Source organism: Mobula birostris, chromosome 7 (assembly GCF_030028105.1).
Source record: "Mobula birostris isolate sMobBir1 chromosome 7, sMobBir1.hap1, whole genome shotgun sequence".
Classification (NCBI taxonomy): domain Eukaryota; kingdom Metazoa; phylum Chordata; class Chondrichthyes; order Myliobatiformes; family Myliobatidae; genus Mobula; species Mobula birostris.
In genome coordinates, this window is record NC_092376.1 from 84,104,532 (window position 1) to 84,176,620 (window position 72,089).

The 72,089-nt window shown below is 41.0% G+C and overlaps 1 protein-coding gene and 1 long non-coding RNA gene across 2 annotated transcripts; one reads left to right on the forward strand and one right to left on the reverse strand.

Moving 5' to 3' along the window:
• Positions 1 to 16,456: 16,456 nt before the first annotated feature.
• On the reverse strand, positions 16,457 to 34,987 carry LOC140200326 (uncharacterized). Its single transcript, XR_011886600.1, has 3 exons — positions 34,906 to 34,987; positions 27,786 to 27,867; positions 16,457 to 17,976 (listed from the first exon to the last, which is right to left on the reverse strand). It is a non-coding gene; the product is annotated as an uncharacterized lncRNA (long non-coding RNA).
• LOC140200325 (protocadherin-8-like) lies at positions 33,284 to 40,324 on the forward strand. Its single transcript, XM_072263498.1, has 4 exons — positions 33,284 to 35,727; positions 35,866 to 35,948; positions 36,049 to 36,185; positions 37,846 to 40,324. Exons 1-4 carry the CDS (start codon positions 33,373 to 33,375, stop codon positions 38,163 to 38,165), a joined length of 2,895 nt encoding a protein of 964 aa, XP_072119599.1. The 5' UTR covers positions 33,284 to 33,372; the 3' UTR covers positions 38,166 to 40,324.
• The last annotated feature ends 31,765 nt before the right edge of the window (positions 40,325 to 72,089 follow it).

Here is a 72,089-nt window from a genome sequence, read left to right on the forward strand (position 1 = left end):
GCAGGACTTTCATATGAAGAAAGACTGGATGAACTAGGCTTGTACTTGTTGGAATTTAGAAGATTGAAGGGGGATCTGATTGAAACGTATAAAATCCTAAAGGGATTGGACAGGCTAGATGCAGGAAGATTGTTCCCGATGTTGGGGAAGTCCAGAACGAGGGGTCACAGTTTGAGGATAAAAGGGAAGCCTTTTAGGACTGAGATTAGGAAAAACTTCTTCACACAGAGAGTGGTGAATCTGTGGAATTCTCTGCCACAGGAAACAGTTGAGGCCAGTTCATTGGCTATATTTAAGAGGGAGTTAGATATGGCCCTTGTGGCTACAGGGATCAGGGGGTATGGAGGGAAGGCTGGTGCAGGTTTCTGAGTTGGATGATCAGCCATGATCATAATAAATGGTGGTGCAGGCTTGAAGGGCCGAATAGCCTACTCCTGCACCTATTTTCTATGTTTTCTATGTTTCTATGAGTCCCGGCCCTATGTCCTGTACCCAAGGAGGGGTCCCAACTCTGTGTTCTGTGTATGTGTCCATGGGTCCATGTACCTGCTCTCCCGAGACCGAGGCTCTGTTTTCCCATGTTCCTCCTCTCCTTAGCCCATGTCATGTCCATGCCTGGTTCTGGGGTCCGAGCCCGAGACGAGACCCAGGTACTGGGTCCTTGCCCAGTCTCGGGCTCGGAGTCAATACCTTAGCCTCTTCATGTCTCCTCTAGTTCTGGGAGCCGATTCCGAGTCCTAGCCCAGACCTTTGGTCCCAGCCTGGTCGTAGTCCTGAGTCCTTGTCCAGTTCGCTACTCCTGCTCCTGCCTAGCTCTCCTGGTATCAAACAATAAACTAAATCTAAGTAACCTCACAAGATGTGTCTTGCATTTGGTTTCACCCTTGCTCCCTATGCCCCGCCATTCTGACAGGAAGATTGTCCCAATGTTGGGGAAGTCCAGAAAGAGGGGTCACAGTTTGAGGATAAAGGGGAAGCCTTTTAGGACCGAAATGAGGAAAAACTTCTTCACTCAGAGAGTGGTGAATCTGTGGAAATCTCTGGCATAGGTAACAGTTGAGGCCAGTTCATTGGCTATATTTAAGAGGGAGCTAGATATGGCCCTTGTGGCTAAAGGGATCAGGGGTATGGAGAGAAGGCAGGTACAGGGTTCTGAGTTGAAAGATTTGCCATGATCAAACTGAATGGCGGTGCAGGCTCAAAGGGCCGAATGGCCTACTCCTGCACCTATTTTCCATGTTTCTATGTTTCTAATAATCTCTCCTTTGGCTCTTCCCACTTCCTTCAAACAAAACGTGTACACATGGGCACTTACGTGGGTTCTAGCTATGCCTGCTTTTTTGCTGGCTACGTGGAACAATCAATGTTCCATGGCTACACCAGTATCACTCCCCAACTTTTCCTGTGCTACATCAACAACTGCATTGGTGCTGCTTCCATGCCAAGCTCGTCGATTTCATTAACTTGACCTTCACTTGAAGCCTTTTCCAGGGTGCAGGGTGGGTGTTGGTTGGTGGAAAGGAAGTTTGGCCTCAGAATGTGAGACTTCCAGTACTCACAAATAAGAGAAAATCTGCAGATGCTGGAAATCCAAGCAACACACACAAAATGCTGGAGGAACTCAGCAGGCCAGGCAGCATCTATGGGAAAGAGAACAGTTGACGTTTCAGGCCAAGACTCTACATCAGGACTGATTAAGGGCTTTGGCCCAAAACATAGACTGTACTCTTTTCAATGGATGCTGCCTGGCCTGCTGAGTCCCTCCAGCATTTTGAGTGTGTTGCTGCCAGTACTCATCCTGAAGGCAGAGGCTGTCATTAAACAAGCTGTCCTACCTACTGGAAGGACACCAGAAGTACTGCTGAATTCTGCAAACCCAGCCTTGACTAACACTGCTCCCCTGTGTTGTTATTTTCACATATCCCACCATCCTCTGACTTGATAAGCATCAGAGATGAATGACTATTTGACACAGGTTTCTACAGGTATTATTTAAATAGGGAATTTTCCCATGACCTGGGATTTTCCAGCTATAGTGGGTACCTGACAGGGATAAAGATCCAATCCGTGTTTGTTCCATTGCACAGTCCATTTATGCAATGAATATTTCTGTATGGCTATATGCAGTCATTCAAATTCATATTCCTCACTGTTTTTGGATATGCTTTGCAATAAATACAATTACAGTTACTTCTGTTTTTATAATGGCATTTTATACTTATGAAAGAAAATCAGAGAACATTTGCCTCAATATTTGCTCAATTCTTCTGCAAGAAGGATGCAAATAAAGGAAAGGTACCATTTCTACCATTACTGCTTCCTCTGGGAAACATGCTAAATTTTCCATATTATTGATTGAATCCAACCCAGTTAATCTGCTGAGGGAGGCAGTGAAGCACAAGTAAAATGGCAAACACACAAAGCTCTGTGAAAATTCTTTCTCACCCCATAAAATAATCACTGAAAACCTGACAAAATTAAGCCAGCCTTACAAGCCAGATTTAAAAGTCTGATCAATCACATTTCACAAGAAGCTCATCTGCAATCTCAGGTGTATATGACTCTTCATATTCAGTAGACTTTTTATCCATGTGTCTTACTGAGTAATCCAATTCTCAAAGCAGATATTTTCCAGTTTCGTTTTAAAGTACTCTTTTTAAATCATTACCAGAGAATAAAATGTCTTTTTTACTGATGATCCATTTCACATTATTTTATGGGAAAAATCTATCAATCCCTAGTCTTTGTGAGAATGATTAATTTTGTATGAATGATTGTAGATTACAACCAGTCCATAGTCTTCTAGCGATGATTGTATTCCTCCAATTACATTTCTTCCTTCTTAATTTTTGTTAGCCATGGTTCAAGGGTAGTATGTGCTCCTTAATAACACAAAGTTGTATGTGGGTCCATGTCACTGTAATAAAGCTTCAGTAGTGAACATTCAAAATTAATTCAAGAAGATGTTGCAATGACCAAGTGAAGTGTCTCAGGTGACTTCAGATCCAGGCTCCATTCCACTTAATAGGTGAATAAACAGTAAATAAATCTATCGTACTTCAAAGAGGAATATACCACTTTTCTTGACTGTTATTATTATAGTTTGTCCCTCTATCAACATCTAAAAATTGTTTATTATCTATTGCAAAATATAGAAATTTATGGAAACACTCAGCAGTTTAGGTAGAATATGATGGAGGTTGTGCACGTGAAACATTAACTGACCTGCTAAGTATTTCCAGGATTTTCTGTCTACTATCTATTGCCGGTTATGGGATCCGGAAATCACATGCTAGGATATTCTGAGGTCATAAAATCAGTTATGTAAGTGCAAATATTTATATTGCTGTTAACCAGAGGAACATAGAACACAGTTGCAGGAAAAGGCCATCTAGTTCTCTGGCATCCATCAAGAACATGGTTGATCTTCTACCTCAAAACAACCACTTTTTTTTCTCTCTGTGACCACTGTCAGTCCCCTTAATATCTGGAAAATGCAGAGCTCTATGTTGAATGAATTCTCAGAGCTTTCACAATCCTCCAGGGTAGAGCATAGCAAAACTTTCCCACCCTTAGCATGAAAAAATTTCTTAATAACTCAGTCCTAAAGTACCTACTTCCATATCTGATTCTGTGAACTCCACAGACATGGTAACATCCTCCCAGCCTGCAGAACTGTGTAAGAATTCCTAAAATTCCATGTGCTCTCCTCTCATTTTCCTAAAATCCTGGGAACATAGGCCTAATTTACTAAACTTTATTCACATGGCAAACATGCCAAACCCAGAAATAGTTTAGTGTAGTTTTGTGACATTCCCTGTTTAGCAAGTATATACATTTTCAGATAAGGAGACTAAATTTCCACACAATAGTCCAGGTGCATTCTCACCAAGGCTCTATGTAATTGCAGGAAGACATTTTAACTACTTATCTGAAATCCTTTCATAATAAGAGCTAAGATGCAAGTTGGCTTGCTCATCACTTTCTACTCTTGCATGTCGGCATTTAGAGACAAGGATTTGGGTTGTTATCATAATCCAATCTCTCATCATTTTAAAAAATACTGTTTTTACTGTTTTGTGAAGTAAAGCGGTTAACCTCACAATTGTCCAATTATATTGCATGTCTTCTGTCTAGTTAACCTCCAAACTGATGGCATGAACGTCAGTTTCTCTAGTAATCTCTTTTGACATTCTCCATTCTGGCTCCTCCTTTACCCCTTCTCTTCTCCCTCTGTTGCTTCTCCTCCTTCCCAGTGGGAGGGTGGAGCTTAGGATGATGGTGCCTAATGGCAACTCCTTTGCTTGCAACTTTGGAAACAGCTCTATTTATATCTTTAATATCTTTTTTTCCTTTTCAGGGTTCTTTTGAAGACCCTGACCTGGAGCTACATGCTGACCTTGGTTCTTTGCGGAAATGGGACCCGCTATCAGGGCCTCACGACCAGCTGCTTTTCAATATGCCAAGGACGAGGCCAGGAAGACTAGCGTGCCTTCAGAGTGCTGGATTTTTGTGGCTCTGGAGGCGGGCGGATTCAAGGTCAGTGCCGCTACCTGGTGTATTGTGGGAGTACATGGAAGATCGAAAGCAGCTAGCTGCTGGCTGTGTGCCCGGAGACCCGAGATCTTTGGGCACAGAGTTCGGAAAAAGTGACACAACAGACTTTTTAACACCATAAATCGGCGAGTTGTTTTGTTATGTCTCCACTCTCGCTATGAAATGGAGACATCTCTTTTTCCTTCATTAGGAAGAGAGAGAGAGCTTATGGTATGTCAAATACTGGGTGAACGAGTAGGCTTTGGGGTACTGCAAGTCTCTGTCTTTACTGATGCTTTGCTGCATGCTCGAGTGCTCGGTGGAGGGTGCAGATGCTTTTTTGTTGGTGGCGGGATTGTTGCGTTATTGCTGCTTATGCATGGGAGGGGGAACTTGGGGTGCTTTAGGGTTCTAACATTTAACTGCCATTCATTCTTTGGGGCACTCCTCTGTTTTCGTGGATGTTTGCAAAGAAAAAGAATTTCAGGATGTACAATATATTGTATACATTTCACTGACATTAAATGTACCAATTGAAACATTTCTTCCATGGTCCACTCTCTTCTCCTTTCAGATTCCTTCTTCTTCAGCCCTTTACTTTTTCCACCTATCACTTCCCTGCTTCTTGCTTCATTCCCCCTGTCCCACACACCTACCTAACCCTCACCTGGTTTCACCTATAACCTGTCAGCTTGTACTTCACTCCTTCCCTTCCCTCACCTAATTATTCTAGCTCTTCCTTCTTCCTTTCCAGTCCTAAGTAACTGCAAGGGTAAAAAGACCCTGAAGAGAGTTGTATACAGACCAGCGAACAATAGTAAGGATGTGGTCCACAAATTACAACAGGAGGTATAAAATGCATGGCAAAAGGACAATGTTACTATAGTTATGGGAGGATTTCAATATGCAGATAGACTGGGAAAATCAGGTTGGCACTGGATTCCAAGAGGGATAAATTCTAGAATGCCTATGAGATGGCTTTTTAGAGCAGCCCGTGGTTGAGCCCACTAGGGAATCAGCTATTCTGGCTTGTTTTTTCATTTACAGGATGTGGACATCCAGCTAAGCCAGCATTTATTGCCCATCCCTAGTTGCCCTTGAGAAGGTGGTGATGAGCTGCCTTCTTGAACCACTGCAGTCCCTGAGGTGTAGGTTCACCCACAGTGTGGTTAGGGAGGGAATTCCATGATATTGACCCAGCGACAATGAAAGAACGGTGACATGTTTCCAAGTCAGGATGATGAATGACTTGGAGGGTGATTTCCAAGTGGTGGTGTTCCCAGGTATCTGCTGTTCTCATCTAAATGGTAGCGGTTGTGGGTCTGGAAGCTGTTGCCTTAGGAACTTTGGTGTGTTGTTGTGGTGCATCTTGTATATAGTACACACCGCTGCAACTGTTCATTGATGGTGGAGGGGTTACATGCTTGTGGAAAGGGTACCAATCAAGTGGGCCTCCTTGTACGGGATGGTGTCAAGCTTCTTGTTTAATGATGTTGTTTAAGGTGTTGTTTAATGAACTACAATTGATTAGAGAGCTTAAGATAAAAGAATGCTTAGGGGTGTGACGAGGTCCTGAACTACCCCTATGAACTGTGCTCGATTATCCCTTATGAAGTGTGCTTTTGAAAAGAGAAAGAGAGAGTTATTTGACACCGACATCTTGTTTTTTAAGAGAGAAAGAGAGAGAGAGACGAAGACTAACTTTTGGACTGTCACTTTAAGGCACAAGAAACCTTTGGATTTCTGCTGAGTTGGGAGAGAGAGGGCACCAAGCAGTTCGTAAGTTGCTGTGGTGACCGAGGGTGGCGTTATTTGATGGACAATCAATGTTATAATCTCTCTGGAGTACGTTTATACTTTCTCCAAGGACATTTGCCTGCTTGTACATTTCTTACACAGACAAAGAAAGGAGTTATTTGAATGACAGTTGGTATCCAGTATGGTGAGATAAATAGGAGGTCAGATGATGGACCTCAGGCACATGTTTTTTGGACACTGAATGAGCTTTGTTGTGGCCACAGGAAAAGTGGGTTTTTGGAGAATCGATCAGGTGGATCGATCAGTGGCTCTTGCCGTGAGGAAAAAGGAGTGACCAGTGGGGAGTTGTCCATGTGTCCACCTTTGCCTGGGTTGATGATTCCACCACAGAAAAATGATCCCCTTTGTTGAAGTCATAGTCAGTAACTTTTAAAGGATTTCAGAGGACAACAAGAAGATCGACAGCATCAGCTCACCTGAAGACTCAAATCTCTCTCTCTCTCTCTCTCTCTCCAACACTACTCAACTCAACACCATGAACTGAACTGAACTTTACTCATCATCGTAAGACTACAGCTTTTTACCCCTAGACTTGAAGAAGCTTAGTTTTCATATATATTTCCATACTTACTGACATACTTACTTACATAATCGTTGTTAACCTGTTTTATATATCTGATTTTATATTACTGTATTGTGTAGTTACTAATAAATATTATTAATTAATAGCAATACTGGACTCCAAAGTTTTTTCCATCTCTGTTTGTTCTTTAACCCATCATGGGGTATGTGACAGGGGAAAGTGATCATAATAAATTAATTTCACCCTGAAGTTTGAGAAGGAGAAGCTACAGTCAGATGTATCAATATTACAGTGGAGAAAGGAGAATTAAAGAGGCATGAGAGATGAGATGATCAGAAATGATGGGAAAAGAACGTTGGCAGGGATGATGGTAGAGCAGCAATGGCTGGAATTTCTGAAAGCACTTTGGAAGGTACAGGATATCTACATACCAAAGAAGAAGTTTTCTACAGGCAACAAGAGAAGTCAAAGTCAACATAAAAGACAAAGAGAGGGCATACGGTGGGAGAGTCTAGCACCAGAGGACACAGCCTCAGAATAAAGGGGTGTCCTTTCAGAATGGAGATGAGGAGGAATTTCTTTAGCCAGAGAATGATGCATCTGTGGAATTCTTTGCTACAGGCAGCTGTGGAGGTCAAGTCCTCATGTATATTTAAAGCAGAGGTTGATAGATCCTTGATTGGTCAAGGCATGAAGGGATGGGGAGAAGGCAAGAGATTGGGGCTGAGAGGAAAACTGGATCAGCCATGATGAAATGGCGGCACAGATTCGATGGACCAAATGGTCTTATGGTCTTATGGTCTGATTAATGGTCTCAGCCCATTTATTCATCTCCATAGATGTTGGCTGACTTGCTGAATACCTCCAGCATTTTCTATGTGTTGGTCAATATACCCTGTTTGATTGGATTTTCCTCAGTTGATTAACTTAAAATATAATTTGTTATGTAGTGATACATGATGGCTGGGTAAAATTCAGTGTGGACATATGGGAAGCTTACATTGACATGTTTTATTCTTTGTAAATTAACATGTTCCTTGTGCTTCGTTTTCCTTCCATAGTCATAATTTCTGGTATATTCACTTGATAGTTCACTTGGATTACCAAACAGTCAGGCACTTTTCCACACAGCCACAATCTCTCTGCAAATATTGTAAAGTGGCAGATTCAAAATCTTCTGTTTCTCTCAATTTTTGACTGGTTATGCTTTTCTTTGCTTTTCTCATCACTTTTTTTCATTTTCCCCCCTTCAGTGCATTGCTTTACTTTTAGAGAACTATCTGAAATCTGTTTCTATGTTTGGTTAATCTCCATCCTATATGCTGATTTGTCACCACCTTTGGTTGGACCTGCAACAGTGGTGTCATCAGCAAACTTGAATATGGCATTGGCCACACAGACATAAGTGTAAAGCCAGTAGAGCAGGGGGTGAAGCACACAGTCTTCCTGTGCGCTTGTGCTGATGGAGATTGTGGAGATGTTGTTGCCAACGTGTACTAACTGTGGTCTGCAAGTGAGGAAATTGAAGGTCCAGTTGCACAAAGAGGTATTGAGGCCAAGGTCTTGAAGGTTATTGATTAATTTTGAGGTGGTAATGGTATTGAATGCTGAGCTGTAGTCAATAAAGAGCATCCTGATGTATGCACCTTTGCTGTCCAGATATTCCAGGGATGAGTGAAATGCCAATGAGACAGCATCTGCTGTGGACTTGTTGTTCCAGTAGGCAAATTGGAGAAGATCTAAGATGCTTCTCAGGCAGGGGTTGATGTGCTTCATTACCAACCTCTCAAATAAGTTCATTACTGTGGATATAACACATGTTACCACTTTCTTCTTGGGCGCTGGTATAATTGAAGCCTGCATGAAGCAGGTCGGTGCCTCAGATTGCTGAATCGAGAGGTTAAAGATCTTAGTGAACACTCCAGCCAGCTGATCAGCACAGGTCTTCAGTACTTTGTTTGGTACCCCGTCTGGGGCGGATGCATCTCATGGGTTCACACTCCTGAAGGCTGTTTGCATGTCAGCCTCAGAGACTGAAATCATACGATCATTGAAGCTCTGGGAGTTACTGATGGTTCTCCATGATTTAATGGTTAAAGCAAGCATAGAAAGCAATGAGCTCATCTGGAAGCAAAGCCCTGCTGTCAGCTATGTTGCTTGATTTAACTTTATGAAGTGATAGTATTCAAACCCTGCCACAACTGTTGTGCATCCTTCGTTGTTTCGAGATTAGTACAGAATTCCAACTTTGCCCATGAGATGCCTTTCCAGAGGTCATACCTGGACCTCTTGTAACTTTCTTGATCACCAGACTTGAATGCTTTTAACAGATTGGGGATCACATGATCCACCCAAGGCTTCTGGTTTGGGAAGATGCTGAGTGGTTGTGTGGGGACACACTCATCTACAATTGTTTTTATAGAGTCCATGATTTGATATGCATGTTTCTTCACAAACAAAAGGAAATCTGCAGATGCTGGAAATCAAAGCAACACACACAAAATGCTGAAGGAACTCAGCATTTTTTTTTGTTTTATTTTCTCCAATCCTGCCGAAGGGTCTCGGCCCTAAATGTCAACCGTACTTTTTCCATAGATACTGCCTGCCCTGCTGAGTTCCTCCAGCATTTTGTTATGTATTGCTATGCATGTTTCTTGTTTGGAGACAGCATCATGCAGTATCTCATGCCACTTGATTACTGTCAGCCACTGGTGGTATGTACACTGCCATCTAAACTATGGAGGAGAACTTCCTAGGAAAATAGAACAGACAGCATTTGACTGTTAGGTGTTCAAGGTCGGGGGAACACAAAATTGCCACATCAAATTGAGAAGCCTTCCAGTTTGGTCACTGTATCTGGCATGCTGGGAGGAAGCCAAGTCTCACTCAGACATGGAATACAACAGCCTCTTATTTCCCTCCAATACAGCAATCTTGCCCTCAGGTCCTCAAATTTGTTCTCCAGTAACTGCATATTTGCTAACAAGATGGTGGGTAGAGGAGGCATCATCCCTTGGCATTTCAGCCTGGCTTGGAGTCCCCACATCCTGCCTTACTTCTTGTCATGGCGACCAACTTTAATCCACTTAAAGGTAATGTACCTGCCTGATCTGCCAAGACCTTCAGATGATCATGAAATCTGTAAATCATTAAGTTGATTTGAAAGTACATTTCTTAGAGGGAAATTACAAGCTGCAGATTTCAGGGAGAGAAATTTGAAAGAGGTATATTTAAAAGTATATGTAGAAGTATTGTCTGCAGTCCACAGACCATAGCCGTAGTTCACCAGCACCATTGTGATGTTGCCAGAGATGTTAAACTGAAATGATGGCTTAGTATGCGATTGCAAAGTTTGTTATGTGCCATACAATAGAACTTACACTTTTCTAAGTGAGAATTGTTTTTAACACTTTGTCTGCAGAATTGCCTGGAAAATGCTGCAACAGTGCTCCCTGTGGAGGAGCAAGGAATTTGTGGCAAAGGATTGCGTGTTCAAATTGCACTCCAGGGTCATAATCTGAGGACAAAATCTGAGCCATCACTTTAATGTATCACTGGATGCTGCGTTGACAGAGATGCCCATATTCAGAATGAATCATTAAACTATCACTCTACCTGTCATTTAGATGGATATAAAATGTGGAACAATTAGAATAAAATAAGATTTTCAACTTACATGTTAGTTAAGTGAAACAATAGAGTTTTATGATGCCATTATCCAAGAGTTGTCTGTGTGACTTGGTTATGTGTAATTTTTTGTCCCATTGTCAGTTAGTAAATCATCTAAATCATTGTCTTTTTGTAAAATGTTTCAGACTGTTTCAGACAAAATCTATAATTTCTTTTTACAATTTACAAATTGTGGTTTTCAGAAAGTCGACCTTTTATTATGCACAGCTGGAATAAAGCCTTACTTCTATTTTAAAAATATAGCCATCATGAAAGCAGGCTTTCAGATAGAAAACAGTCCATAGCTGGATGGGTGCATCCACCTGATGCTAAATTGTTCTTACTTTCTCTTACTTAATATGTATTATGAATAAAATATATTCACCACTGAGGGCATTTAAGAATTTTATTAAATCAGTGTCCTTTATAACAAGGAAATCTTTGCTGCATATACATAAGCCAATTATAAAAGTCTTTTCAAGTAAATGGTCAAATTTTCAATCTGTAAGTTCCCAAATGGATTATATAACATGTTGTGGAACAGCGCTATAGATTGTGCTGTCATCAGTTCTGAATACATATTTACTGGTAGATTGTTCTACAGATAGTCTAAAAGAATAAACCAAAATTACCAGAATGTAATCCACAACAGGCATCCATCAGATGAAGATACAGTATGTAAGACTTCAATATATTATCCTTTCAAACCATCTCAAAACTGTAAGTTTAACACAGCGGCCTGATTAATAATCTGTCTGATGATTGTAATATATCTTTAAACAAAAATAAAAGCATATTGTATATCTTTTTTTAGTAAGTATTAAGTAAAGTTTAAACATTTTGGCACATGTATGCCAATATTTAAGTCAATATTTGGAATTACAAGTTGGCACCAGTGAACCACAGTGACGTTCTGCCAGCTATGTATAATACTTCTAAATATACCTCTTCTGAATTACTCTCACTGCAATCTGCAGCATGTAATTGCCATTTAAGCTATGTAATTTTAAATCACCTTGGCAGACCAAGCAGGTACAGCACATTTAAACAGACAGAGGATCATCACCATGCCCAGAAATGAGGCAGGAGGGGACGACTCCAAGCCAGGCTGGAATGCAGGAGGATGAGGCCCCCCTTCCTAACATATTGTTAGCAAATGTTCAGTTGCTGAAGAACAAAATTGAGGACCTGAGGGCAAGATTGCTGTATCAGAGGGAAATGAGAGATTGTTGTGTTCTATGTTTGAATGAGACTCAAACCTCAAGGGCCCTGATTGATTTCAGCTTCCAATACTTTACATACTTCCTTTTCCTTCTTGACTAAATTCACAACCTCACTCATCATCTAAGGTTCCTTTGCCCTGCCATTCTTGTCTTTCCTTCTTAGTAAAACATAATGGTCTTGTACTCTGTACAGTTGGTCTTTAAACAAACTCTACATATCAGATGTGGACTTATCCAAAAACAGATGCTCCCAATTAATACTCCCTAATTCATGCCTAATACTATCATAATTTGCCCTTCTCTCTGAAAGGTCCATACTTATCCTTGTTCATAGATATCTTACAAGTTCAAGGGATGTGATGATTGTTTCTAAATGTTCCTCTTCTGAAAGGTCAGTTGCCTGGCCATGTTCAGTTCTAACTAACTGTTCGGACTAACCACATATTGCTTTAAGAAATTCTCTTGGATGCACCTAACAAATTCTAAGCCATCTAACTCTTGCACTATATTGGGGAAGCTGTAGTCAACCATTATGACAGCTCTTGTTGCTTTTGCACCTTTCCCTAATCTGCTGCATTTTTTCCCCTCAATGTCCCAGTGACTACTGATGTAGAAACTTTGTAGAAACTTGTAGAAATCATGTAGAAACTTCTCCAAAATCTACCAATGAAGCTCATATCCAAATATTAGAGGTACAAATCAGCAGGTTAACTTCACAGTAAGTCCCATTACTATTAGAAACAACTCTTTGGCATGAACAGAAGAGGTATATCTTTAACTTGGGGAGAGACCTTGGTATTTTAGAGATTTGAGCAATTTCTCACTTTATAGGGCTTTCCTCACTACTGTGGAAATGATTATGGTAAAACAGGTTATGCAAAGTGTTTAATCTTGCAAGTGTTTAATCTTTCTTGGACTACATGTTCTCTTTAATAATGAGGTTGTCAGCCTGAGCTTCAATTAAAATTGACACCAGGTGTAAGGAAGGGTGGGGGTCAAACATTTGGTCAATGATGTAGCACTTACAGAACCTCTTAAAGGGCCAGAAGCAGTAAAGAAATTTAGGAAGAGAATTCCAGACCTGGTGTACTATACAACTAAAGATGCAATTATTAATTGTAGGACCATAGTAATTTGGGATCCATAATAAAACAGATTTTTGATGTCACAGATTTCTCTTTTAGCAGATGAAGTTACAGGCAAAGGAACAAGAGTGAGATTACCCAGGTATCCGGCGTTCCACCATACTGTGTTCCCTACCTCTCTGTTTACTTCTTCATGGCAGCTAGTCCAGCCATTTGTCCAGTTTGAGACACAATAATTTTTCTGCAAGATTGAAGCCATTAAATTGGGAAAGATTCTTTTCTCCCAGAATGGCCACCTGACCTATACACTCCATTAGTAAGTGACTCAAACATCAATATTAATTCTGTATTATCCTGCTTGTGATTATTTCTTCAAATCACTGCTGTATCATACTGCACTTTGTGCTCTGACACCCTGTGAACAACAAAGTTAACATGTAGCAAGGCAATCCACCTCATTTTAATTGTTATCATTGGTAATTTTAATAGTATATTTGTAACCACTTTATAAATTGCTTTATGCTGCAAAATATTCCTAATTAAATGAAAAAAATATTTAGTTTAAGTAGATAACCCCATCAATATAGATAACCCCCGTGTTCTCTCTCCTCTCCTATTTTCTCTATACAGTACATCAATGACTGTGACTCCAGAGATCCATCAGTTAAACTGATAAAATTTGCAAATGACACCGCTGTCATTGGACTAATCACCAGAGGCAACAAATCCAAATACCAACAAGAAGTAAACAAGCTAGAATCCTGGTGCAATCACAACAACTTGGAGGTGAATGCCTGCCAAACTGTGGAGATGTTTCTCCTCTCCACCCACTCATTATCAACAACTCTACATGTGATAAAACCATATCGCCTTGATTAACAAAAAGGTTTGGTAAAGGATGTATTCATAGGACAGTTGGGAAAAATCCATCTTTCCCAGTACATACTGGTGCAATTCTGCACTGCCATCATAGAAAGCATCCTCACATCAGCCATTACTGCCTGGTTTGCTGCAGCATCCTTTCTATATATGACAGCTGCAGTGAACTCTCAGGTCAGCTATCATTAGTCTATCACTATTGATACTTTGTATGTGACCAAGACAAAGTAGCAGGAAAATCATTGTGGGCTCTACCCACCCAACAAACTGCCTTTTCCAAACACTTTCTTCTGGAAGGCACTATGTGACTATTAAAACAAAAACATTACACCATCTTAAAAGTTTCTTCCTCCAGGCGATTAATCTGATCAACCATTCTAGTTAGACACCCCACCCCCTCTATTACCTCAGTCACTGCACCACAGAGTAAGCACTTGAAACCACTTTTTATAATGGTGTTTACATTGTAAATACATGATGGTATTTATACACACTGTATTCAATATCCATACTTTAACCCCTAACTTTATTTTATAATTCTTGTTGAATGTTGTTTATTGTTGCAAGTTATGCCAAAACTCCACAGAAAATTCTTAATACATATAAATGTATATGGTGAACAAAGTTGATCCTTGATCTACCAAATGATCATTTGTTTCTTCTTATTTATTTTGTTAAATATTTTCTCAAAATTGGTGTATGCTTTAATATTTCAAGCTCCAAATAAGTCTAACATTAATAGAAAAAGAATGATAAGTAGGAAAGAATTGTTCTTTTGTGGCAATAACACATATGATTTTAACAAGTCAAGAAAAATGCAAAGAAAAGTTTATGTAGCAAGTGATTATTTGAATTTGTGCTTACATGTGAACATGAGGAATTCCGAATTTTGAAAAATGATTAAGTGACAATTTGTATTGCACTTTACAAAGTAAAATCTGTAACCTCATTTCTCAAATAGTTGTAATTCTTATGAACTGGGATAAATCCCTGAAATTAAAACTCTCTGTTGGTAACAAATTTTATAACGTTTCAATTGCACTGTGAATTTCACAAGAGCATAATTAACCAAAAGTTAGACAAACTACTTCTGAACATCCAGCAGCTGTGCAACTTCATTGGGGAAAAACAGGCCAATAAGAAAAAAAAAACAAAATTTAGAAAATATATCTTCCTGCTGATTGAAGCACATCCAGATGACACAGTAAAGTTTTGGATCCCTGATCTCTCATCAGTTTTGACTTCAGATGTCAGGTCGTTGACAAGGAACATTATATTTGTTCCTCTCTACTCATTCCTTGTCTCGTTTTGGCCAGTCTGTTTTTTTTTCACATTTAGTAAATATCATACTAAAATGAGTACCAGTTGTCAGTGATTTTTTAACCAAGTTGTGTGAATCCTAATTGCGGCCATTATTGATGCAGCTTATTTTTTTTCTCTAGGTAACAGTTGAAGATTCCAGACCGAGTCATAGACGCGAAAAAAAAACTTAGCTTTGGAACATTCTCCGATGTACAAGGGCAATAAATTGTAAAGAATTGAACGGTCCAGCCTGAATGCTTTGCAACCGAATTAAGTAATTATTAAATACACTATAATTATTTTGGTGTACTCAATTCCTTTATATTACATGTTAAACTATCCTAATGAATTGATTTTAAACGTATGTTTTATCCCTTAATAAGATTGTTTTTGCGGAGTGGATTTTTGTTGATTCCTCCTTTTCTTTTACTTTGTTATACGTATGCCATATGGAACAATAACCCCGCACTCTGCCCCACACATTATCCCATGAGTTAAATATTGAAATAATTGTTTTGCAACGTTTGTCAATACCAAATGCATCAGATGCTAAAATAATGCCAGTTTCTATTTGCGTTGTCTGCTATAGTCTTTTTTAACATGGGACGTGGGTTTAAAAAGACATCTGAAATTGTTTCACTTCTTTACTTTCCCATCATGTGAAGAAGCTGGTGCTTTGTTCCACTTCTTGCCAATCTGTGCAGACTCCTGCCAGATTTCTAATGACTTTTCAATGACGATTTAAGGAGGATTTAAGACGCTTTTCTTGGATCCTGAATGTGCCCATCAGCCGCTGTTCAGCACCTCTGTCATCACCAGTTCCTTTCACACGTACACACCTTTTGTTCGCTTTGCGCTTGAGGGGTTACGATTTGGATCAGTATGTTAGAGTCCTGGTTAGGCAGGCCATCAGATCAAGTTGATTTAGAAAATACTTATAAACCTATTCTTAAATTTCATACAATAAATGTCAGTGATGTATGCAACTACAGTCCTTATGACTGTATAGCAGAAATGTACATTACGCTTTAGTTTGAAGTGCTGGGATTTAAACTGTGGCTCTTTTATTTCATTAGCAGCCACACTGACCGCTGATAAAAACAACTGTCAGGAGGTGGTATTATATTTCAGACATAAGTCTACAGACTCCAGTCTGGTCAATTAAATAAAGAGATGAGTGATTAGCTGATAATGTGGAATAGTTTTGTACTAAAAATAAAATTTCATGGAATTTGAGTTAAATTTATGATATAGTAAATAATTTAAAACGTGTTTCCCATGTGACCTTTGGTAGGTGAAAATAATGTCCTGTAATGCGTACATTTAAACCCAAGGAAAATTTGCTTTCTACTAGTACATGCATGAATTGCTAGAACGGAAACTACGCGAAAAATAATACATACACTGGTATTTTCGGTCCCTTGGCAATGTTTTAATGCAACCAATAAAATACAACCAAGAAAATGAATCCCACAGCACTATCGCAGAAATTCACACGATATGTCCGACCACGAACTGTAGTATAATTTTCAATTATCTATGATCTGAAACCATAAAATAACTAATAGAAAGTGATTTATTCTGGAGTTAAAATAGTGACAGATGATCGGCAGATAACCTGCTTACTGTACGGGAAGGTTTACGCAAGTTAACAAACACAAAAAGCCTCGCAGAACCCCAATTATAGTTATACTAGATAGTTTATAAATAATCTCCGTTGCCTAGAATTTCGGCTGTGCATGTTGGTTTGCCTCGGTCAAAAACATGCTAATTTAAATAAACTGCTCAGGGTGAGAAATAAACCGAGTTTAACTAATTCGAGTATTTTTTTTAAGTTTGCTTTCTATCAGTAATTATATTTTGTCAGGTTGACCTGCAATTTCAGACTGCTAAATTATCTTTAAATCAGCGGCCGTCTGTCACGTGATTGTATTTCAAGTCTACACGCGTTTTACACAATACTGCATTAGACACACTCCGACTAAATCCAACTTTTTGGCACCGAGCAGTTGCTTTCCTTAAAGAAATAGTCCATTATGTCCGTGTTTGCTCTAGTGATCACTAGGCTGTTGTCTGCCAAGTTACTTGGAAAATGAGCCTTTGAAATGGCTCCGCTCTCTTTTGGTATGTTAACGAAACGATTAAATCTCCCTTTGTTCTTTCGACAAGTGATTGGCAAAAGTTTTCTCTGCAGGGATTCGGGTAGTGAGGGTGCTTTTCACATTCCCGACTATATAATCCTTGAACCATCCCTGGGAAACTCAAACCATTTTCAACAATCCAGTCTCGTTCCATTCGCGTGGCCTCACTCCAGTTCATTATTTTAAGCGCAATTTAGAAAGTACTTAAAACACTTTAAACTTTACAATAAAAACGTTATAGGAATTCATGCAGCTGCAAACTTTTTAACCACTGCGAGGATATACGTTCCATTTATTTTATATTTCGTGTAAAGATCAGTTAAGTCACCGTTTTTATTCTCCCATCCTTGATCTGAATAACATTATGCAGTACACTACATTGCTTATATTGCCAAATGGTATTGTTTGCACCAGTGGCTAGACTTTATTTATCCTATTAACCCAAATTGTACCTGAATATACAAATTAACATACTTGATGAACAAACTTATTAAAGTATTTAATACGCTAATAATATATCCAAAGGATAGATGTGCTTTTCGAGAGCAATATAGTTTAAGTACGTTTGTATATACACGATTTATGTTTTGGACAAACTGAAATAACATTTGTAAAAGACACATTCAGTACCTCGGAGATACCGAAACGTGAAGCATTCCGAGCCGCTGAATGGAACTCAAAATACAGGGGTAACACAAATACTATCACGCGACCTGTTTCCTAATTCTTTAGCTCTTACGGCAGATGGTTTCATTCCCCCGAGTTGAACGATCCGAACCGCCTACTGATGTTTTGTCTTTCTATAAAAAAAGAGCCAAGTGTTAGCGTGCACGAAAGATGGGAAATAAAAATCCCGAGATAGGCGTATCATGCATATCGCTGGGGTGGATCACTAAATGTATTTTAATACCCAAGGCAATTGTACTCAATGCAGCCCACATCATCGTTTAGTCAAAGAGTTATGGCAGTTGATTGTGTCCGCATAGAAAAGCAGAATGGATACATGTGGCGATTGCTCATTGTATTAAATTTAGCGCGGGTCCTCTGTGGAAATTGTCGAGTATCCTTTTAGTTTGTTGCATTGAAATAAAACAAGCATTGATGCCACAAATAGGGTGCCCTGTCGAGCTTTTCTACGCGTAGTGCTAACGAGACTTTCATAAGCGATTGAACTAATCTGACCATTGAAACCATGCTAAATCTGCTAGTGCTTAAACTAAATCCTATTGGAAGCGGTTGTTCTTCACCTGCCACTATTTTCTATACATGCAAAGAGTTTGCCCAGAAAAGTGATATAGATACAGAAACAAAAAAAGCACAAAGAAGTATTGAAGGATAAGTCCACTTTTCTCACACAAACTAAATCAGCATACATAAAAATAAACCCAAAGTTTGATAAGGATGTGTTTGTTTAAAATAAACATTTTTCAATTAGGTTAATTCATCATGGTTTTAATCACGAAAATGAACATGTGGAGCGCACGCATTATTAAATAAAATGTATGCACTGCTGTAAATCATGAAACTATTTCGTACATTATGTTATGAGATAGCAACTTTAAAACGTGTATCTGGAGTTATGAACAAAAATGTATACGATCTGCTGTTTCAATTTGAAACCAGGATTATGTCAATTAGTGTTTGTGGTTCAGCGTTTTTTTCAGGAAGTTAAGAGTTTGGCGCCCTAAACTGAGATATATACACTAATGGTTATAAAGGGAAGCATGTTTTGTATATCAGTAACTGTGATATGCAAGTTAAGTAATGCCTTCAAAATAGAAAATGTCCTAAGATGCCTCACAGGACTGCTATCAAATAAAATTTAACACCAACCCATCTAACTTAAGATAAGAAAATAATAGAGGTGGATTTTCAGGAGTATCTTAAAGCAGGAGAAAGAAGTATGAATATGCCAAAATTTTAGCAAGTAATTCCAGAGTTGAGGGCTAAGGCGGCTGAAGATGCATCTCTTAATGGTAGAAAAATGGTTATCAGGACTCACCCTCTTCTTACTACCATCAGGGACAAGGTACAAGAAGCCTGAAGATCCACAACAAAGTTTTAGGAACAGCTTCTTCCTTTCTGCTACCTTGTTAGTCAGCTTTTACATACATTGTTTTTGTACTTACAGTAATTTTTAAGTCTTGCACTGTACTGCTGCAGCAAAACAATTTTCGTGACATATGTCAGTGACAATAGACCTGATTCTGAACCATGGATAAAGAGGCTAGAATTGGAGCAGCAAAAAGTCTCAGACAGCTGTAGAGCTGTTGGCAGCAGTACAATTTGCAAAAGAAAAAGTGGGAACTGTTTGAAAAGCAAAATTGAGACAAAATTCAAACAGATTAGAAGTCTGGTTACTAGAAGTTTGGTTGTAAACATTGTATATGAGCCTAGTGATTACAGGGTTGATGAGTGAACAAAACCCATCAAAAGTAAGGTTATTATCAGCAGTTTTGGATGAATTTAGTTTATGGAGTGTACCAGGTAGTAGAAGGGGAAGAAAAGTACTGAAATAGTTATCTTTAAATCTGATTAAGCATTTGATAAATATTTCATTAGTAAATATCATGAAGCAGAGGTTCTGGATGTTGATGGTGTTTTCTGTCAGATTTCCAGCATCACACTTTTGTTTTGCATTTCAATTACTGCTTAACTCCCTTGCACTTCCAGGGATACACAACCTGGAGAAACTCTGCTTCTTTCTCTATAGTTTAAGCCCTTTGTAAAATTGTAATATAGCTTTGGTGAACCTGCATTCTACAACTGAGAATTGCTCCTAAAACTGGTATCAAGAATGGAAAGTAATGCTCCCTACATTTATCCTTATGTCTTCCAGCCTCTTACAATAAAGGCCAATATTCCATTATTCTCTTCGATTATTTGTCATTCTTGTTTGCTAGTTTTTAATCATCACTATCCATGATTCTCTAAATTCATTCCATCCTCTGAAGTTCCTTGCAGTGATCTAATTTCTTACACCATTTATTCCTTCTTATGCAGTCCCTTGTGGTAAAGTGTGACTTGCTCTTTACTGGGGATATTTACCTGTGATAGGATTCTGGCATCAATTACATTTTCCCCTGAGACATTTTGGAATGTTTTAGGATCTATATAATTAAATTCAAGTTACTTCTGATATTAAAAGAATAAGTTATAAGTTATAAGCTGCCCATTACAAATTATTTGGCACTCGTGTTAAATTAGTTACATATAAGAGTATATATGGTTTAATAATTTTAATAAAATTAATGCTATAGGTAAATATTTGTAACTTGATTGAAAGCTGTGAATTGGCATCATACAGCACAGGAAGATGCCATGTACCACATGGTGATTATGTAAACTCTAATGGATTATCCGATTGATCCCACCTTCAGCAATTTTCTTCAACTTTTGCCTTTTTCAAATGCATATCCAATTCCCTTTCAATACGAACTCCTGTATCTGCTCATGCAACACATTGCCTATCATTATAACTCAATGCATAAAAATTGTCTTTTGCCCTCTGGAACTTTTTGTCATTTATCTAAAATATGTATCTATGGTTTCTGGTCCCCTTACAATAGACTTTTTTTTTCTGAATTAAACCATTGAATTTTTTTAACATTTAAAACACAATTGGAACTCTCAATTTTTGACTGTATTATAAATGACATTTTTCATTTCCTCCTTTTAGTATTTCATTTCATTATCTCACAGCAAATTATGTAGTCTACCATTTCCCTCTTTAACTACCACTATGGCTCATTTACTATTTTACCTGCCAATCTTTATTTCCAATTCATCTGGGTCAGATCCCTTTCCAATCCTCTAAGATCAGCCATTTACAAGATGAATATCTTCATTGCTTTGAGCTCTTTTTCATAATCACTCTAAGTTTAATATTAGTATTAACTGTTTCCCACAGGATCTTCTGGTGAAACACCCCCACATTTCAGTATTCAAAACTTGATTCAGTACTGGTCCTTCCTTATTGATACAGCAAAGCCTCTGGTAGACCTTTTCGGAATTCTATGCTGATCTTGATCAATACTTCCATAAACTGAAATTCCATCAATATTACTCTATTGTTTCTATATCTTTTCAAAATTAGTCTGCAGCTTTGTTCATCATTTTCCCACATTCATCAACTCTTACTTCTGCTGCCTAAAACTGAACCATCCTTTTATTCTAAAATTGCTGTTCTCTACCTTCATTATGGGACTTTTCTTCTCCTCTTGATGGCTTATTTAGGTTTGCTTTACTGAGTTACTCCAGTTTATAAGTACCTCCTGTCCATGTAATCTGAAGTCCTGTCTTCCATTTGCATTTCCAACCATGTACTACTAAGTTTCCTTTTCCTGTTGCCATTATTACTCTGTGGCCTATGACACTGAAAGTAATCCTCAAACACCCTGCTCTAGTTTTAACTTTTGGCTCTTAGGATTCCATTCTTACCTCCTTCATTGGGCACCAGGGAAGCAATTTAACAAATGAGTCACATCAGTGTTTTCAGAAATGCCTGTTTAAATCCACAAAATAGTAACCAATGTGTTAATGGAATATAAACTTCATCCTTATTTCCTTGTATAGTTATTGACCACATTGCACTGTGAATCTACTCTAAATGACAGGAGCAAGAGATCATTACTGCAGCTTTCCTGAATGGAATTCTGTGACTTGTGGTACCATTAGGATTGGTGCTAGGATACTTGATGTTTGTCTGATACATGAATAATTTGAACTTGAATGTATCAGTTATGGTAAGTTTCAGAATTAAATGCACATGCAGTGAAATTTGTTGCAGATACACATTAAAATAAAAACTATAAATTGCTATAAGCATATATGAGGGCCTCCATTAGTCAGAGTTGACCTTGGATAATGCATCGAAGCTCTCTACATGATACACAAGCCAGCGCAGTACAATATGGTGAGCAAGCTGTTGCCAATGCAGCAGGCTCCCTGTCTCCATGCAGCTGAACAATTCAAAGCTTGGCACCAGCAGTGTCTAAAGGTGTTGCCAGACAGTGTTGAACTCAAAGTAGGTCTGCCTGAAGGACTCTAGCTCCAGACTTTTCCTTAGGGTTTACTCCAGGAGCTTTCCCCATGAGAGGCAGTGCAGGTTTGAGATCAGTTTCGCTTCTCCTAGATGAACTGTCAACCATGGCTGACAAGGCCCATATGCCTGAAGCAACTGGTTTTAAGGCGTCAAGTTTGCCCCTCCTCTCAGTAGAAACAGTTCTGCTGGGTTTAGTAGCTAATCCACACATGACAACCAAGAGCTGGACATGGTTGCCAGAAGCTATTTAAGATGCACAATATTTGGAGCATATTTTGTGTGTTATTTGGAGTGTTTAATAGGTAGCAGAAGCTTATTCTCACCTGAAAGAACTATGTTAAATAAGTTGTGCAAAAAGAGAGGGAAAAGTACTGAAGTACTGTTCATGAGTTGGTTGTAAATTTAGAGATCTAATGGCAGAGGGGAAGAAGCTGTTCCTGAAGCATTGAGTGTTTGTCTTCAGGCTCCTGCTCTCCTGCTTGATTGTAGCAATGAGAAGAGGGCATGTCCTGAGTGATGGTCGTCCTTAATGATAGATGCCACCTTTTTCAGGCATTGGCTTTTGAAGGTGTTCTTGATGCTGGGGAGGCTAGTGCCCATGATGGAGCTGGCTGAGTTTACAACCTTTCGCAGATTTCTCTCATCTTTTGCAGTGGCCCTTCCATAACAGACAGTGATGCAACTAGTTAGAATGCTCTCCACGGTACAGCTATAGAAATCACCAATTATCTTTGGTGACATACAAATTCTCCTCAAACTCTAACAAAATACAGCTCCTGTCATGCTTTCTTTGTAATTGCATCAATATGTTGGAACCAGGATAGACCTTCAGAGAAGTTGGCACCCAGAAACATGAAACTGCTCACCATTTCAACTCGATGAGGACGAGCTTATAATCCCTCTACTTTCCCTTCCTGAAGTCCACAATCAATTTTGTCATCTCCCTTGACCATACCTTCTTGGTCCTCACCACTGGTAATGCAGCCGTTGGTCTCTGCCTATATTCTGGGAATAGAAGTACAGCCAGGTGATTGTACTTTCCAAAGTCTGGGCACGGGACAACAGTATAACAGTGGTCTAATGTGTCGGCTCCTCTGGTTCCACAGATGATATGTTGGTGGTAGTTGTTCAGAGACTTCTTCAAGCTAGTGTGGTTGAAATCTCCCACAATGATAGGTAAAGGCATCAGGGTATGCTATTTTGTGCATGCTGATTATGTTGCTCAGCTTCTCCAGTGCCTCCCTGACCTTGGCCTGAGATGGAATGTACAACGCTAGAAGGATAATGGTGGAAAACTCCCTTGGCAGATAAAATGGACAACATTTGACTGCTAAATGTTCCAGGTCAGATGAGCAGGACAAAGACAGAACCGCCATGTTTATGCAACACAGTGAGTCAGTCATAAAGCATACTCCATCTCTTCTGCCTTTAAGGCTGAGCAGTCCTGTCTTTGCAGAGAATGGTGAAGCCATCAGACTGCAGCGCTGCATCTCAAATTGTAGGTGTGAGACATGTTTCCATGAAGTGGAGTACACAGCAGTCCCTGATGTTACTCTGGCACAGGAATCTTGCACTGAGGTCTTCAGTTTTATTTCTCAGAAACTGCACATTTGCCAGCAGGATAGCTGGGAGTGGAAATCTAAGGCATCTGTTTTTCAACTGTACCTGCAGTGATCTCTTAAAAAAACTCACCCGGCTGAAGGCAATGGCAAACCACTGCTGTAACTTGCCTCGTACGTGATTTCCCAGTACATCAGAGCAGTGTGGAAGGAAATCGTCCGCTAACTGGAAATAATTCCAGATGCGACATACCTTACTTACCTGCAGACCATCATGTCGCCCCTGCTTCCATACACTCATGACCAGAGTCTGCCATCCCAGGTATGTCGATTTTGAGTATAGATGATTTTAAGTATCTTAGAACAATGCTGCTTACTGAAGTACCTATGACTGTGACTGTGAATTTCAGCTGTAGTAGTCCTGAACAGGAGTATTTGATGGTGGTGTTATTGATAGTGAGGGATTGCTTAAGCATAAAGTATGAAATAGATCAGTTATAACATTAGGCAGTACAATGGAAAATGGAATTTAATCCTGACAAATGGTGCATTTTGGGAAGGTAAACAAGGACAAGAAGCCACAGTAAATGGGAAAGCCCTAGGGAGATTTGATGAACAGAAGGACTTTTAAATACAGATCCCTGAAAGCAGCAGCACAGGTGTATAAAATAGTAAAAAACACATAGGGGATGCCTGCTTTCATTAGCCAAGGAATACAAGTGCTAGGGTGCCAAGTTACTGCATTAAAAAAAACATAGGTAGGTCTACATTGCAATATTATGTGCAGGTCTTGTCACTACATTAAAAGGAGGGATGTGGAGGTGCTGGACAAAGTGCAGGATTCAATGGAATGGAGTAGTGCGATTACAAGGATATACTGCATAGGGAATGCTTTGTTTCCCCTGAAGCAGAGAGGCCCACGGTATAAAAACAAACGGGATAAATAGGGTAGATAGTAAAAATAATTTTCTCATGATGGAGGTGCCTAAGGGAAGAGGGCATAGGTTAAAAGTGAGAGGTAAGAAGTGAGAGGGAATCTGAGAGGTAATTTTTTCACAGTGGTTGACTGGAGTCTGGAGTGATTTGTCTAAAGAGGAGATGGAGGCAGAAACTCTTATTTCAGAAGCATGTACACAAATACTTGAACTGTCAAGGAATAAGAACATAAGAAATAGGAGCAGGAGTAGCCTACCTGGCTCATCGAGCCTGCTCTGCCATTCAATAAGGTCATGGCTAAACTGACCATGTCATCATCTCCACTTAGTTGCCTTTTCCCCATAAGCTTTAATTCCCCTACTATGCAAAAATTCAACCTTGCCTTAAATATATTTACTGAGGTAGCCTCCACTGCTTCATTGGGCAGAGAATTCCAGATTCACCACTAAGGGAAAAGCATTTTCTCTCATCTCTGACTTAAATTTACTTCCCTGAATCTTGAGGCTATGTCCCCTAGTTCTAGTCTCACCTACTAGTGGAAACAACTTTCCTGCTTCTATCTTATGTTTCTATACAGTGGTATGCAAAGGTTTGGGCACCCCGGTCAAAATTTCTGTTACTGTGAATAGCTAAGCGAGTAAAAGACGAACTGATTTCCAAAAGGCATAAAGTTAAAGATGACATATTTCTTTAATATTTTAAGCAAGAAAACTTTTTTTATTTCCATCTTTTACAGTTTCAAAATAACAAAAAAGGAAAAGGGCCTGAAGCAAAATTTTGGGCACCTTGCATGGCAGTACTTAGTAACACCCCCTTTGTCAAGTATCACAGCTTGTAAACGCTTTTTGTAGCCAGCTAAGAGTCTTTCAATTCTTGTTTGGGGAATTTTTGCCCATTCTTCCTTGCAAAAGGCTTCTAGTTCTGTGAGACTCTTGGGCCACCTTGCATGCAGTGCTCTTTTGAGGTCTATCCAGATTCTCGATAATGTTTAGGTCAGGTGACAGTGAGGGCCATGGCAAAACTTCCAGCTTGCGCCTCTTGAGGTACAGGTGTGCCCCGCTTTTCGAACGTTCGCTTTACGAAACCTCACTGTTACGAAAGACCTACACTAGTGCCCTATTTTTGCTTTCAGAAGGTGTTTTCACTGTTACGAAAAATAAATTCAGCGCGCGATAAAAGCCCCGAGCAGCCGCTCTCCCCCGGATTCGGAACTGCTTTGCTTTAACACGTGCCTGTGAGCAGCCGTTTGCAAGATGAGTTCTATGGCATCGGAAAAGCCTGAAAGAGCTCATAAGGGTGTTACACTTACAGTAAAACTAGACATAATTAAGCATTTCAATCGTGGTGAACGAAGTAAGGACAAAGTGAGTTTGGCTTGTGGAAGCTGACGAACATGATGTTGAAGAGGTTTTGACATCCCATCACCAAGAACTGACAGATAAAGAGCTAATGCAATTGGAAGAAAAAAGGATAACAATCGAAACCGAATGAGCAATGATAAAGTACGACTTTAATTTTGAAAGGGTACGTCGGTTTAGAAGATATTTGCAGGATGGTTTGAGTCCTTATTAAAGAACTGTGTAACAGAAAAATGCGCAAGGCTCAGCAGTCAAGCAAGCCTTCCACATCAGCCACAGCAGACAACGAACCTCAACCTTTGACATCGAGGCGGGCAGAGATAGGAGAAGATGAGCTTCCTGCTCTAATGGAAACAGACGACGAAATGACACCCCAGTGTCCCACCACCCCAGGCCACGGACAGATACTGTACCGATTCGCGGAGAATGCAGTAGTAGCCGGGAGGCACACAGCACATCTTTAAGAAAAAAGCCGAAATAAACATGCTAATTAATTAGGTGCCGCCGACACATAATTGTCGGCCCAGATCAGAGATGACGCAATCGGAAATCGGCACTGATCTGGGCCAATTACGCATCCGGCGGCACCTAATTAATTAGCTTGTTTATTTTGGCTTTTTTCTTAAAGATGTGCTGTGTACCTCCCGGCTACTACTGCATTCCTGCATGCTTCACGGCAATGTATTGCTCAGCAGCCTGGAAGGTGGGGGCCACTGCACCACCCAACCTGCAACGACTCAGTCTAACACACCATCATCTATGTGCTCGGCGCTGTCCTGATTCCGGTAAATGATACTACACTGTACATACATTATTTCTACTTTATATAGGCTGTATATTTTTAAGTGTTATTTGGTATGATTTGGCAGCTTCATAGCTTAAAGGTTACTGGGGAGAGTGTTCTTGCCAACAGCGCTTGTGTGAGATTTTCGCTACGGAGAACAGTTCAGTAATGATTGTGGAAAAGTATTTCTATTTTATACAGGCTGTGTATTTATCCTATCATTCTTGCTTTTACTGTATGTTACTGTTATTTTAGGTTTTATGTGTTATTTGGCATGATTTGGTAGATTATTTTTGGGTCTGCGAACGCTCACAAAATTTTCCTATATAAATAAATGGTAATTGCTTCTTCGCTTTACGACATTTCAGCTTACGAACCATTTCATAGGAACACTCTACCTTCGGATGGCGGGGGAAACCTGTAGTCCATTGTGGATTTTGAGGTGTGTTTAGGATCATTATCCTGTTGTCGAAGCCATTCTCTTTTCATCTTTGGCTTTTTTACAGACGGTGTGATGTTTGCTTCCAGAATTTACTAGTATTTAATTGAATTCATTCTTCCCTCTACCAGTAAATGTTTCCCGTGCCACTGGCTGCAACACAAGCCCAAAGCAAGATCGATCCACCCCCGTGCTTAACAGTTGGAGAGGGGTTCTTTTCATGAAATTCTGCACCCTTTTTTTTTTCCAAACATACCTTTGCTTATTGCGGCCAAAAAGTTCTATTCAAAAGGTTCAAAGGAATATCTAAACAAGCTTGATGCATTTTGGAAATAAGGCCTGAAGTTAAAATAGAGCTTTTTGGCTGCAATGAGAAAAGGTATGTTTGGAGAGAAAAGGGTGCAAGGAAGAATGGGCGAAAATCCCCCAAACAAGAATTGAAAGACTCTTAGCTGGCTACAAAAAGCATTTGAAAGCTGTGATACTTGCCAAAGGGGGTGTTACTAAGTACTGCCATGCAGGGTGCCCAAACTTTTGCTTCAGGTCCTTTTCCATTTTTGTTATTTTGAAACTGTAAAAATAAAAAAGTTTTCTCGTTTAAAATATTAAAGAAATGTGTCATCTTTAACTTTATGCCTTTTGGAAATCAGTTCATCTTTTACTTGCTTAGCTATTCACAGTAACAGAAATTTTGACCGGGGTGCCCAAACTTTTGCATGCTACTGTATATAGAATGACCTCCTATCATTCTTCTGAATTCCAGCGAGTACAGTCCCAAGCAACTCAATTTCTCCTCATAAACTAACCCATCATCTCTGGAATCAACCTGGTGAATGTCCTCTGCAACTCAGCAAAGCCAGTACATCCTTCCTCAAGTAAGGAGACCAGAACTGCATACAGTACTCCAGGTGCGACCTCACCAGTATCCTGTGCAGTTGCAGCGTAACCTCCTTGTTCTTAAATTCAATCCCTTTAGCAATGCAGGCCAACATTCCATTTGTCTTTTTGATAGCCTGCTGCACCCGCAAACCAACCATTTGCAATTCATGCATAAGCATTCCCAAGTCCTTCTGCATAACAGCATTGTGCAATCTTTTACCATTTAAATAGTAATCTGATCTTCCATTTTTCCTTCAAAATTGGATGACCTAGCATTTACCAACATTGTACTCCATCTGCCAGACCCTTGCCCCCTCACTTAACCTATCTATATCTCTCTGCAGACTCTCCATGGCCTCTGCACAATTTGCTTTTCCACTCAATTAAGTGTCATCAGCAAACTTAGATACACTACACTCGGTCTCCTCTTCCAGATCATTAATGTATATCATGAACAGCTGCGGGCCCAGCACCAACCCCTGTGGCACACCGCTCACCACTGATTGTCAATCAGAGAAACACCAACGTATCCCAAATCTCTGCTTTCTGTTGGTTAAACAATTGTTAAACAATTCTCTATCCATGCTAATACATCACCCACATCTTATCTTATGGATAAGTCTCTTATGCAGCACATTATCGAACGCCTTCTGGAGATCCCAGTAAATAACATCCATCTGTTTCCCTCTATCCACTGTGGCAGTTATATCCTCAAATAATGCATCATTTCTTAATGTATGCATTACTAAATGACAATAAAAGAGGACTACGTGTCTTCATAATCATCATAAAGAACTCCAGTAAGCTTGTCAAACAGGATATGCCTTTGCTGAATCCATGCTGTGTCTGCCTGATAGATCCATTTTTTTCCAGATGTCTTGCTATTTCTTCTTTAATGATAGCTTCAAATATTTTCCCAACTAACTGGCCTATAGTTACCTGCCTTTTGCCTACATTCTTTTTTGAATAGTGGCACAAGATTCACCTTCTTCCAATCTGCTGGGACCTGCCCAAATACCAGAGAATTTTGGTAAATTATTACCAAAGCCTCTAATATAACTTTGTTACTCTATATATAACTCTAATATATTCTTTGTTGCTTGTTAAAGTTTTCTCAGTCTTCTAGTTTCCCACTATTCTTGGGACTTTGTGCGCACGAGCTTTTAGTTTGATGCGTTTCTTATTTCCTTAGTTATCCATAGCTAGATCTCCCCACCTTTACTGTTCTTGTTTTTAACTGGAATATACTTTTATTGAGCATCATGAAAAATCTCTTCGAAAGCCTTTCACTGTTTCTTAACCGTCCCACCATATAGCCTGTGTTCCCAGTCTACCCTATCCAACTCCTCCCTCATACTATTGTAGTCTCCCTTGTTTAGGCATAATACACTGGTTTTAGATCGAACTATTACACCCTCCATTTGTATGAGAAACTCAATCATACTGTGATCATTCTTTCCAAAAGGATCCCTAACTACAAGATTGCTAATTTTACCAGTCTCATTGCACAGGACCAAATCCAAGATAGCATGTTCCCTTGTAGGTTCAGTAACATGCTATTCAAGAAAGCCATCACAGATGTATTCTGTGAAGTCCTTCTCAAGACTGCCTCGACCAACTTGATTCACCCAATCTACGTGCAAGTTAAAGTCCCCCACAATAACCGCTATTCCATTCTAACATGCCTCAGATATTTCTCAGTTCATTGCTTGTGCCACTGTAATGTAACTATTTGGTGGCCTATAGACAACTCCCACCAGTGATATTTTCCTTTACCATTCCTAATCTCTACCCAAATGGATTCAACATTCTGCTCCTTTGATCTTATATCGTCTCTATCGCTCTGATCATATCATTAATTAAGAGCGCTTTCCCACCTCCCTTACCTTCGTCCCTATCCCTTCATATTATCTGATATCCTTGGTTATTTAATTCCCAATCCTCTCCACCCTGCAACCACTTTTCTGTAAAGGCCACTAAATCATACCCCTTTATACTGGTTTGAGCCACAAGTTCACTGACCTTGTTACAAATACTATGGGCATGCAGAGAAAGTGCCCTTACACTCATTATGCCTTTAAAATCTAGTAATCTTTGTCTCTTATGCACTTGACTTCTCTGCACTACACCCTTACTTTTCTCTTTTTTAACGTTTGCTTTAACTTTATCTTTATCCACCCTTCTCCAATCTGTTGAACACACCCCCTACTATTTAGTTTCAAGCCCTATCCACAATCCTAGTTATGCGATTCACCAGGAACCAGGTCCTATCACAGTTCAGGTGGAGGCCGTCCCAATGTAACAGCTCCCCACTTCCCCAATACAGGTCAACCTTCACTAATCCAGCACCATTGGGACCTGAGAGGTGCCGGATTAGTGAAAATGCCGAATTACAGAAGGATCACATTAAGTATAATCAGTGCTGGGTTATCCAAGGAACTGGATTACAGGCAGTCAGATTAGTGAAGGTCGACCTGTACTAGGAACAGTTTCCCATGAAATCAAACCCATTTCTCCCTCACCAATCCTTGAGCCACACATTTAATTCTCCAATCTTCTTACCCTGTGCCAATCTGCACGTGGTTCTGGTAGTAATCTCAAGATTACCACCTTTTTAGTCCGGCTTTTTAATTTAGTCCACAGCTGCCCAAACACCCTCAGTAGAATCTCTTTCCTTGTTTTACCTATGTCATTGACACTCACATGGACCATAACAACTGTATCTTTCCCCTCCCACTCCAAATTCCTCGGCAGGTCAGATAAAATGTCCCGAACCCAGGCACCAGGCAGGCAACACAGCCTTCAGGATGCTCTATCCCTGCGACAGAGAACTTTGTCTATTCCCCTGAATATACTATCCCCTATTACCACTATATTTCTCTTCTCTTACCCCCTCTTAAGTGGCTCCCTGAACTACAGTGCCACAGTTATGTTGCTTATCCATCCTACAGCCCCCACTCTCATCCACACAGGGAGCAGGAGTCTCAGAACTGTTGTACAAGCCCAAGGGCTGAGGATCCCCCAGCACCATCTCTTGGATCCCACAATTTGCCTCACTCGCAGTCACGCGCTCTTGTCCCTGACCACAGACCGAATTTGAGGCAGCTAATCTAATGGGTGTGACTACCTCCTGAAACAGTATGTCCAGGTAACTCTCCCCATCCCTGATGTGCCGCAATGTTTGAAGCTCAGATTCCAGGTCATCAACTTTGAGCCTGAGTTCCTCCAGCAGCCAACACTTGCTACAGATTTGGTCACAATGGGGTCCACCAGCTCTCACATCATGCAGTTACAACACATCTCCTGATACCGCATCTTCCTTACTTTATTTACTTAGTTGTAGTTTGGTGACTTCTTCTTCAACAACCATTATAAAAGCTTTACTCGTTACTCAACTATGCCTCCTCACCGAAGCCTCTTGAGCTAAAGTTGGTAAACTCCGCTCTCTCTGCTGGTAAACTATACTATGAAGTGACTTTTAGTCCCGCCTTGTTAGGCATACAACACTCACCACTGTTCTAATTATTAGTTCACTTTTTTCTTTGAAAAACATGCAAAGTGCCTTTATTACTGCTAGCACTAGCGAATTGCTTATGCAAAGGTGAAAAAAAAGGCTGACCAAAACAAGGGATAGGCTGGAAAAAATTCCTTTGCAGCCCCTGTAAGGCGACCAAACACAAGTTATATAAGCAGCTGCGTCCAAGATGTAAAATAGAACAAAAGAATGCTACAGGCCAAATCAACCAAACCCCTTTCTCACATTCACACACTCTCCCAGACAGCATGCTCAGTCAGACCAGAGTCTGCTACACCAGCAGCAGCTCAACCCGGAAGGGAATAGATTTTGTACCAATGTGGGAAAATGAGGTAAGTGTAGATGGGTACAATGAATGGTACAGATGTGTTGGACCAAAGAGTCTCTTTCTGCACAGCTTCAAGATCTAAGTGAAAATTTACACTGAGTGCCCAGTCCTTGCTCAGTGATGTATAAGAGCTTTTCGATGAAAATCTCAAATTTGAGATATTGGCTAGTTAGCAAAAGTCAGCAAGCAAACATTAATTGCTACAAGTAGAAATACAGGCAAAGGAGTAATGAATAATCTGAAATTTATGGAGAATGAAAGATTGTCCATTTGAGTACTGGAATAGGTAATTCTGTAAGAATAGAAAGTTTTGATGAATATTTCAACAGTAGTGGAAAGTTGAAGTGCGTTGGAAAAAGGAGTACAATTGAGATATTGCAAAAGTAGATATAATTTGTTGGTATAATTTGGATATGGATCAGTTCACAGAAAGAAAGAACAAAGGAATAGCAAACAATCTACTTCAGCCTCAATGGCCAACAAAATATTTCATCCAGATCCAGAATGCAGATGTGAATGAGAATGTAATGGTGAGAACCTAGAGAGCCCTAGAAGTAAAGATTGAGAAGGTAAGCTTGAAGAAACTATCTACAAGTGAAGTGACAGAGAATGGGACATTAAACAATGGTCTTAGTTATGTAGAAAATTACGGGATGCATACAGCTTTAGAAATATTAGCGAGGATGGTGCCAAATGGCTAGAATTATTACTAGTGTATATAATTTAAAACTTTAACACATGCAGCTAATTAAGTATCCTAATGTATGAAAATAGTGCATATTTAAAGTGAATTGTAGCTTTTCACATTGGAGACAAGTTGCACATACAGTGCATATGGTTTACTATTATATATGAACTCACTGTTACAGACTTTGAGTCAGTATATGATTTATTGTCTCGACAAACTAGAGTTAGGCACTATTAAGTGTACGTAGTTGCATATATTGATGAATTATTCAAAAGTACCAGTTATTCTAAAATGCTAGGAGTACATCAGTTAATGAGGGATGACAAGGGCGCAATTATTAATAACAATACTTCTTTTTCCCGGCTTCTAACGTCTCCGGGATGGATTTTCAGAAGTTTAGCACTGCAAGCCTGGGACACTTTGTCCCATCCCGCAAAATACGATTGGCTACCAAGTATCCAATTTACATAAACATAACAATAAAATGGCCCAAAAGAAACGTGGTTTGAATACTTTCAAGATTTGGCTAGTGTAGGCCAGTGCAGTCAGAATTTGAACTGAGAGAGCATTCGCGGTAACCCACTACGGAAAAGGCCGATCTTTCAAACGGATTCTCGTTCAAAGGTGGACAGAATAACCTGGGCCAATGATGACCAGTAAAATAGGCAAAAATACATTTACTGCTCCATTCCCCGGACACCCTTGCCGCCGCCTCCTCCTCCTCCTCCTCGTACTTTCAACCACCCCGAGAGCCGACGGCTTAACAGCCAAGTACTCCATCTCCGAGGAGGAGCCGCCCGGCACCGTGGTCGGAAACCTGGCGGCAGACCTGCAGCTGGAAGCGGCGGGCAGCTTCCGCCTGATGCAGAAGTCCAACTGGTCTCTGGTGGAAGTCGGCGAGAACGACGGGCAGCTGACGGTCGGGGGCCGCATCGACCGGGAGCAACTGTGCCGCCAGCAGACGGGAGCCGAGCCGTGCCTGTTGCTCTTCGACGTGGTGAACTTGTCCGGGGACAAGTTCGTGCTGATCCGCGTCGAGCTGCGAGTGCGGGACATCAATGACCACGCCCCCGTGTTCGGGCGCTCGGAGCTGCGGGTGGAAATCAGCGAGAGCTCGGCGCCGGGCACTCGCGTCCCGTTAGAGGCGGCTCTCGACGCCGACGTGGGCGCCAACTCGCTGCAACAGTACCGGCTGTCGCCGAGCCGCCCTTTCGCGCTGGAGCTGCGCAGCGGTGCCGACGGACTCGCTCACGCCGAGCTGGTACTGGTCGAGGCGCTGGACCGCGAGAGCCAGGCGGAGTTCGTGCTGCAGCTGGAGGCCGAGGACGGCGGCGACCCGCCGCGGACCGGGGTGGCCCGGCTCCGGGTCCAGGTGCTCGACTCGAATGACAACAGCCCGGCTTTCCAGCGCAGCTCGTTCACGGTGGAGCTGCGGGAAGACGCGCCGCCCGGCTCGTCGCTGCTCCAGCTGGAGGCTGCCGACCCCGACCTGGGCCTCAACGGCGAGGTGGTCTACAGCTTCAGCCCGCAGCTGCCCGCTCCCATCCACCGCCTCTTCAGCCTCGACGCGCAGACGGGCCGGCTGAGCCTGGCCGGGCCGCTGGACCGAGAGAGCAGGGCGAGCTTCCGGCTGGAGGTGCGCGCCCACGACCGCGGGGTCCCGCCGAGCGCCGCCGCCGGCTGCACCGTCACCGTGCGCGTCCTCGACGTCAACGACAACGCGCCCGAAATCGGCATCGCGCTGCTGGCCCCAGGCGGCGGTGGCGGCCTGGCCCACATCAGCGAGGCGGCGGCGCCGGGCAGTCTGGTGGCGCTGGTCAGCACCTCGGACAGGGACTCGGGAGCCAACGGCCGCGTCTCCTGCTCGCTCTCCGGACACCAGCACTTCGAGCTGCGGCCGGCCTACGGCTCCAGCCACATGGTGGTGACGGCGGCGCCGCTTGACCGTGAGCGGGCCGCCCAGTACAACCTGACGCTGCTGGCCGAGGACCTGGGCGCCGACCCGCGCCGCACGGTGCGCACCCTGACCGTGCGCCTGACCGACGAGAACGACAACGCGCCCGCCTTCTCCCGCCGCCTCTACCGAGTCTCTGTGCTGGAGAACAACCAGGCCGGCACCTACCTGACCACCGTGGTGGCCCGCGACCCCGACCTGGCCGACAATGGCCGGGTCACCTACCGCTTGCTGGGACCCGGCTCGGCCCTGGCCTCGGTAGACCCGGCCACCGGCGCCATCTACGCGCTGCATTCCTTCGACCGCGAGTCGCTGCCCGAGGCCCAGCTCTTGCTACAGGCCACCGACGGCGGTTCTCCGCCGCTCAGCAGCTCGGCCACCGTCCTCCTCACCGTGGCCGATCGCAACGACAACGCGCCGGTCATCACGCACCCGCCGCCGGGCAACGGCTCCTGCTGCGTCATCACGCTCCCTCGCGATGGCGGCGCCGGTTACCTGGCAACGCGCGTGCGGGCCCGGGACGCCGATGAAGGGGCGAACGCGAAGCTGAGCTTCCGGCTGCTGAGCGGCTCCCAGGCCGGGCTCTTCACCATCGACAGCGGCACCGGCGAAATCAAGCTGGGCCGCCGGCCGCTCGGGCTCGGGCCCGGGGCCCTGCGGCTCGTCGTGGCTGTCAGTGACAGTGGCTGGCCCGCCCTGTCCGCCACCGCCACTCTGCAGTTGGTGGTGGCGGCGGCCGAAGCTGCCGGGGGCAACGCGCCGCTGCGGCCGGAGAAGCGGAGCTGGGACACATCGTTAGTGGTCATCGTGGTGCTGGCGGGCGGCTGCGCGGCCCTACTCATGGCCATTGTTCTAATCGCCACGGCCTGTGGGAGAGTCAGCAAGCCGGTGGAGTGGGAGGAAGCCCAGCTACCGAAGGGCAGGTTCGCAGTGAGGATCGACGCCCCCGGAGATGGCCGATATGATGGTGCCACGGCACCGGAGCTCGCCGGAGGCGGAGTGAAGGTGTTCCCGACCGTGAGGAGTCACACAGCCACCAAGCCGCAGGTGAGAGTCTCCGTCAACTTTGTTTTTCCAGTATTTACACCTCAGCGTCAGTTACTTACTCCCAACACACTGGTGTTAATTTAATCCGCCGCTAATGGTAACAGTAGCAATTAATTTCTCCCTTTTTAACAATTCCAGCATTTCTCTCCCACGTCTGGGTTTGGCCAAACACTTCATCCCGTCGCAATCTGGCAAGGCAAACAGTTTGCTTTCAGTAAAAGGTAAGTCGTTTGTGTAAGTCGATTTTTGTGTAGTATTTTGACAACTGGTGCATGCTTTTGAACTGTAGAAAAACAAAGTAACGTTTTTGTGATATTTCAGCGAACTTGCAAATCAAACTCAGGACAGATTCAGTGGAAAAGACAGTGGGAAAGGAGACAGTGACTTCAATGATAGTGACTCTGATATCAGCGGTATCGGCCTAAGCAAAAGCAATGCACCTAGTCAGAAGCAAAATGGTAAGCTGTGTTTGAGCTTTCATTGTACGTCATGAAATTTTGAAAGCTAATCATTATGAGAAACCATTGCTTCTTGGTCCTACATGTAATTTAAAGTTCATTGTTTACAGTTCTGCGTCATTATAGCCTTAGTGAACTGCTTAAGCTTCATTGCTAGTATTTAATTCAGGTTGCATTTTAATCCTTCAACGTGAAATTCTTATTTGAGTTTTGTTAACTGGATTGCAAGAGCATTTTTGTGCATCCGGCCTGTACTATTTCATGTCTTTTTTTAAAATTCATCCAATTTCTGTATTCAAATGCTACGGATGCTAAAAATCAGAAATAAAATCAGAAAATGCTCAAGCTCAGTAGTCAGAAAGATGGAAAATGAGCTAATTTTTCAGGACGCTGACTTTCCATCATAATTCAATATTTCTACTTTAATTTATATTTATCTGTGGATTAAGTTTTCATTCACTGCCACTTCTGTTCCAGTAATGCCTGTCTAAGTTTCTGCTTCTATGTCTGATGGCCTTTCTATTTGACTATCATTGAGCGTCTTACCTTGGTCCAGCCAGGTTCTTTTTAGAAGCATCTTGCACCAGTACTCCATTACTATTTATGGAAGCACTTATTTCACTGTCAAAATTCTTCATAAATTTGATAACTTTGAAAGAGTGCAGAGAGAATTTACAAGGGTGTTGCTGGGTCTAGAAACATTACAGCAAATCTTTTGTACTCATTCCAAAATATCCAGTGTATTAGCCTTGTCTTGCAGGAAGAAATTTTTAAAAGTTTTAAGAGGAAAGTGAAGAAACACAAATTGAGAATTTGACCTTCGGAGTTTTACTGAGACTTCAGTGCCAACAGCCCCTGTTGGCCTCAGTCAATGGGAAGCTGATGATTTTAGTACATGCTGCAATGTAACAGGTCTTGTACTTCCGACTCCTTGTAAGCACAAAGCTTTCATGTTTTACAAATGATGCATTTTATTCTGTTTAAACATGGGTTTTGAAACATACCTTTCACTGCTGCTCTGGATGCTGTTTATTAACAATAGTGATGTATGTGCATAGTTGAAAGCCATACATTCCTTTTGATCAGTGTTTTATTTTTAACATGAAAATGTTAAAAGCATTGAATTGTTCATCAGAAAGTAAAAGGAAAAACAAAGCTCTTGGAGCGTCGAATGACAACTTCCAGTAGTTATTGTATCCTATTGAACTGATAATGAAAGTGTAATTTTAGTGAAGTTGGACTGGGTTTCAACATGTACTGCTACTTGTCGATCAGGACACAACAATAAAGATAACCAAGTTATAATGTAAATGTGATATCTTCAGGGAAGTTTGAAAATAAGTTAGTGAGTTTGTAGAATGAGGCAGAATAGAACAGCTTTATTTCTTTACTCAATAACTGAAATGCAGCCGGTTCTGTCCAGGAGTATCCCATTACTCAAACTAGCATTTGAGTGCCTTTACTTTTCTGATTTGGGGAGTATTACTGAATACACATGGTCCTTTACTGAAGGACAACAAAAATGAAGTATTCATATTCAAACAACAAATTGTCCAAACCTGAGGCAATTGGCATTGTAACCTCTGTGGGCTTCAGTAACTTGCATAGAATAGTTAACAGTCCAATTGAAGATTAAAACTATTGATTTCCTTCTTGGCAGGTTTACCGTCCTGCACCAGTGAATGCAAGCTCCTCGGCCACTCGGATCGCTGCTGGAGTCCATCTTCTCAAGGGCCAAAGTCTTATTCATCCACAGGCACAGCTGAACACCTCAACACTTTTGGGAAAAGCACTTCAGTCCCGCGTGAACACCTCCGAAAAGACACTTACTACCAAGCACTTTTACCAAAAACAGCAGGCCTGCAAAGTGTGTATCAGAAGGTTACCTGCAATGAATCAGAAACTGTAACATCTGTTATTGTACCACAATTTCATTCTGTGGGATTAAACAGTCACAGCTCAAGATTAATACCTAATTGATCAATATAACACTGAGCATATTCCACACGCTTTTAAAATTATTGAATTTGTGCAATATATTGATAGTATACATAATATAAATGTTATTTTATAATTATACAAACTAATTGATTCTATGTTTTTTGTATAAATTTGTATAAATACAAAACATAAAAATGAATGTAAATGTAAGTTAATGCTACTTTATATATATTTTTTAAAGTTCCCTATTGTGTGGAACATAGTTGTTAATTCCACCTTGTATGAAATGTAGTTGCTAAATTATTGGACTAGCAGCCAGAGTTCGGAGCCATTAATCCAGATGCATGGACTTGAATTGCCCATGGCAACTAGGAATTTAAATTCGGGCTATTAAATTAATTTGGAATTAAATGCTAGTCTCAGAAAAGGTAACTGAAGCTACTGAATTGTGTGTCATTGAAATCCAGCTGGTTCAGTAAAGACATTTAGAGAAGGAAATATGTAATTCTGACCCAATATAGCCCATGCAGTATTTAAGATTGTGTTTGACTTTTAAATACCTCTTTAGGATGGGAGCAATTAGGAGTGAATAATAAATGCTGGTATGGATCCAACAAATAAATATAAATGAATTATGTTTTGATTTTTTTGTGTTAATAGTGCAGAATGTACAGATTTTTAAATAATTCATACAAACATGTTAATAAAATTTGGAAGCTGTTTATATACACTGCAGTGAATGTATTATGAAGCTACATTTGTATATATAGTGGCAGTACATCAATTTCTCAGCAAGTCTGGATCTTAAATGTCATGAAATTACCTGAAGTTAACTTCAAAGAACAATAAAAATGTTAAGGATATATACTATAATTCATCCATAAATCAAGTATAATGGATAGATGTATGAGGCTTTGTTGTAAAAAGCAACTTTTAGGACAGTATTTTGTTAAAGTTGGAAACTTAAAAGATTTTAATAAAGAACAAACCGGATCAATAGCTGAAAACTCAAGTGCTAGTTTCTTATTGTGGGAGGATTGAAGTTCAAATGACCAATATATGCCCAGGTAATCTGAACCTGAAGAATTAGTTTCTTTAATGCTTGATTAGATCTAACAGGAACCCAATGAATATTGGTCATGGTCTGGTTGAGTTGCCAGACTCCAAGTACTGGGTTTTATGAGCAGCTGTCATGATCCTTAAGCCTAAAGGCTTACATAACCATTCACAACTTTGGGTCCCACTGGACTTGGGTGTGTTAGCTCCAATTCTGAATTTAACTCACCTCTGCATTCTGTGCATGTGCGGTTATTCTTGTCATTCTCCACTACTCCACCACCCAGCTGTAATTCTCCATAGAATCAGTACAAGCAAAACAATCACTTTGCTATTTTCCAAGATCTAAAATGAACGCCATTTTTGCTTGAGCTGGACAACAATGACAGAGATCCTTCCCAAAAATACATTACAGAACAAAAATTTCAAGCTGCATGTGATTTGAACTGAGCATTTTAAAATGTTACAATCCAGATCTCTTAAATTATTTATTTAGTAATAAATCCACTATGTTGATATATATAATGTGATGAGTCCTGTATACATTCTGGGAGAAGAAGTTGTGGTGGAGGAGTACAAATACTTGGTGTTCACCTCAACAACAGATTTGACTGGAAAGTCAACACCAAGGCTGTTTACAAAAAAGAGGATGAGCAGACTATTTTCTAAAGAAGCTGGGATCCTTCAATGCATGCCACAGGATGCTGGAGACCTTTTACCAGTCTGTTGTAGCAAGTGTAGTCTTTGCATCTTTATGCTGGGGAGCAGCATTGGTGCTGGTGTTGCATAAAGACTAAATAAACCCATCAAAAAGGCTGGACTGTCCTTGACTACAACCCAGACTCTTCAGTGGTGGAGAGGAGGTCACTAAACAAACTATTATCCATTATGGACAATCAGGCACATCTTCTCCATGATCTACTGAATAAGCAGTGGAGCACCCTTTCGAACAGCATCATTCGGCTCTGCTATCACAAGGATCGTTACAGGAAATCTTCCCTAGCAAATGTAATAAGCATATACAACAGTTCATCTCTGCATGACAGGAGAATACACACTGTAGTACAATAGTCTGTTTTATTATTTTGTATATTATTGCAGATTGGTAAATTATTATTATTCTGTACTTTATTATTAGTTAAGTCTGCACACTGCTAAGTGTGTTTTTAAATTTACTGCTGTAATGAAATAACTTCCCACTCGGAATCAATAAAGTACTTATTATTATTTTGTGTGACCCTCATTTTCCAGTGTATCATCTTCCCATGCTGACTTGATGTTTAGTCTCACATCAAGCCAAGATCAAATGCATCACAAGATTCAGAAACAGCCGGTTAGATTTTCAAGCCTGTACAGTGACAGATCTGGCTTTCTGGTCTTTAAATTGAATGCAAGTCAAATTGTTATTGTATTAGGTGACTGGCAATGAAAGATGACAGACGATTTTGTGCTCTGCAAGGTCCCACAAAGAAATAATTGACCAAGTATCTGTTTTGAGGAGAAATGTTAGACAAGGTACCTGAGAAGGTTTTCTGTTTTCATTTGAACCATGTACATAGCCTTTTTATATTAACTTGATGAAATTTGTTTAGTACTTCTCAAAAAATATGAGCACAGCTTAAAAGCTAAGTTGTTATACTGGCTTCACTTCATTTCCATCTGTTTCAGATGCACCCATAGATGAAAATAATAATAGGACTGAAGATTTGATGGAATTGAGGTCCCTCTTCACAATGCTTTCCCTTGGCCGTTGTGTTGTAACTTCAGTCACTAAAGCAGCTCAAAATTGGGAATCCTGTTGCTGCAGGCCTTCAAATGCAACACAACTACAATTGCCACAATTTGCAAACTTGTTATACAATGTAACCTGGAGGAGGTTTTGGCAGTCTTGAGGTGCATGAAGGTGGATAAAATTCCAAGGGCTGACCAGGTATGTCCTTGGAAAATGTGGGAAGCTAGGGGAAAAAAAAGATAGCGGGTCCTTGGCGAAGATTTTTGTATTTTCATTAGCCATTTTGTATTCTCGTGAGACACCAGAAAACTATGGTTCTCCTTTATTTAGGGCTGCAAAGACAAGCCTGAGAGCTGCAGAACAGTAGCCCTAAATTATTGATAGAAAAGTTAGCAGAGGGTATTCTGAGAGACAGGAACTATCTCCATTTGAAATGTAAGGGATAGTCAGCATAAACCTGTACATGGAAAATGGTGTCTCACATATTTGTTTGAGCTTTTGAAGAGGTGACCAAGCAAACTGACTAAGATGTTGTCTGCATGGCCTTTGACAAGCCCTGCCTGGTAGACTGGTCCAGAAGGTTATGTTAAATGGGATCTAGGATGAGCTAACTAATTGGATACAAAATTGGCCTCGTGATAGGAGACAGAGGATAGTAGTGGATGGTTATTTCTCTTTCCAGAGGCTTGTGACTAATTCGGTACCACGGGGATCCGTGCTGGTTCCCTGTCATTTGACAAGTGCGAAGTGATACAGTTTGGTAAATTAAACCAAGAAAGGCATGCACAGCTGACAGCTGACCCCTGCAGTGTTAAAGAACAAATAGACCTAGGGGTACAGCACATCATTCCCTGAAAGTAGTGACACAACTGAACAAGACTGTGAAGAAGGTATTTAGATGTTTGTCTTCATCAGTTAAGGCCATTGAGATCCATAGGTAACTTTAATCCATGTAACCGCATTTCATAGCTTTTCAGACTCTGTTTGTATCTGCTTCCGATTAAACATCAATACCTTTGCTGCTGAGATCCATGATTTTGATCTACTGTGACTCCAAGGTTTTGTTGAAGTTGCATCAACTGATATAAATTCAGAAAAAAAAAGTCACATAGGTCAAAATCATGGATTTTCTTTAGTGCTGAGAAAAAAAGCAGTTGTAGCGTTTATCTTGCGAAGTGGCAAAGCTCCAAGCACAAATCCAGTGACATTTTATAGTAATTTCTATACAATATAAAGGTATGTTTAGTTCTCACAAAACAGCAATATATAAACTGTTTTGAAAAGATCTTTTTTGGTCATCGTTGAAGTGTTACCCTCAACTAGATGGCCCATTGGGGCCTCACTTTATGGCATAATCCTAAAATAACTGTCATTTCTGACATGATAGAGTTTTGTACTGCCAGGTTGCATTATGCTTAAATTTCAAAAACCTACCGATTGGAAGAAATGAAGGGTGAAATCCGGGTGTGCTGTGGAAATAAAATGCAGCATCAAGAATAATATGAACGCTTCTGCCCTTCTCACTCCTCCTCTGAACTGACTGTAGCTCTTTTACATCTCCTAGTGTTCCTTTGGTCACTGCTCATTGCTCAATGTCAGAGAGCTTCCTTTGGCTTTTCATTACTGACTTAAAGGACTAAAATAATTTTTCTGATTTTCTAAATAGACAGATGAAGAAGCATAGTTTTAGGGTATGCAGCATTCATGTACTAAATATGCAGAAGCAGAACCCTTCAGTGATCTTTGTCACCACTTGTACATTTATTTAGACCAAACCCCATAAAACATTTGACAACACAACTGGTTGTTTATATATTATCATATTTTGTATAAAATATTCCTGACATACTTCCAAAGATTTATCTGAACTTCCAACAACAGAACAATCTCTACGGAGAATCCTCATGTTATTAAAATTTTTGAGCTAAAGCTTTATTTCTGAAGATCAGGACTCTAATCTGGCACAAAGCTCATGGTCATCTCAACAGTATTGACCCCTTTCCTCTTATAGACTTGTGAGGCTTGCACTCCAACAAGAAAATGGAAAAATTACTCTCTGTGAAACCTTTAAATTAATTGGAAGGACAGGTAAAGCATCTCTTCCCAGACTAATTGTATTGAGGCCATTATTACATTCAAATGAATCTCTTGAACAGGTCTTGGTATTCACATTCCTGACACTAAGCTTGAAACAGGGCACTTGCTCTGAACTGCCTCAGAAAGTTATTACCAGGCCGCCAGATTAAAAGACTCCATGGAGTTCTCAAAGCCAGGGACTCCCTGGCTAACGAACCTTTAAATTGAATAAGTCACATTTGAATAGCATTGAGAACCTGCGTTCCATGCACTGTAAACTCAAGGTATCCTAGCATAAATGGCAGAAGAAGTACATCACCTCACAATCCACCTATTGACCCATCAATTCAGGCACCTCCTGCCCCAACAATGGAAAAGTCTTTGGTCCCATATCAACCTCATCAGTTGACTCAGATAAAAGAACTGGCACGGATGCAAATCATCCTCACTCCCAAGGGAATGCTTAAAAGAAGAGGATGATTCCATTACTTTGGAATCTAAAATCCCTTTCAGAAAGATTAGAGTGGAAATAGGATGGACATTTAAAGTTATATAATTTTGGTTAAGATCATTTCACATTCTCAGATGATATCTATTCCAGATCAAAGTATAAAGTAAATTTATTATCGAAGTATGTACAGGTGTCCCGCGCTTTTCGAACGTACGCTTTACGAAACCTCACTGTTACGAAAGACCTACATTAGTACCCTGTTTTCACTTTTAGAAGGTGTTTTCACTGTTATGAAAAAAATTAGAGCGCAATAAAAAATCAGCGCGCGAAAAAATCAGCAATGATTGTGGAAAAGTAGTTCTACTTTATATAGGCTGTATATTTATCATATCATGCCTGCTTTTACTATATGTTACTGTTATTTTAGGTTTTATGTGTTACTTGGCATGATTTGGTAGGTTACTTTTGGGTCTGCAAACGCTCACAAAATTTTCCCATATAAATAAATGGTAATTGCTTCTTCACTTTACGACGTTTTGGCTTACAAACCATTTCATAGGAATGCTCTACCTTCGAATGGCGGGGGAAACCTGTATATGTCATCATTTTCTTGCAGGAGTTGTCAACAGAACAAATAGAATCAGTGAAAAACTGCACACAAAGACTGACAAACAACCAATGTGCAAAAGAATTCAAACTGCAAACGCAAAAATAAAAATAATAAACAAACAAACAAATAAATAAATAATACTGAGGACACGAGTTATAGAGTCTTCGAAATTTGACCATCAGTTGTGGAATCAGTTCAGTGCTGAGGTGAGTGAAATTATCTACGATGGTTCTGGCGTCTAATGGTTCAAGGGAATAACAGTTCTTGAAACTGGTGGTGTAGGACCTAAGCCTCCTTCTGACGAAAGATTGCAGAAAGATGCCTACATTAGAAGGAACTCTGCTACCAGCTTGCTGTGTGGTCACTATCAGGTCACCTCCGGTACATTTTGAGGTGAGCAGTAGAATATATTGCTTGATTCCATTTCAATATTGAGATCAACGTCAAATATGTCATGCCACACTTGAGAACAGCTGATCATTACTGGAGACAGAAGAAGCCTGATTACAATTATCAGAGAAACTTGAAGGCTGCATGATATATTTTTTATTAGAACAAGATCACATGAAAACGAAAAAAGTTATGGAGGGAAAATTTAATAACCCTCTTACTATTTTCTTATCATTTAAGAAAAAGGGAAGTATCGTAACTGATCACTACGCTTGGAGGGAAATCTCCCTCCAACATTATCACCTCATATATTTAGGAAGGATAACTGCCATTTTTCTAATCCACAGAATTTTAAAATGGATAGGTCTGGATTTTTTTTACTTAAATTATGAGAAAACATATTTTCTTCAAGAAATAGTTTTTAAACTTGGAATTGATGGATGTCCACAACAATGAAGAGGGAAAAAATGTAATTCCTGGCAGGCATTTGGAAATAATCACAAGCTAGTTGATGAAATTTGTCGTTTTAATGAGATTGATGGTCATGAGAAGAAATTTTTGGAATGGAGTTCCATGCAGAATGCAAAACAGTTGGAAATATTTGCATGCTTCCAGAAAAGCAACTCTGACAAATACAATGAGACAAAGCTGGTGGATGCATATCAAGCTATTCCCCTGTGTAGCAGCCATCCATCTTACTCAGCTCCACAATTTTGCTGCTGAATTACATGCCCTGTTAATATCTATCACAGTGTTACCTACTCTTGGCAGAACACAAGAAGAGCTGACTAACAGACCATAGCTTTGCCGGTCTGGTCGAAGCATTCGTTATTAACACGAGTAGCTGCTAGATATAATCAAATACTCACATGAGGGCCTGACTAAAAAACAGCTTAAATGACAGGAATGGATGACACAATCATTCAGAATGTGTGCAAGGTTGTGCTGGGTAGATAAGAAAAATTGATGAGATGTTCCAATGAAAAGTTTGGAGAAGAAACAAGTGTGCTCCCTTCCCTATTAGGTTAGCATGAACCCAGCTGAAAGAGGCGAAGCAGCAAATGAATTACTTTATCACTCCAAAGCTAAGTTATGTTTCTAGAACTCCTGGTGTGCTTCTTTGAGGTGCTCCCATAGGGCAGAGGAGGATATAATTTATGGTTAGAGCAGTTTTATGGTGCATTATGTAACTTTCTGAAATCAAAATTGAAATTTCAAGATTCCGTTGTCAGCGAAGAATATATAATGTACAATCTTGCAATTTGCTTGATCGCAGATAGTCAAAGCAAGAAACGTAAAACAACCCCATTAAAGGAAAATAAAATTAAAGACCAACACTCGATGCAAAAGAGAAAGAAAAAAGTAAAAATCATGCAAACAACAACAGCATTCTGAACCAAAACTGAGTCTTCTATTCCAGACCCCGGAGAAGGCCCAAAGCCTCACTATCAGCGGGCATGAAGCACAGCAGCCAGGCAGTCTTCATAACCTCAGCACCATGGAAATTACCATCACAGAGAACAAGCAAAATTGGCTGTTGTCCCAGCTGACAGCCTGTCTTTCCAGTCTATCTGGGCCGACGTTTAAATTGACCCAACAACAGAACAGCGAGAGGCTCTGCACTCCGTGCCCAGGCCCAAGCTTCTCTCCAGCTCTTCAAATCAGCTCACTGCCCAGAGCGATCCAACCTCACACCCAGGCCAGTTGTACGAACACCAAATTTCCTCTACCCGGGCCCCGACTTCTCCTTTCGGCATCCAGAGTGATCCAACCTGACTTCTCCTTTCAGCATCCAGAGTGATCCAACCTCACTCCCAGGTCCTGATTTCTCCTTTCAGCATCCAGAGTGATCCAACCTCACTCCCGGGCCCCGATTTCTCCTTTCAGCATCCAGAGTGATCCAACCTCACTCCCAGGCCCCGACTTCTCCTTTCAGCATCCAGAGTGATCCAACCTCACTCCCGGGCCCCGATATCTCCTTTCGGGCCCTGAGTGATCCAACCTCACTCCAGGGCCAGCTGTACAGGCATCAGAACTCCATTTGCACTGATTCTGCAACACACCATCTCGGCTCATCCCCCAAAATTGCCTCGCAGTTGTTCGCACCTTCACTGTTTGCGCCAATAATTTAACACAATTTACCTCAGAAAAGGTATTTTTAGTGATGTTTCTAATCGGATCTCTTAGCTTATTAACTACCAGCTGTTGCACACGCTTGGTAGCACCATCTTAACTGGAAGTTTTTTTTTTCTACAATCATAAATCTTTGCGAAATCAAAGAAAAATTAAACAAAATGTAATATTTGAAAAATCTGTGAAAATGAATACTTCTCCCCATCAACTTCCTACTCTGAGGAAAAGAGAACAACCTAACATCAAGATTTTAATAACTCTTTCATATGTGATCCTGTGGCAGGAGGAGAAGATGGCTGTGCGACACAGCGTACTTAGCCTCTCCGGTGAAATTATATTGTATTGTTAAATAGGGGCCGTGCACAAATCTGATTTGATGGAGACAGCCGTGAGAGCATGGAGGAACATCTGGAGTAACTTCTGAAATGCCCGTTCGCTGCCGCTGCTACTGTGCGATTGAGAAACTCCGGAGGGAAGGCCCTAAAGTCCTCGACTTTGCCTGCTGCTGGCAGCTGGGGCTGGGGTCAAAGTGTTCGGCAGAGATGGTGCTCAGTGCTTGGTGTCAGAGGGCTGGTCGGTGCTCGAAGTTTTCGGACGACTCTGCGTCGGTCTGTGGTCGGGTATAGCAGGGAGAGTTTTCTTCCTTCTCCCATCTGCGTGAGATGTGGGACTTTCGAGAGACTTTGATCTTTTTACCATGCTAATGGCCTGTTCTTCATCAAGTTACCGTATTGCTTGCGCTGTTGGAACTATATGTGATAATTATGTGGTTTTTGTCAGTTTTTCAGTCTTGGTCTGTCCTCTGTTTCTGTGATATCACACCAGAGGAATATTGTATTGTTTCTTAATGCATGCATCACTAAATGACAATAAAAGAGGACCGCATGTCCTCATAATATAATAATCTAATCTAATATTCAAAGTTCACAACTAGTGAATACTTTAAGAATGTTCAGCATGAACTTTTGAGATTTATGTTGTATCCATGATAATTTATTTAACATGGATTGCATTGCTGAATAGAAATTAGGGCATTGAAACAAGTCAGCCAATAACCACCCATTTACATTAATGCCATTATACTCTCCCCTAACTCCCATCAAATCCCTTCAGATTCAAATCACTCACCTACTCACTAGTGTCAATCAGAGTGGCCAATTAACCTACCAATTTGCATGCTTTAGAGATACAGGAGGAAATGAGACACCAGCAAATTTATGGAGAATAAGTAGGTTCCATACTTACATTTGAACCTAGGTTGATGGAGCTGTGATGCAGCAGTTCTGTAAACTGTGCCATTTTTTGCTCTACTGCAGAACTTCCTGAAGCAAAATTTGGTGTGCCCAACTTTGGATGTTATTTTTTTTGTGCTTTCACTTTCACTCTGATGAAAAATATTGAATAAAAGTTCCAAGATCTTATCATTGCACCTATCTTTTACTTTGACTGTCTTCCTGAAGGGAGTTGTAGAATTGTGGGGAACCTTCACATTTAAAAATCTAATCACTACAGCCAGAAATCCTGTAGGCAAAATAAATTGCCTGAAGAATTGTGAATGTAATCTCGGCTGTGGAGAATCTCTTCCATTGGCAGAAATTCATTGAAACAACAGTCCCCTATGGAGAAATAGTGGGTGAGAGCTGGACTCAGGTGCAACACGTGTTGCACTCATGTCATCACAGGAGCATCACACCAAGTGTGTGTAATTGAGTACACTAACCATTTAATGGGCAATTATGCAATTATATTGGCAACATCGACCATCATATTGGAGACCACTATGGTGCACAACACCGAGGATTGCAAATTTAACTGGGATAGATAAGCATCACACTTATATTGCAGGTCACCATTATTTATCGCATCAGTTTATAGATTTCAGTTCTATTCAAGAGTGAACAATTCTGATAATAGTTTCAAGTAAGAGTTTATTTTATTAGCTTCTACTTTTTGCCAACAAATATAATTAAATTTTAATATCATAGTACTTTATCGATTGGTGCAAATTACACTGACATAAACTCACGATATAGTTCAAATCATTATTGTGTCGATTTAAATTAACAATAACAATTTTCATTACTAGTATGTGTTTAACATAACAAAACTTCCACAAAAAACAAACCACATAAAGAGATTTGGGACAATTGACCAGGGTTCGACGAGTAAGATAGTTATAAGGAGCTTGTTAATGGATCAGAGGGAACTCGGAGGGATTTGAGAATCTGAGCACAGCTGAAAGTGAATAGTGAAAATCAAGGATGATTACGAGACCAAAAAGGGAGATGCACAGAGATCTTAGAGAGTGATAAGTGACAAGGCTGGGAGAGAATGCAGTAGTAGGTGGATATGATGCAGTAGGGGAGCAGCAAAGGATGTTATTAATTGCAAGGTACTGCTAAACAGGTGAGCGACTTGTACCAGATTAGAGTGTAAAATAATGTATCGACTATTGTGTAGAAATTTTATTTCACCCATATCTGGTACACTAAACATACGTTGAATATAGTGCTACAGTTCACAAAGAAAATTGAAATTAGTTCAAAGTACATTAACAGAAAATGATCTGCTAAATCCCAGAGAATACGCATAGTGACATTAATTGATCTGTTATCTCACAGCGCCAATAAGCCAGGATCAATCTTGACCTCTGGGCCTGTGTCTCGTAATCATCCTTGATTTTCACTATTCACTTTCAGCTGTGCTCAGATTCTCAAATCCCTCCGAGTTCCCTCTGATCCACTAACATGCTCCTTATAACTATCTTACTCGTCGAACCCTGGTCAATTGTCCCAAATCTCTTTATGTGGTTTGTTTTTTGTGGAAGTTTTGCTATGTTAAACACATAATAGTAATGGAAATTGTTATTGTTAATTGTATTGTATGTTCTCCCAGTGACTGCATGGGTAACATTTAGCTGTTTAGGATTCCTCACACAAACCCAAGACATGGGAGTTCATGGATAAACTGGCCACTGTTTTCACAGTTCCTGGTTTTAAAGTAGATGGTAAAATTTGGGAGGGGGTGAACGTGGAGAAAATAAAATGATATTAGTATAAGATTTATGTATGTGGATGTTTGAAGACCGGTACAGATTTGATGGGCCAAAGGATGTGTTTCAATGCTATATTATTCTATGGCTTCACTTACTGTTGACAATATTGTTTGCACAGAGGAGAAAATAAAGCCGGGAGAGAAAGGGACAGAGCACCTTGGAGTCACCTTGATATTCTGGTAGCAGAGCTGGAGACCAGTGACCATTGTGTATTTCAGTAGCATTTCAGTAATATTGTGAATATATTGTTTGATTAAGCATTCTTGTTTACTTATATAATTTGCTATGGATCATATGCAAAAATAAGTGAATTGTATAAGTCATGACGGTACCACATCATATGTTCATGTCTTGCTTAAAGTAAAAATGATCATACCCAGCTTAGTCAATCAATACACACAAAATGCTGAAAGAACTCAGCAGGCCAGGCAGCATCTATGGAAAAGAGCAAACAGTGGAGGTTTTGGGATGAGATCATTCATCAGTCCTGTTTTCTGTTTTCCATAGATGCTGCCAGGCCTGCTGAGTTCCTCCAGCATTTTGTGTGTGTTGCTTGGATTTCCAGCACCTGCAGATGTGCTCATCTTGGTACATAATTTATTTCCTGGCTCCGTGTTTTCCTTTGAATTAGTTTTTAAGATTTGGAGTTATAAAATATAACAATGGTAATGAAGTATTTTTAAAATGAACCCCCATCGAATACCTATTTGTTGAACTGCAGCAAGACATTAGAGTTTTTTAAACAGTACATCAAGTTGAGTTAAAAAAGAAGCAGCGCAGCATGTGTTCTTCAGAAGGGATGGACAGAAAATGGCCAAATTCATGGGTTCATAAACAATAAGTACTAGGTGATAATAATCACAAATAAACAAAAGCAGAAATAGCTGAGTAAATCAGAAAGATAGATGTATTTGATTGCACAAGAGATAACTGGATATACTGAATGGTTTGAGCATTATTTTCAAACAAATGAAATAGTCAGTGAGAAGTAAGTAAGTGCTGAGCGCATTTAATTAAAAGGCATACAATTTGCTCAGATGTTTACTTCTTCAACCAAACCAGCTGAAATGAGCTTGGTTGATATCGTGAAAGTAATGCAGGAACACTTAGAACCCAAGTCATTGTTGATGAAAGAATGCTTTCAGATTCGGAAGTGGAATCAAAAGGAAGTCCACTTCCATGTGTGTGGCTGAATGAAAAGATTCTCTGAGCATTGTCAGTTCAGTGACAGGCTTAACAATACACTGAGAGATCATTGAGTTTGTGGAATCTCACAAGAAAACATTCAAAAACGACTCCTAACTGAAGCACAACTTACGTTTGAAAGAGCAGTTGAAATTGCAGTATCAATGGAAACAGCAAAGACAAAATTGAGTTGCAGTTAGGAATAAAAGTGAACATAAACAGAATGGTAACATCTAAACAGAAACCAGTCTCACTGAGCAAATTATGTTACCTTTGTGACAGGGGTTTACATACAACAGACCAATACAGGTTTAAAAGTGAAACTTGCAGAATGTGTAACAAAGTAAGACACAGACTAAGAGAATGCCAGGCAGACAAAAATAATGGACTGCACAGGAAAGAGAGAAAGATAAAAAGTCAATTTGCAATTTCAGAAAGAGCACTAATCTGCATGCTATTGATGAATAATCTGATGATGAGAGTGACACAAGAATGGGTACCTTTGAGAATTATAACAAGAAAACTAACATGAGACAAGCAATATGGTTTACAACAGGAATAAATGGCAAATTAATTAAAGTGGAATTGGACACCAACTTGGCCTTTTCAGTCATTCCACAAAATGAGTTTGATCAGCATTTCGAAGATACTGAACTGAAGCCTGTAGAAAACCAGATAAGAACTTGTACTAGAGTAAAGATAACTCCTGTGGGATACAACAACCAAAAGCCACATTGGGCTTGTATGTGGTAAAAACAAAAAGGCCAGCATTTGGGGGCAGTGATTGGCTGAAGCAACTACAATATAATTGGAGATCCATCAACTACTTGCATCCCACATCCCCTGCAGCAGAGTCAACTGAAAATGAATTAAGAAAGATACTGAATGATGCCACAGCAGTATTCAGGGATGGCACTGAAAAACTCAAAAGATATCAAGGATAAAACAGTTTTAAATGAACATGCCACTCCCAAATTTTACAAAGCATATTTGGTTCCTTATACCCTCCGTGATAAACTAGCCAGTGAGGTAGATCATAAGGAGGCTGAAGGAATGCTTCCCAAAGTTGAGTGGAGCCCATGGGCAAACCCAGTGGTCCCAGTAGCCAAGAAGAATGGATCTGTCAGAATCTGTGGTGATTTTAAGGTCACCGTCAACCCAGTACTGAAAGTAGATCCACATCTTCCGCCTAGGATAGAGGGTTTGTTTGCAAAACTTTCTGGAGGGAAGCACTTCAGCAAAGTGGATTTAGCTGAGGCTTACCTACAGATGGAGATGGAAGAAGAGTCTAAAGTATTCCTCACCATAAGCATGCACAAAGGGCTTTATCGCTATAATTGGCTGACTTTTAGAGTAACATCTGCACCTGCAGTCTGGCCGAAAACTACGGACCAGGTGCTCCAAGGCTGTCCAGGCACTCAATGCTACCTTGATGACATCATTGCTACTGGTAAGGATGATAAGGAACGTCACCAAGACTTATTAAAAAGATTAGAAGATTATGGGCTCAGAGCATGATACAGCATGTATGAAACCTTTCAACCAAGACGTAGGCTTGTGAGGTTATCATAGCGGCAGGGCTGTGGTCCAAGAGTAGGAATGACCCAAGATTTGACCAAATGAAGCACCAGGCCAGATTGAAAAGGTCAGGGTGTCTGGATCAGGCCAGCGTTCAGCTCACTGCTCCATGAGGTTTACTCATTTCTGCACTTAACTGAAGCTGCGGCCTGCAACTAACAGGCCCCTGGATTGGCTGCAGTGCTGACTGACTGACTCCGTGGCTGAATGTTATTTGCTTACTTTTATTGTTTGCATGATTTATTTTTTTCTGTACATTGCGTGTTTGACAGTCTTTTTTAAGGGTTTCTATGGTTTCTATTGTGCTTCCTTGGTTCCGTGGCTGCCTGTAAGGAGATAGGTTGCAAGGTTGTATATAGCATACATGCTTTGATAATAAGTGAACTTTGAACTTACTGTAGTCACACTATTGACACACAAGGATTATATAAGTGTGCAGCGAAAATTCAAGCAGTGTTGGATACTCCAAGCCTAAAGGACATGTCCCAGTTGCTGTCCTCTTTAGGATTTGTCAATGACTAAAACAGGTTCCTGCCAAACCTGGTCACAATGTTCCACCCCAAACTTATTACTACAGATCAGGAAGACATGGCAATGGACAAAGCAATGTAAGGTGGCTTTCAAAAATGAGAAGAAAGGTGGCTACTGTTGTTGGAGCTACTTCCTGCAGTCCCAGAGTCAACTCCCTCAGCCACTGTGGAGGAGGCCCCAAACCTGGGATTGTTTCACAACTACAAGTCTCTCCTGTCAAGCAGAGTGACCCCTCATCCTGTCAGAAAAGGCATTATCCCATAAGAGTAAGAATCCTCCACAGCGATTAAATCTTTAGAGCTAAATGGGACAATTTAAAATTTACTATGCTCTGGATGTCTGTATAGTTGTATGATATGGCATACTGTGCATATAGTTGAGGAGCATTCTATATTGAATTAGAGTATAGCTAAGCAGAGAGGAGTATTGTGCATTTAATATTTCAGCGATATTTGAGTAATATTGTAAATTTATTGTTTGATTAAGCATTCTTGTTCATTTAAATAATTCATTATTGTTATATGTAAAAATATTTGAATTGCATACACCAAGACGCTACCTTGTGATACGCTTGTGCGTTGCTTAAAGTAAAAATGAACGTACACGAGTTATTTTCTGGCTCTGTGTCTCACTTTCAACTTGTTTTTTATGTTTTGGAGTTACAAAACATAACAGTGCAGACCTGTTCAGCCAAGGACCAGTGGGTCTGCTAGTGGTGCCATTCAAAGAGATAGCTCAGGAATATCCCCCTAGAATTGGACATGTATAGAGAGATAGCCTTCAGGATTACAATGCCAGACCCTATGGAGGCCATTGAGCACAAACTACATTTACAGAAAGTGCAATGTGTTATGTTTTAAAACTTCAAAACATAAAATTAATTGAAAAGAAAACAAAGGAGTCCAAAAGGTGAGTCTAACTTAGTTTTAGTTTAAGCGAAGTGAGCACGTGGTAGCATTGTGATGTATGCTATTCACATATTTTTACATATAGCCCAAATGAATTATTTAAACAAATAAAGAATGCCTAATTAACAATATATTTGCAATATTACTCAAATATTACTGAAATGTTAAATACACAACACAATGTAAAATCTGTAAAGTATGTTCACTGATAATATGATCCCCACATCCCATTTGATCTAGGTACCAATAGGTATCCTCATTGTTATCTTTGCTGCGTTAGGCGAAAGATGTTTTAGTCTCATCTTACCAGTAGAAATATAACGTGTACATCTTTTCAGAGTTTCTGGATTGATCATCCCCTGAAGTTCACATAGAGAGGGAGGAATGGAAAGAAATGTTAGGGAAAGAGAGGAGAACGAGTAGGTATAATGATGATCACAGTTATCACACTTCAGAATCTGGCATGTATGAGATGCACAGACAATGTAAACAGGATGTATGTCATCAGATGTTTTACAGAAGTTCAAAGGTTCATTTATTATCAAAGTATACAACTCGGAAATTCTTCTTCTCCAGATAGCCATGAAACCAAGAAAGAAAAGAACGGCAGCAACATCATCAATCCCCAAATCCCTCCTCCCTGCACAAAAAAATGAACAAAAGCAGAACAGGTGCATCAACCTCTATACCTTCTTCTGCACACAAAGATAATGAGAAAGATCAACTGAGAAACACAGAATAGTTAAAAAAATCTATAAGCCTAAAAAAAGTCTACAGTTCAATCCATATCGAAAATGAAAAAAAACAGGGTAACATTCTCCCTCTTCATAGCAGAGCAACCTCAGCAGTCTACCATCTCTAGAGTGATCTCATTAGCAATACAAAAACATGCTCCCTCTCCAACTGCAGAGTGAGCCCCCAGTGATAAAAAGGCAGGCAGCTGGGGCCTACCTTTTGCATTCGCCTAGATGTTTCAATCTCCCTTGTCGCCTTGATCTGTAAACAATGGAAATTTAATCAACGGAAGAGTCAAACCGGCTCACAACCTTCTCACCATGAAGTTCCGGCACGCTGCCCCTGCCTCCTGGAATACTCTCGGAGTCTGTGGAGCACTGAAATACACAAACAATCTCCAAAAGTTCCAAAATCACATTCAAGACAAAAAACAAATGTAAACAATATCAAAGAAGTGAAGTGTATGGTTTCCTGATTTATCAAGATGCTGACCAAAGGACCATTGTATGCAGATGCCGTCTAAAGCACCAGCATACTACAGTCTGGCATAGGTTGTAGGGAATCTGGGATGGAGGGGTTTCCAAGCATTCATACTTCCCTAGGGGACTTAGATGCAGATATTGATTGAGATATTTTCATGATAAAACTGATGTGGATGGTCAACAAATTGTTCGGCACAAATGAGGGAGATGACAAGGAACATGGAGGAATCCATCTTCAAACGCTCACAGAAGGTTGTGCAGAGTAAAATCACCCCAACCTCCTCTTTGGTGGATACGCACAATATTCTGGTGGGAAGCAGTGACAATCCCATCACAGGGAATCCAGCAACACTCCTCTCCAACTGTAGAGCAAGCCCCCAGCAATAAAAAGGCAGGCAACTGGCGCCCACCTTTCTCATTTGCCTCGATGTGGAGGAGCACACTGAGACCGTGTGGAACCCAGCTGCTTCCATGCAGTCTCATTATGAACCACTCAGAAGTCCAGTGCAATTGGTCCCTGGATTTCCTCACTTGTAGACCCCAGCCAGTTCAGATTGGCAAAAATATCTCCTCCATGATCTCCATCAACACAAGTGCACCACAGGGCATAGCCCCCTGCTCTACTCACTTAACACCTATGGCTCTGTGGCTAAGTACAGCTCCAACGCCATATACACATTTGCTGGTGACACCACTGTTGCGGGCCATGACAAAGGTGGGGATGAATCAGCATACAGGAAAGAGATTGAAAATTTGGCCATGTCATTCATAAAAACAATCTCTCACTCAATATCAGCAAGACCAAGGAACTGATAATTGACTTCAGGAGAGGCAACCAGAGGTCTATGAACCAGTTCTCATTGGAGGATCAGAGGTGGAGAAGGTTGGCAACTTTAAATTCCTGGGTGTTACTGTTTCAGGGAACCTGTCCTGGGCCCACCATGTAATTGCAATTGCAAAGAAAACAAGGCAGAGCCTTTGCTTCGTTAGGAGCCTGCGGAGATTTGGCACGAGATCAAAAACTTTGACAAACTTCTATAGATGTGTACTGGAGAGTGTATCGACTGGCTGCATCTCAGCTTGATATGGAAACATCAATGCCTTTAAAGATAAAATCCTAAAATCCTACCAACAATAGTGGATTTGCCCCACGACATCAAGGGTAAAGCCTTCCAAAATATTGTGCACATCTACATGAAATACTGTCATAGGAAGGCAACATCCATCATCAGAGATCCGCACCACCCAGGCCATGCTCTTTTCTTGCTGCTGCCATCAGATAGAAGGTACAAGAGCCTCAGGATTTGCACCACAGGGTTCAATAACAGTTATTTCCCCTCAACCATCAGGCTCTTGAACAAAATGGGATGTTCCCACAACCAATGATCTCACTTTAGGGACTCTTCATTTTGCTATTTCATGTTTTCATTATTCATTGCTATGTATTCACATTTGCATCTGCACAGTTTGTTGTCTTCTGCAGAGTGGTTGATCTTTCATTGATCCTGTTGGAATTCTTTGAGGACATTACAAGTAGGGTAGAAAAAGGGGGTGAAGTGGATGTTGTATATTTGGACTTTCAGAAGGCCTTTGACAAGGTGCCACACATGAGGCTGCTTACCAAGTTAAGAGCCGATGGTATTACAGGAAAGTTACCAACATGGATAGAGCATTGGCTGATTGGTAGGAAGCAGTGAGTGGGAATAAAAGGATCCCTTTCAGGTTGGCTGCCAGTGACTAGTGGTGTTCCGCAGGGGTCAATGTTGGGACCACTTCTTTTTATGCTGTATATAAATGATTTAGATGATGGAATAGATAGTTTTGTTACCAAGTTTACAAATGATACAAAGATTGGTGGAGGGGCAGAGAGTGTTGAAGAAACAGGTAGGATTCAGAAGGAATTAGACAGATTAGAAGAATGGACAATAAAGAGGCAAATGAAATACAATGTTGGAAAATGCATGGTGTGGTAACTTCTACTTTGAAAAAGGCACACTTAACAATGTCATGCCAAAGAAACAACTTTATCTCGAACTTCAAAACCTTACATATATACAGAAGGTTTCACAACCCGTACGGCATGGCGGGGACACTATGTACCTAGAGCCACCGGAAGAACGAAAACGGAAGTAGACCCCCCCATATCCTAATTAGTACTAACTTACTTTTAATTACACTCACATTACAACACTTCTCCCCCTTTAAAATCCAACATCCCCAAATGTAAAAAACTAGGAAATAAAAAACAGTGGTGTTACTAACTTGCGTACCCCTGAAAACTTACACTAGTACCTTAGCAACAGTTTACCAATACAAAACATCTGGAAAACGTGACGGATTCAACATTCAATCTAACAACACAAAATAAACTGTCCCATCAAAGCAAACACGAGGAATTCTGCAGATGCTGGAAATTCAAGCAGCACACATCAAAGTTGCTGGTGAACGCAGCAGGCCAGGCGGCATCTCCAGGAAGAGGTACTGTCGACGTTTCAGGCTGAGACCCTTCGTCAGGACTAACTGAAAGAAGAGCTAGTAAGAGATTTGAAAGTGGGAGGGGGAGATCCAAAATGATAGGAGAAGACAGAAGGGGGAGGGATGGAGCCAAGAGCTGGACAGGTGTTGGCAAAAGGGGTATGCCTCCTGCCCCATGATCCTCTCATATCCCTTTTGCCAATCACCTGTCCAGCTCTTGGCTCCATCCCTCCCCCTCCTGTCTTCTCCTATCATTTTGGATTTCCCCTCCCCCTCCCACTTTCAAATCTCTTACTAGCTCTTCCTTCAGTTAGTCCTGACGAAGGGTTTCAGCCTGAAACGTCGACTGTACCTCTTCCTAGAGATGCTGCCTGGCCTGCTGCGTTCACCAGCAACTTTGATGTGTGTCTCATCAAAGATTCAGTCTGTCAGGAGGTTTTCAACATTACAACGCATGGTTATGCACTTTGGTAGTAGAAACAAACGTGTGGACTATTTTCTAAATGGGGAGAAAATCCAGGAATCTGAGATGCAGAGGGACTTGGGAGTCCTTGTGCAGAACACCCTGAAGGTTAACTTGTAGGATGACTTGGTGGTGAGGAAGGCAAATGCCATGTTAGAATTCATTTCAAGAGGTCTAGAATACAAGAGCAAGGACGTGATGCTGAGGCTTTATAAGGCACTGGTGAGACCTCACCTTAGTTTTGTGAACAATTTTGGGCCCCTCATCTTAAAAAGATGTGCTGGCATTGGAGAAAGTTCAGAAGAGGTTCACAAGGATGATTCCAGGAATGAACAGGTTATCATATGAGGAACGTTTGATGGCCCTGGGTCTGCACTCGCTGGAATTCAGAAGGATGGAGGGGAGGATCTCATTGAAACCTTTCAAATGTTGAAAGGCCTAGGCAGAGTAGATGTGGTAAGGATGCTTCCGATGGTGGGAGAGTCTAGGACAAGAGGGCACAGCCTCGGGATAGAGGGGCGCCCTTTCAAAACAGCGATGCAGAGAAATTTCTTTAGCCAAAGGGTGGTGAATTTGTGGAATTTGTTGCCACTTTCAGCTGTGGATGCCAGGTCATTGGGTGCATTTAAGGCAGAGATTGATAGGTTCTTGATTGGACATGGCATCAAAGGTTACAGGCAAAAGGCTGGGAACTGGGGTTGAGGAGGAGATAGTAAAAAGGATCAGCCATGATTGAAAGGCGGAACAGACTTGATGGGACACATGGCCTAAATCTGCTCCTATGTCTTATGGTCTGATCCTGTAATAGTTGCCATTCTATAGCTTTTCTGTCTTTGCCCACAGGAAGATGAATATCAGGGTAGTATGTGGTTATATACATGTACTCTGATCTGGTCCTGGAAGCAGGTTGTAGCTCTTCAGGAATAATGTTATTGCACCAGGCACTAACCTGATATCTTGACTAACTACTATGATATCACTTGTGAACGGTGACATCCTACTAGTCAATCAAGATATGTGCTCAGTAATGGTATTTCATTTCAGTAATGATGAGATACAATTACTGAGAGATACTGCACATGTGCAGAGCGATGACACACAGGATCGTCTCTCTCTTCTGCAGAAACAGATTTTCCTCTCCGTTGACACGACTGTTCACCATGAGCAGAGTTCTGAAGATGAAAATGCAACAGGGACTGAGTACTGCCTGCTACCTCAGCTGTTGTCAGGAAATGGCTACATCATGACCCCTGTTCTGTGAGATGCTGCCTGGTGGGCTGGTTCAGCCTGTTGTCCCCCTTCATCAGGGTACCATCACTTCCTATTACATCCTTTGAGACTGCTCGATCACCCTCCCTGTCCCATAGCCAGTCACCCCAGACTACTCAGTCAACTCACCATCTTCAGCAGTCTGAAGTCAGCCCTTCCAGGGCTGGAGCCCCTCATGGATCATCAAGCACATTTGGACAAATTGAAGGGAACAACTCTTCAGCAACTACTGTGTACTGGAGCACTGCAATATAAAACTAGATGACCAACACCAACATTCAAAACAATAAAATGGGAAGAGCGTACACCTTTACTGTGAAATGGTTTGAACTGCTTGATTAATATATGCTATAAACACATTACTGTACTACTGTTGAATATATACTCACTGAAGAAAAGTAATATCTTTCATTGTGTGGAGAGGATTGACACTGAGACCTTGCCAAGCTTCACTTGGACAGATTGCCAATGGTATACTGATAGACTGACTACACAGGCATCCCCTGTTAGCTGTCAGTGTCCACATGCTGAAAATACAACTCCTGATAAAGCACACTTTGACCTTTGGAAACCTGCAGTCAATATGAAGCTACCCTGGCAGATCTCTGCAAAAGCCCCTTTAAACAAACACATATTAGCCCAAGTGGCACAATGTACCGAGAATATCCGACAAAAATTGTAGGCTGGATGCAACAGCTTCAATACCAGCAAGTGAGGAAATGTGGAATACAAAACTTGTTCCATCAAAAAGGCATGGGCAATGTCATGAACAAAATCAGCTGTGACGAGGTGAAGTGAATCCTTCGCTAGCATGGTTTTATTAAAAACACTAATCCTTTATTGGCATGGTTTTATTAAAAACACTATCCCCATCTAACCTGGTTTAAATCACTCTACTGCACTATCTATGCACTGAAATCTGGGCATTATTCTAATTCCTATATTTACATGTCCAATGCATTTAAAAGCCTGATTAAAAAATGTCAAGACTTCAGTTTATTTTTCACATGTACATCCAAACATGTAGTGAAATGTGTTGCTTGCATTAACAAGGAGCACACCAGAGGGCGTGCTGGGAATAGCCTCAAGTGTTGCCACACATTTCGATGCCAACATAGCATGCCCGCAATGCTCAGCAGAACAACAACTGAAACACAAAGAGCAACAAAACAACTGCAGCAAAATGAGACCGGTTCCTCCCTCCCTTCAATCCACATACTCAGCCCTCTAACTCCAGACACTATCTGACTCAGACTTGTACTCAGGCTTGCAGACATGGGGCTTCACTTCCCCAGTGACAGAGATTCGCAGACTCGGAGCTCCTGCCAAATAGCCTCGATGTCTGAACTTCCGATTCAACCCTTGAGCCTTGATCCTCGGCATCGACCCCAAAGACCATCCAGTCTTGGTACTTTAGGCCTCGAATTACAGACTTGTCACCAATGGGCCTCCAAACACTAGGCCTCGTACTCAGATCTCACCGATTCATGAGCTCAGAGTGTTGTTGGACCTCATTCCTTCTGCCCACATGGAGCTCTGACTCCAGAACCTGAACATTAGAACATTAGAAATATCTTGACAAGAGCAGGCCATTCAGCTCAACAAAGCTTGTCAAATTCCTATTCACATAGCAGACATCCCACCTCTCCCGGAAGATCCAGGAGTCTCCCACATATCGATAGTGGCTCCCTGATGCCTGGAAATTATATACAATATCCCAGAAATAGATTTTTTTGAAAGGGAGAGGGAAAACGAGCATCCTGATTGGTCTCTCCTCGTGCTAAGAGTGATCCCCAACCACCGGGCCGTGAGGAAACAATATGATTTGGTGATATGAAACAAAATGAGTCATTTGCACCTTTCCTCATTCTCTGTCACGGCCACTGTTGAACTTGAACGCACGCAAGGTTGTTACCCGCGCGTCATCCATGTCAGCGCAGGAAAAAGATCAACTCCTCGAGCTTGTAAATGACGGCGGGCTAAAAAGTATGTTTGACATAACATCTCTGCCGGCATTCTGGATCAAAGTCAAGGCTAAATATCCTGAGATAGCAACGGAAGCACTAAAAACGTTGCTTCCATTTCCAACATCATATTGCTGCGAAGCGGAGTTTTCTGCAATGAATGCAACGAAAACTAAATTGCAGAATAGACTGGACACAAGGAACCCCCTTCGAGTATCTCTGTCTCCCATCACCCTTTGATGGGACTGTCTTGTTGCAGGAAAACAAGCCCAGGGCTCGCACTGATTCAGCGATATTGGTGTGTTGCAATGATTTTATATGCTCATACGGGGAAAATATGCGCTGTGTGTTTAATATACAAACGTTACTTAAAATGTTATAATGCTATTGATTTATCACCTATATTCCGGTCGTGATTAACACCCCGCCCCCGATTGGCCGGTCCGCAAGAATATTGTTAATATTAAACCGGTCTGCAGTGCAAAAAATGTCGGAGACCCCTGCTAAGTAGACCTATCAGTTTTCTCTGTGGGCGGGCTTTACGGTTGACCTCAAAAATAATGACAGCGTTGCTCACTGCACTGTTTGCAACAGTGACTTTTCTATTGCCCATGGTGGGTTAAAATGTAAAAGACATGCTGAGGTGAGTTTAACAGGTGTCGTTACAGCATAGCTAACGTTATTTAAACTAGCTGGCTAGCTACTAAGGAGCTACGCTATTGATGTCCAACGTGATGAGGCCAAACTCCCTGTAGACTTGCTTAAAGTTGTAACAGAATAAACATGATAATAAATATATGTACATACTTTAGTGTCACATTTTCTGCATATACCCAACTTGGTTTACAGATTAGACAAAATCACTAAACGAAGTATTACATACACCTTTGGAGGTGGCGGGGTGGGGGGGGGGGGGTGCTACCTCCCTGAAATGGTGGTGATACCTCCCTGAAATGAGTTTTTGTAGGGTGGGATGTCTGACGTAGTGTGTTGGAATAACTATTGAGTTTAGCTTTGAAAGCCTCTGAGGTACTACTCTTAACTACACAACTAGGTAGTTTGTTTCATGTGTCCACAACTTGCTGTGTAAAGAAATGCTTCCCAATGTTAGTCTGAAATCTCCTGTGAACCAACCTCCACCTGTGGCCCTGTGTCCTTGTTGATGGATTAATTTTGAAGCAGCAGCTGGCATTCACTTTATGATTTTGAACCTTAATGATTTTGAACACTTCTATCATGTGTCTTCTCATTCTACATCTACTTAGGCTAAAAAGATTTAATTCTTTCAATTTTTCTTCATAGCTCATACCCTGCAGACCGGGAATGAGTCTCTGGACCCTCTCCAGTGCCTTCACATCCCTCACAAAATACGAAGACTAAAATTGTACACAGTATTCTAGGTGTGGCCTCACAAGTGCATTATACAGCTTAAGGAGAACATCTCTGGACTTGAACTCCACTGAGCGACATTCTATTAGCCTTCCTAGTCCCTTCTGTGCATTGTCACTCTAGATGTTGATAGTGATGAGTTTACCAGGACACCCAAATCCTTCTCATACAGGGCATTTTCTAACTCGACCACCCCCATTGTAAATTTATATCTAATATTTCTACTTCCTATGTGTAATATTTTACATTTACTTACATTAAATTTCACCCACTCACATCTGTATTGATTCTGCTGCCTAAATGTTATCTGCCTGGCCCTCTAGTCTTGTGTCATCTGCAAACTTTACTAGTTTACTTATTATGTGCTTATCCAAATCAATACTGTAAAAAAACAGCAAAGGCCCCAAAACTAATCCCCGCTGAACATCACTTTTAACATCTTCTACATGTGAGAATGATCCTCTCACCATAACTCATTGTTTTCTGTTTTTTTTTAGCCAATTCGCACACCTTACCCTGAATCCCTACCTCCTGTAATTTGATTTTTAACCTCTTGTAGGACAACTTGTCAAAAGCCTTCTGAAAGTTCTAGTAAATGATATCAACCGCTCTATTGTTATAAATATTAGTTGACTCTTCATAGAACTCCAGCATATTAGTAAAATATGATTGCTGAGCCCATGCTGGCTTTCTGCTAACACGCCTGATCTTATCATCTACTTTTCCATCTCATTCTTTATTAATGTTTCCATTATCTTATGTACGATACACGTTAAGCCTACTGATCCATAGTTACCAGGGTCAGTGCCGTCACCCTTCTTATATAGTGGGACAATGTTAGCCCGTTTCCAGTCCTTAGGAATTTCACTAGTCTTCACTGACTTTTGAAAAATACATATTAGGGGGTTTGTATATATAATCACAGACCTCTTTAAATATCCTTGGATATATGTTGTCTGGCCCAGGAGATTTATTAACTGCCAGCCATTTCAGCTGAAGCAGGACCTCATTTCCTAAGATCTCTAAGTCACTTAAAACAACCTTATTTTTCTCTACACTTACTGGCATATTGCTAACATCTATGCCGATCAGCTGATATCTTTAACCTCTCGCTTCGACAGTCTGAGGTACACACTTACCTCAAGCAGGCTTCAATTATATCACCACCCAAGAAGAATGCGGTAACCTGCCTCATTGACTATTGTCCAGTAGCATTGTGATGAAGTGCTCCGAGAGGTTGGTGATGAAGCATATAAACTCCTGCCTGAGAAGAAACTTGGATCCACTCCGATTTGCCTACAAGAGCAACAGGTCAACATCAGGTGCTATTTCATTGGCTCTCCACTCAGCTATGGAAAATCTGGGTAGTGAAGATGCAGACATCAGAATGCTCTTCATTGACTACAGCTCTGCATCCAATACTATCATCCCCTCAAAACTAATCAAAAAAGCTCCAAGTCCTAGGCTCTGTGGGCTTAGCCCCCTGCTCTACTGACTTAATACTTATGATGGTGAGGCAAAGTAAAGCTCCAATGCGTTATTTAAGTTTGCTGATGACACCGCTGTTGCAGACTGAATCAAAGGCGGTGTTGAATTAGCATTTGGAAGAGAGATTGAAATCAAGCTGAATGGTTCCAAAACAACAACCTCTTACTCAATGTTAGCAAAATCAAAGAGCTGACTATCAACTACAGGAGGAAGAGACCGGACATCCATGATCCACTTCTCAACAGAGCTGGAGAGAGTCAGTAACTTTACACTTCTCAGTGTTATTATTTTAGAGGATCTCTCCTGGGTCCACTGTGTAAGTGCCATTACAAAGAAAGCACAGCAGTGCCTCTACTTTCTTAAAAATTTGCCCAACTTCTGTAGACGCACAGTGGAGAGTATACATTTCTCTTCTATCCTCCCTCATGAACGTCTCCCTGCCATGGATAGAACAGAAATGAAGTTGTAGTTTGAGATAGTATCATCAGGAGAGTGGACACAATTCTCAGTCACAGGGATCGAAGGCTGTGTTGTCTCCCTGCTGCCTGGGTTTGAGACATCTCATCTGACTTGCAGAGGAATTTGGAGTGGGAGAGGAAAGATCCAATTGTTATGGTCCATCCGGGTAGCAATGACAATATGAAGAACAAGGAACAAGGTCCTTATGAGGGAATTTGAGCAACTAGGGACTATATTAAAATCAGAGCCAAAAAGGTACTGATCTCCGGATTATTACCTGAGTGATTTACAAATTGGCACAGGGATAATAAGATCATCATTTTAAAGGGAGGGTGAAGCAACTGTGGTTGACAAGGGAAATCAAAGCACAAAAGCAAAAGAGAGGGCATACAATATATAGCAAAAATTGGTGGGAAGCTAAGGAGTTGGGAAGCTTTTAAAAACCAACAGAAGGGAACCATAAAAGAAATAAGGAAAGAAAATATGAAATTAAGCTAGAAAATCTAAAAAAGATTTCAAAAGTATTTTTCACATATAAATAAGAAGTAAAAGAGAGGAAAGAGTGTACATCTGTCTGCTGGAAAATGATGTTGGGGAGGTCGTAATAGGGAAAAAAAGGAATGGTGAAGTATTTTGTGTCAGCCTTCACTGTGGAAAACACCAGCAGCATGCCTGAAATTTGAGAACATCAAGGGGCAGAAGTGAGTGCAGTTGTGATTACTCAGGAGAGAGTGCTTGGGAAGCTGAAAGGCCTGAACGTGGATAAATCACCTGGTACAGAGAGACTACACACTAGAGTTCTGAAAGAGGTAGCTGATGAGATTATGGAGCCATTACTAGTGATCCTACAAGGGTCACTAGATTCTGGAGTGGTTCTGGCCAACTGGAAGATTGCAAATATCGCTCCATTCTTTAAGAAGGAGTAGAACAAAGAATCAAGAAATTATAGGCTAGTAAATCTGACCTCTGTGTTTGGCAAGATGCTAGAGTCCATTATTAACAATGAGGTTTTGGGATACTTTGAAGCACACATAAAAGAGGACAGAGTCAGCATTGTTTCCATAAGGAAAAATCTTGCCTGACAAATCTGTTGGAACACTTTGACGAAATAACAGGCGGGCTAGACAAGGGAGCATCAGTAGATGTTGTGTACTTGGATTTTCAGAAGGCCTTTGACAAGCTGCCACACATGAAGCCTACTAAACAAAATAACATCTCATGGTATTAAAGGAAAAATGCTAGCATGGATAAATGATTGGCTGACTAGCAGAAGGCAAAAAGTAGAAAATAAAGGGGCGTTTTCTGGTTGGCTGATGGTGACTAGTGGTGTTCTGCAAGAGTTGGTTCTGGGTCTGCTACATATATGTAAATGAACTGGATGATGGAATCAATGGCTTTGTGGCCAAGTTTGAGGATGATATGAAGATAGGTGGAGGCGCAGGTAGAGTTGAAGAAGCAGAGCGTCTGTAGAAGGACTTGGTCAGATTAGGAGAAATGGCAAATAAGAGGCAGATGGACTATAGTGTCGGGAGGGGTCTGGTCATGCACTTTGGTATTAGAAGGAATAAAGGCATAGACTGAGAGAACAATCTAAATGCAGAGAAAATTCAGAAACGAGGTGCACAGTGACACGGGATGCCTAGTGCAGGATTCCCTAAAGTTTAACCTACAGGTTGAGTCGGTAGTTAGGAAGGCAAATACAATGTTAGCATTCACTGTGAGAGAACTGGAATATGAAAACAAGAGTGTAATATTGAGGCTTTATAAGGCATCAGCCAGACTGCACTTGGAGTATTGTGAGCAGTTTTGGGCCCATAACGAAAAAAAGGATGTGTTGGCACTGGAGAGGGTACAGCGGAGGTCCTGACAATAATCCCAGGAATGAAAGGGTTAACATATAAGAAGCATTTGATGGTTCTGAGCCTATACCTGCTGGAATTTAGAATGAGAGAAAACCTGCTGAATTTTGAAAGGCCAAGAGAGACTGGACGTGAAGAGAATGTTTCAAATAGTGGAAAACATCTGAAGGTAGAGGGTGAACAGCCAGAAGTCTTGGTACATGTTGGTGCCAATGATATAGGTAGAAAAAGGGAGGAGTCCTGAAGAGAGAATTCAGGGAGTTAGGTAGGAAACTGAAAGGCAGGACCTCTAGGGTAGTAATCTCAGGATTGCTGCCTGTGCCACGTGCTATTGTGTGCAAGAATAGCTTGATCAGGCGTATCAATGTGTGGCTGAGAGACTGGTGTAGGGGACAGGGATTCATATTCCTGGATCATTGGGGCTTCTTCTGGGGGAGGTACGACCTGTACAAAAAGAATGGGTTACACCAAAGGGGTTCAATATCCTAGCGGGCACATTTAATAGAGCTGCTAGGGAAGGTTTAAACTAATTTGGCAGGGGGATGGACCAGAGTGATAGGGCTGAGGAAGGAGAAAACAGAAATAAATCAAAGATAGCATGCAACAGAGATTATAGTAAGGACAGGCAGGAGATGAGGCTTAATCAAAGTCAGTGGCATGAGTTACAGGGCAATAGAGGCGTGGTACAGTTAAAGCAGAAAGCAACAAATACTGGATTGAGAGTGTTGTATTTAAATGCATGCAGCATAGGAGTAAAATGGATGATCTTGAAATTCAAGTACAGACTGGCAAATATGACGTTGTGGCCGTCTCTGAAACTTGGCTAAGGGATGGCTGCCATTGGGAGTTGAACATCCAAGGATATACGGTGTATCGGAAAGATAGGTTAGTAGGCAGAGAGGGTGGTGTCGCCATGTGTATAAGAAATAATATTAAATCATTGGAAATAGATGACATAGAATTGGAAGGTGTAGAGTCTCTATGGTTTGAGTTAAGAAATGGCAAGGATAAAAGGACCCTAATGGCAGTTGTATACAGGCCTCCAAACAGCAGCCCAGATGTAGATTACAAATGACAGCAGGAGATAGAAAAGGCTTGTCAAAGAGGCAATGTCATGATAATCATTGGGGATTTTAACATGAAAGTGGACTGGAAAAACCAGGTCAGTACTGGACCTCAAGAAAGAGAATTTGTAGAATGTCTAAGGGATAGCTTGTTGTTGAGCCCACTAGGGGATCGGCTGTGCTGGATTGGGGGTTGTGCAATGATCCAGAGGTGATAAGAGAGCTTAACGTTAAGGAACCTTCAGGGAACAGTGATCACAATATGATCCAGTTCACATTGAACTTTGAGAGGGAAAAAATAAAATCCAATGTGTTGGTATTTTAGTGGAATAAAGGAAATTACAATGGCATGAGAGGGGAACTGGCTGAAGTTGACTGGAAAGGGATGTTTGCAGGAAACACGGCAGAGCAGCAATGGCTGGAGCTTCTGCAAAAAACGAGGGAAGTGCAAGACAGATATATTCCAAATAAGAAAAAAATTTCAAAGGGAAGAAGGACACTACTATGGCTGACAAGTGAAGTCAGAGCCAAAGTAAAAGCAAAAGAGAGGGCATACAGGGAAGCCAAAGCTAGTGGGAAGATAGAGGATTGAGGAGCTTTTAAAAACTTACAGAAGGAAACTAAGAAGGTCATTAGGAAGGAAAAGATGAATTATGAGAGGAAGCTGGCAACTAATATCAAAGAAGATACTAAAAGTTTTTAAGTATGTAAAGGGTAAGAGAGGTTAGATATAGGACCAATACAAAATGATGCTGGAGATATTGTGATGAGAGTTGCAGAGATGGCAGAGGAACTAAATTCGTATTTAGCATCAGTCTTCACAGTGGAAGATATCTGCAGTATACCAGACATTCAAGAGTGTCAAGGAAGTGAAGTTTGTGCAGTGAAAATTATGACTGAGAAGGTCCTCAGGAAGCTTAATGGTCTGAGCGTGGATAAATCTCCTGGACCTGATGGAATGCACCTTTGGGTTCTGAAGGAAGTAGCTGGAGAAATTGTGGAGGCATTAACAAAGATCTTTCAAGAAGCGATAGATTCTAGCATTGTACCAGATGACTGGAAAATTGCAACTGTTACTCTGCTATTTAAGAAGGGTGGCAGGCAGCAGAAATTAAACTTTAGACCTATTAGTCTGACATCAGTAGTTGGGAAGTTGTTGGAATTAATTGTCAGGGATGAGATTACAAAGTACCTGATGGCACATGACAAGACAGGCCAAAGCCAGCGTGGTTTCCTGAAAAGAAAATCCTGCCTGACAAACCTATTGCAATTCTTTGAGGAAATTACAAGCAGGGTAGACAAAGGAGATGCAGTAGACATGGTATATTTGGATTTTCAGAAGGCCTTTCACAAGGTGCCACACATGAGACTGCTTAGCAAGATAAGAGCCTGTGGAATTACAAGGGAGTTAATAGTGTAGGTGGAGCATTGGCTGGTCAGCAGAAAACAGAGAGTGGGAATAAAGGGATCCTATTCTGGCTGGCTGCCAGTTACCAGTGGAGTTCTACAGGGGTCAGTGTTGGGACCGTTGCTTTTTATGATGTACGTCAATGATTTGGATTATGGGATTAATGGATTTGTGGCTAAATTTGCCAATGGTAAAAAGATATGTGGAGGAGCGGGTAGTGTTGAGGAAACAGAGAGCCTGCAGAGAGACTTAGGTAGTTTAGGGGAATGGACAAAGAAGTGGCAAATGAAATACAATGTTGGAAAGTGTATGGTCATGCATTTTGGTTCAAGAAATAAATGGGCAGACTATTATTTAGATGGGGAGAGAATTCAAAATGCAGAGCTACAAAGGGACTTGGGAGTTCTTGTGCACGATACCCTGAAGGTTAGCCTCCAGGCAGAGTCGGTCGTGAAGAAGGCGAATGCAATGTTGGCATTCATTTCTAGAGGTATAGAATATAAGAGCAGGGATGTGATGTTGAGACGCTGTGAGGCACTTGTGAGACCACACTTGGCTATTGTGTGCAGTTTTGGGCTCCTTATTTTAGAAAGGATATACTGACATTGGAGAGGGTTCAGAGAAGATTCACAAGAATGATTCCAGGAATGAAAGGGTTACCGTATGAGGAACGTCTAGCAGCTCTTGGGCTGTATTCCCTGGAGTTCAAGAGAATGAGGGGGGATCTCATAGAAACATTCCGAATGTTAAAAGGCCTGAACAAATTAGATATGGCAGTTATTTCCCATGGTAGGGGATTCTAGGACAAGAGGGCACGACTTCAGGATTGAAGGACGTCCTTTTAGAACTGAGATGTGGAGAAATTACTTTAGTCAGAGGGTGGTAAATCTGTGGAATTTGTTGGCATGAGCGGCTGTGGAGACCAAGTCATTGGGTGTATTTAAGGCAGAAATAGATTGGTCTTGATTAGCCTGGGCATCAAAAGGTATGGGGTGAAAGCAGGGGAGTAGGGATGACTGGAAGATTTGGATCAGCACATGATTGAATGGTGGAGCAGACTCGATGGGCTAAGTGGCCTACTTCTGCTCCTATATCTTATGGTCTTATACACTTAAAATAAATCAGCCATGATTGAATGGCAGAACAGATTCGAAGAGTTGAATGGCCTATAATATTGCTCTTATGCCTTATGGTCTTGTAAGAACAGAGTTAAGTGCATAAGCTTTTTAAGTTAGCCCAGATGTATACTATTATCAGCAGTAAATGCACTGAAATGAGTATGCTTACAATGTGCTATGCCTACAATCTTTTCATATTAAATGTTCAATGAAAGGGTTAATTTCTGGAAATGTGTGCTCATTGATATACTGTCAGGTTTCACATTTAACACAAATTGCTATAAACATTGAAAGTACAAGACATGTGAATAGTTAAAGAAGCTTTCTGTTCTAATTCTTGATGAGAAATTAATATACAATACATAAATCTAGTTGTAGTGTACGAAACTGAAAATATATCTTTAAGAACTGAGTGTACCATGTGCTATGTCTGTTATATATTGTTGCACCCAAAACATTTGAGAGTTGTTGCCTTTAATGTTCTGCTGATAGGTTTGTCTTTACAGCAGCAACAAAAAATAATGCAGACTCAAAATAGTCTCAGTTCTGAGATTTGCCAGCTAAGAATGAAAGAGTATGAATTAATCTGCTAACTGTTGAAGTAGACTAACTACAAAGGTACAAAGGTTCATTTATTATCAAAACATGTATCTATATACAACTCAGAGATTTGTATTCTCCAGATAGCCGTGAAACAAAGAAAAAACATGTAAGTTGTTCAGAGAAAAACTTCAAACCCACCCCCCCCACAGCAAAAAAGAACAGCATCCTGATCATCAACCACCCCCTCACTGCACACAAGGTGGAACAGGAGCATTAACCCCCCCCCCAAAAAAACCCTCCCTTGCACAAAAGGGAACTAACAGAACATCAACCAACAAGCACCCTCCCCTCGCACAACAAAATAGAAAAGGAACAGATGGTAAAAACACAGAATATAAAACCCATAAGCTGAAAAAGTCCACAGTCCATGAATGCAATAGCCTGATCCATATATGCAGAACCACGATACCATCCTACCATATTACTGACATTCATCAAAGAGAGGGACACCACACGAGGCTGAAAGGCCTACCAACCACAGTGAGCCAACAGTGATAGGCCGTTCACAGATTCCTTCCCTCTCTTGCTCAGCTTCTGCATTTGCCTACAGAGAACCAACTGATATCCTGCAGGATTTCAGTGAGAGAAATCTCTCACTATTTATTGGACTCATTCTAGTCATTGGCTTGGATTACGGTCCACTGAAGTTTCAAAGAGTATGTTTATTAAACTCCAGGAGGTTCACACATAGAAAGGACACAATCAGGTCCGATAACCTATTGGTAAATATTTGTAATTTCACCACTCAGATGCTATTTTACACTCTTTAAACACAAGAAATGGCATTACAGCACTGGCATAGAGCGTATTAGGTAAATATTTGAAAATATTTATTGAATTTTAACACAATGTGGAAACAAAAAATGCAGAATGAATTTTAGCTGGCACAATGAATGTGTTAAGAATTGCAGTGTTTGACTAATGATAATAACACATGGTTAGTGCATTGCCTGCCATTGGCAGCTGTCAGAGCCAGGCATGGGTAGTATAAGTGACACTACCACTACTTAAAATGGATGTGTTACAGATTCATTGTTTGCTTTGGAGTGTTTTGTAGTTGGATGAAGGAGCATAAGCACCCACACTTTTCAGTCTTGTTGTAGATCTAGAAACAACTTGGGAGTAAGACAGTGGCTATATTTCATTAGGAGTTTGAGGAGATTTGGAATTGCCACCTAAAGTACTTGAAAATTTCTGCTAATGTACCATGGAGAACATTCTGACAGGCTGCATCACTGTCTGGTAAGGGAGGGGGTGCTACTGCACAGGATCGTAGTAAACTGCAGAGAGTTGTAAAATTAGTCAGCTCCATCATGGGCACTGGCCTCCGTAGGACATCTTCAAGGAGTGGTGCCTCAAAAAGACCACATCCGTCAGTAAGGGCCTCCACCACCCAGGACATGCGCTCTTCTCATTGTTACCAGCAGGAAAGAGGTACAGGAGCCTGAAGGTACACGTTTGGCAATTCAGGAACAGCTTCTT

Coding starts and splice junctions, on each gene's coding strand:
- LOC140200325 (XM_072263498.1), top strand. CDS start 33,373: ATGATGACCAGTAAAATAGGCAAAAATACATTTACTGCTCCATTCCCC. Junction 35,728..35,865: donor ACACAGCCACCAAGCCGCAG/GTGAGAGTCTCC, acceptor TAACAATTCCAG/CATTTCTCTCCCACGTCTGG. Junction 36,186..37,845: donor ACCTAGTCAGAAGCAAAATG/GTAAGCTGTGTT, acceptor CCTTCTTGGCAG/GTTTACCGTCCTGCACCAGT.